Consider the following 52,348-nt stretch of genomic DNA (forward strand, 5'->3'; position numbering starts at 1 on the left):
ATCATTTCGTCCCATCTCAACAATAAATATCTAACCACGATCATTCCCAATAAACCATTTGAAAACTCCTCATTTTGATTTCAAACCAAAACCCAAGATTGTTCAAAATCCATTTCTTTCACAATATGGTTTTCTAAAAACAAATAACTAAGTTAAAACTTATAAGGAAGTGCGGAGAATCCCTACCTCAAGCTTAGAAGTTAGAAAAGAGGAACTCGGAAAAACTCAACGTCAATGAAGCCACAAGCCACTTGGATAAAAAGTAAGCCCTTGAGACGATCTACAATCTATTTCAAAGGACCAAGATGAGAAGGTACCTCTAAGTGAATAGATCTAAAGATCTAGGTAAGAAAAGTTGAGTTTTGAGAGAAGAGAGAGAAGTCATGGTTTAAAAAGAGAAGAGGGAGAGAGAAAGAAAAAGAGAGAGAGGGAGAGAGAGAAGAAAAAAAAAGGAAAAGTGAGTAAGAAAAGTGTGTTTGGGGTCTATTTATAATGGTAAAATAATAGCGCTAAAGTCAAAGGAAAGAATAAGACAAACCCCAAAAGTAGGGCCCAAAACCGAACCAAAAATTTGAAAATCACTCACAAGGGTTGACCCTCGTGACAGTGGTATCAACTCTCAGGAAGAAAAGTTGAGACAGTAATGTTTTGCGGTAGACTAGGATCGACCCTAGGAGACAGTGGTGTCGACCCTATTTTTCAGAATGCAACCCAGAACAAAATAGAAATGGGAGGGTTGACCCTAAGAACCCGAGGTGTCGACCCTATATTTCAGTATGTAACCCAAGACAAAGCAGCGATGGAAGGGTCGACCCCACCAAGACTGGTGTCGACCCTAGATTTTAGTACCTACACCAAGAGCACAGTGGTGTCGACACCACCAAGGTTGGTGTCAACCCCGGAGCAGAGCAAAAACAAGAGAAAAGAAAGCAGTGTTGACACCACCAAGGATGGTGTCGACCCTTAAGTCATAATCCAACAAAAGAAAAGGGAAGGATGACCGCTACGGATATGGTTTCCTAGATTCGAAAGCAATAAATGGGTAGAGTCTAAGCACGAATTGCTATATAATGTCTTAGAATAGTTCGAAGAGACTAATAAGATTAATGATATTGATATGGTAGTGGTAAAACAAGAAAGAAGAAGTTCATCCGCTCCACCTAATCCAAATCATCTAGATTTTAGAAACTTACCAGGCATCAACTGTAAGATGACACTAGAAATTATGAGTATAGAAGAAGAATGAGAAACTACAGTTATTTAAATAGAGGATCATTTGCTAGGGGAGCACCCAATTATGCAAAATTTATCCCTAGAAAGGAAATACTTTTAAGAGAAATACCACTAAAATCAATAAGTAATACATGATATTTATTAGATATTGATTGCACTACAAATACAAGTGAGGTAATAAAACAATGAAGAGAGGTATGCACCATGTATTAAATATCCATAGTAGTAGCTGGAGTGCGCAAAATTTTCTAAATTATATTGAATATAACTTCATGGGTATAGTAACAAGTTGATATGACAACCTGAGAGAAAGTGACCAAAAATAAAAAATAAAAAAATAACAGAAACTACCTCAGAAGGTATGTTAAACCTATTTGCAAAATATATTGAAGATGTGTGATTGATAGTAGTGTAAGAGCATTTACAAGGTTTACTCTCTTTGTTTTCATCAAATTTGAGTAAAAATTTGGATTCAACACTAAAATTTTAATTTTCATCAAATAATCAGTCGACTGGGAAGATGTTTGGGTGGTTATCCAGCTTAATATAAATTTTCTTCAAAATTTCTCCAATCCGATCGTCCATCCAGTTGTCCACCGGTTGACCAGCCGATTATCCATCTGGTCGTCCACCAATGGCCACCTGCAAGATTTGATGAAAGATTAAAACGTTCTCTTGATTTGATGAAAAAAATAAAACTCCATTCATTTGATACCAATTTAGTGAAACGGTTAGAACACCGTTTTCATCAAATTTTCATCAAATTTAAATTTAGATAATTCAGTTTGAGTTATGATGTTCAAATTTAAATATAAATTTAATAAAATTTAAAAAACTTGTGAAATTCATAGTTTTGTTTTGTTGGCTTGAGTCGTTTACTTTGTAAAAAAATTAGTGTATTTTACTCAAAACAAAATTAAATTGATTAGATAATTGTAACATTTTTATGTTATAATGTTTCTGTCTAAAAAATGAAAAAGCATGTTTTTCTAAATAGACCATCTATTTTTTTTAAACAAATACGATAAAATGTAAAAAGTACGTTTATTAGATTGACATAATTTTTTTTTTTTTTATAGATGATATATATGAAAGATCTTACAAAATAAATGATTTTGATCATTGAAACGAATACAACTGTTCAACGCTAAAATTTTAATTTTCATCAAATAATCGGTTGACTGGGAGGATGTCTGGGTGGTCGTCCAACTTAATGTAAATTTTCTTCAAAATTTGTTCAATCCGGTTGTCCACCCTATTGTTTGGCCGGTCATCCATCCGGTTGTCCACCAATGGCCATCTGCAAGATTTGATGAAAGATTAAACGTTTTCTTGATTTGATGAAAAAAGTAAGACTCATTTCATTTAATACCAATTTTGTGAAATGGCTGGATCATCATTTTCACCAAATTTTCATCAAATTTAAATTTGATTAAAGATTTGAGTCTGAGTTAGAGATAGTCCAATGGAAAGCTTTGGCCTTAAATAATTCAGTTTGAATTATTATGTTCAAATTTAAATATAAATTTAAGAAAATTTAAAACACTTGAGAAATTCATAGGTTTGTTTTGTTGATCTAAATCATTTATTTTGTAAAAATTTTAGTTTATTTTACTCAAAAAAAATTTAAATTGATCAGATAATTGTAACATTTTTATTTTATAATGTTTGTGTCAAAAAAATAAAGAAGCATTTTAAAAAAAAAAATAGACCATCTATTTTATTTTATTTTTAAAAAAAACAAATACAATAAAATGTAAAAACTGCATTTATTAGATTGATATAATTTTTTTTATAGGTGATATATATAAAAGACCTTATAAAATAAACAATTTGAATTATTAAAATGAACCCTTTCAAATTCTATGAAGTTTAACTATGAATTTTAAAAAACAATTCCACTACATCCACTAAAATTATGTTCACCTGAACAAAAATGTTTTAGAATTCAAAAATAAGAGTTCTAATGAAACTCTAGAGATAATGGTCTCAACTAGGGCTGTCAATGGATCGGATTTAACCCGAATCCGTTTACAAAAAAATCCGATCCAATAATCCGAATCCGTTTAATCCATTTATTAAACGGATTGAATCTGCAAAAATCTGATCCGACCCGATAACCCGATAATCCGATCCGAGTATTCTCAATTTGAATGAAAAAAAACACAAAATAAAAAAAAAAATCAAATTATATATTATTGTAGCTCAATAAATAAATAAATGGATCGGATCGGATTATCAGATCGAATATTCAAAATCATCGGATTCGGATTCGGATATCTATAATCGGATATAGACTAAACGGATTCGGATCGGATTCGAGTTTGACATAATCGAATCGAATTCAAATTTTGACAGATCCGATCCGAATCCGATCCATTTACAGGCATAGTCTCAACTAATATGATGTTTTAACTTTGTTTATTTATTTATTTATTTTTAATTTTTTATATTGTTAGAAGTGAATTTAGAACTCCACGACTGGAGCTCTCGATCATCACCCCACCTAAAATGCTCGAATGAGGTGGAAAGTCTTACTCTAATACTTGTCCCATTTGCCTAAAAAATATGTGAGTTTCACGCGCTAAGAAAAGAAGAGGTATTGAATCAGATCCAACCCACGCCTCTTTTCTTCTCTCTTTCCCCTCAAACTGTAAACAAAGCTTTCTCTCTCTCTCTCTCTCTCTCTCGACTCTCTTTCCTCTCAAACAGTAAACAACACACTCTCTCTCACTCACTGATGGCTTTCTCTCTCACTAATACCTATCATCGACCACCACCAACTCACTCACACACTCTCTCTCTCTCTCTCTCTCTCTCAACACTAGCAAATACAGCCAAAAAAAATACTAATCCTAAGATTAATTATGCAAATTCTTACATGATCAAAACCACTAGAACTTCAGATTTCTTCATGGGAGTCCAATTAAAAAAGAAAAAGAAAACTCCCCCACAAGTTGTGCAAACCCACAACCACAATGGCGGCCAAGCCAGTCCCGACATCCCATTTGATTTCCCTCCTTTGTCTGGCCTCAAAATCATGAACCTCTCTGTTAGTATATTATTATACTTTGTATATAATATAGCATTGTTATAGCATTAGCTTTCGGCGCCTTTGTTATCATTGTGTTTGTTCCTTTCGGCTAAAGCATTAGCCTTGCCTTTCGGTGCCTCGCGTCTCGCATGGCATGCCCAATATCAGTCTATAAATAGAGAGCTAAGCTCCCTTTGTATAAACACACAACAAATATATATACACATTTATTCATTTGCTCTCTCTCTCTATCAATTTATTTTACATGGTATCAGAGCCTCACATTTAGACAGATTGTTGCATCTCTCGAACTTCTCTGTCTTCTCTATTCAACCACACCAATCTCTTCGTCTCCTCACGACGAATCCATCGCCACCAAAATCATCACCGTCCGACCTTCCACGCGCCTCCACGCGCTTCCAGAAGTTCAGGCCACGCTCACCCTCGTTCTCCGACGCGCTCTACGCGCCTCTGCACTGTCCCGTGCTACTGTGCGCCGCGGCCTTCTCTGCTAACGTGAGCCGCGTGTTTCTGCGTCAGCCGACGTCAGCCCTACTGCTTTCGTGCGCCGCCTGCTGTCCTCTGCTATTGTGCGCCGCGCATCTCTCTGCTAACGTGTTCGTGCGCCGCCTGCTGTCTCCTGCTATTGTGCGCCGCGCACTCTCTGCTAACGTGCGCCGACCGAATTTCTGCTCCTATTTTTTGGTCCAGTCACTCTTTTCCCACTGATTTCGACCTTCTGAATTCACTGGTACCCTCGGATTTTTCAAATTCTACCTCAAAAGTACGCTTTTGCCCTCATGGATCGTCTCGACTCCTCTAACCACCCTATTTCCGTTGTTCTTGACGGGACTAACTATGTCTTATGGGCACAAGCTATGTCTGGGTTTCTCAAAGGAAAGAAACTTTGGCGCATCATCACTGGGGATGTGTGCAAACCCATCCATACAACCACCGAATCCGCTGCCACCACAACCACCGAATCCGCTGCCACCACAGACTCCGCTGCCAAATATATCGATCGTCTGGAGGATTGGGATAGTAAAAACTATCAGATCATTACCTGGTTTCGCAATACCTCTATCACATCTATCAGCCTTCAGTTTGGTCGGTTCCAACTTGACTCTGCTTCCTCTCCCGCCAAGGACATCTGGGATTTTTTACAAGAACGCTATCAGACTACTGGCCTTGCTCACCAATATCAGCTTCTAAGTCACCTTCACCGTATGCGCCAAGAACCAACTCAGACCATTAATGATTTCTTGTCCCAAATGTATTATGTTTGGGATCAACTCGCTCTTTCTGAACCTCCATGGGCTTGTACTAAGGATGCTGCCTTGTTTACCACTTACCGTGACCAACATCGCTTGGTTCAGTTTCTCATGGCTCTTACTTCCCGTTTTGAGCCCGTACGAGCTTCTCTCCTCCATCGCACTCCTTTACCCACTCTTGAGCAAGCAATTTCTGAACTCTTGTCAGAGGAAACTCGGTTTGGTACTCTCCATCCGCACCCTGTGGACTCTGTTCTTGCTACTCCCCAGACTAAGAGTTCTCATTCCCCTCCTTCACCACAGAAGTCAACCTTCTGCAACTACTGTCAAAATCGCAGTCTTCCGTCGACTCATCTTCTGGTTAATTGTCCTGTTCGCCTCTGTCGGTTTTGCAACAAGACTGGTCCTGGTCATCTCCAGCAAGATTGCTTCCGCAATCCCGCCCGTGCTTCTCGCAATGGTCCTTCCCCCGGGCATTTTTCCCGCAGCACCTCCCATGGTCGGTTCCAACGCACTGCTGCTGCTGCCTCAGAGGATGTACCTTCTCCTGTCCCTATAGATCCTTCCACTCCAGTCTTCTCTCACACAGATGTCGAAGCCATGTTTCAACATTTTTTGCAAAAATCTGGTACTCCTTCCTCTCCTGCCTTGTCTGTCACTGCAGGTAACACTTCCTGGTACTTTGACTCCACTTGTTGTAATCACATGACCTTTGACTCTACTATTTTTACTCCTATCTCTGTTACTCCTCATGTTCCTTCTATCCATACTGCTGATGGGTCTCTTCTGTCTGTGAGTCATGTTGGTTCTGTTTCCACCTCTCACTTATCTTTATCTCATGTCTATCTTATGCCTGCTCTCACTTTAAATCTTATCTCCATTAGTCAATTATGTGAGCATGGTCTAACTGTTACCTTTTCTCCTACTGGTTGTTTGGTGCAGGACCCTCGGACGGGGCAAACCCTTGGGATAGGCCGTAAGCATGGACGCCTCTACGAACTTATCCATCTTCATGTTCCGGATTCCTCTCAGATCACAGCTCCTACCACTACTACCACTGCTCCTCGTTTATCTCCTTTTCAGCTTTGGCACTATCGTTTAGGCCATCTTTCTGCTGGTCGTTTAAAAACTTTAATTTCTAGTGGTCAATTAGGTCCTGTCAGTTCTGATACTTTAGATTGTGTGTCCTGTCAACTTGCTAAACAACCTGCTTTGTCGTTTAATAAAAGTGACTCTGTTTCTCTTGCACCATTTGATCTCATCCATTCTGATATTTGGGGACCCTCTCCTACTCCCACTATGGGCGGAGCCCGCTACTTTGTTGTTTTTATTGATGATTTTTCCCGTTTTACATGGTTGTTCCTTATGAAAACTCGCTCTGAGCTCAAACAACTTTATTACAATTTTGCTGCAATGGTTAACACACAATTTTCTAAAACTATTAAGATTTTTCGCTCCGACAATGCCATGGAATATAAAGATTTTGACTTTCTTTCCTTCCTTCAGAGTCATGGTACTCAACCTCATCGTTCCTGTCCCGGTACGTCTCAACAAAATGGCCGTGCTGAACGGAAACATCGGCATCTTCTCGACACTACTCGTGCTCTTCTTCTATCTTCCTCTTGTCCAGAACATTTTTGGGGAGAGGCAGCTCTCACTGCTGCTTACACTATCAATTGTATCCCTACACCTGTCATTCATAATCACACTCCTTATGAGCGACTACACGGCACCCGTCCTCCTTACACCACCCTTCGGGTCTTTGGCTCTGCCTGTTTTGTTCTTCTCCAACCTCATGAACGTACCAAACTTGAACCTCGTTCCCGCCTTTGTTGCTTCTTGGGCTATGGTATTGAACATAAAGGGTATCGTTGTTGGGATCCTCTCTCCCAACGACTTCGTATCTCTCGTCATGTGGTCTTTTGGGAACACAAAATGTTTTCCTCTCTCTCTCTCTTCCGTTTGTCTGTTCCCTCCCCCTCTCTGTTTTTTACTGATCCTTTCACCGATCTATTTTCTGATGATCTTCCTCCTCCCCCCACGCCAACTTCTCTAGAGGTCGCCTTGCCTGCTGGACTGTCCCATGCTCCTGCTCCCTCTGATGGTCCTGCTCTTACTTCCTCGGCCTCCTCCCCTCCTGCTGAGTCTCTTCCACTGGCTCCTCCTCCGTCTGCTCGCCCACGCCGGGTAACACAACCTTCTACTCGTCTTCGTGACTTTATTGTTGGTTCTACTGCTTTTTCTACTTATGAACCGACCTCCTATCGTGAGGCTCGCTCTAATCCTCTTTGGCAGCAAGCTATGACTACTGAATTGCAGGCCTTAGCCAAAACTCATACTTGGGATATTGTTGATCTTCCTCCTGGCAAGTCTGCCATTGGCTGCAAATGGGTATACAAAATCAAGACTTGTTCTGATGGATCTATTGAGCGCTACAAAGCCCGCCTTGTTGCCAAAGGCTTTAACCAAGAATATGGTATTGACTATGAAGAGACCTTTGCTCCTGTTGCTCGTCTCACCTCTGTTCGCAGCTTGATTGCTGTTGCTACCTCCCGCCACTGGGATCTTTATCAAATGGACGTCACCAATGCTTTTCTTAATGGTATTCTTCTTGAGGAAGTCTACATGCAACCTCCCCCTGGGTCTGATTATCCACCTCCTAAAGTCTGCAAACTTCGGCGTGCCTTATACGGTCTCAAACAAGCTCCCCGCACTTGGTTTGCCAAGTTCAGCTCTACTATTCATGACTGTGGCTTCACCTCCAGCTCTTATGATACTGCTCTTTTTATCCGGAAAACAGCTCAAGGGACCACCCTGCTTTTACTTTATGTGGATGACATGATTATCACCGGTGATGATGTTGATGGTATTCTTCGCCTTAAACAGTTTCTTAGCCACCATTTCGAGATGAAAGACCTTGGTCCTCTCAGCTATTTCTTGGGTCTTGAAATCTTCCATGATTCTACGGGTTCTTTTATCTCTCAAGCTAAGTATACCTCTGATCTTCTCACCCGTGCTGGTCTTACGAATTGCAAGACTGCCTCCACTCCTCTCGAGCCTCAGAGTCGTCTTACCCCTCTTGATGGCACTCTTCTCTCTGATGCTACCCTATATCGACAGCTGGTTGGCAGTCTTGTCTATCTCACTGTTACTCGTCCTGATATTGCCTATGCAGTTCATATTGTCAGCCAGTTTATGTCGGCTCCTCGTACCCCTCATTATGCTGCCTTACTTCGTATCCTTCGGTATCTCAAAGGCACCATGTTTCATGGTCTTCATTATTCCGCCCGCTCCTCTCTCCAGCTTCGTGCTTTTTCCGATGCTGATTGGGCTGGAGATCCTACTGACCGCCGGTCTACTACTGGGTTCTGCTTTTTTTTGGGTGATTCTCTTATTTCTTGGCGCAGCAAGAAACAATCTCTTACTGCTCGTTCCAGTACTGAGGCCGAATACCGTGCTCTTGCTGATACTACTCAGGAACTTCTCTGGCTTCGTTGGCTTCTTACTGATCTGGGTGTTCCCTCCTCTGGTGCTACTGACCTTTTTTGTGACAATCACAGTGCTCTTCAAATTGCTCACAATGATGTTTTTCATGATCGCACCAAACATATTGAGATTGATTGTCATTTCATTCGCCAGCATGTTACCTGTGGTACTGTCCATCTTCTCCCTATTGCTTCTGTCGATCAACCCGCTGATATCTTCACTAAAGCTCATCCTCCTGGCCGCTTCACTGATCTTGTTTCCAAACTCAACTTGGTTGATACTTTCCCTCCTTGAGTTTGCGGGGGGATGTTAGTATATTATTATACTTTGTATATAATATAGCATTGTTATAGCATTAGCTTTCGGCGCCTTTGTTATCATTGTGTTTGTTCCTTTCGGCTAAAGCATTAGCCTTGCCTTTCGGTGCCTCGCGTCTCGCATGGCATGCCCAATATCAGTCTATAAATAGAGAGCTAAGCTCCCTTTGTATAAACACACAACAAATATATATACACATTTATTCATTTGCTCTCTCTCTCTATCAATTTATTTTAAACTCTCACTTAACAATTTCAATGACCAAATGGGTGGTTCAGAGATTTGATTTTAACGATCGAAAAACCCAAAATTTCACAAACTCACGTCACAAAATTCACCCAAAAAACACAAACCTATCAAGAAATGAAAAACATCAAGAAACAAAAATTCAGTTAAAAAAAACAAAGCTTTAGTCTTGGCTTTGTCAATTTCATCATCATCAACTATTGTTTTGCCCATGGTTGTGTGTATTGCATATGTACAAGAAAAGAGAGAAGTCTTACATGAAGAACAAATGGTTGATCTCTCTACACCCATTCAATTACTTTTCAAGATAGACAAAATTAGGGTTGGTTAGTTTCGAGATTGAGTCATGATCATCATGGGTTGTAGTTTGTGTGTGTGTGTGTGTGTGTGTGAAAAGATATGGAGTTTGTACCAAAATGGAGGTCTTGTGGGTTTTGACCACTGGAGTTTTAAAGAAAGAGAGTGAAAATGGTGCTTTTAAACCCACTCTTTCCCTACCATTCTTGCTTCTCTCTCTGGCGCGGTGACTTGCGATCTGTAGCAGCGGAAAAGGGGGTTGGACTTGCGGTGGCAAGGTTCATGAAAGGGGGTGGGTAGTTCACGATGGTCGGCAAAGGAGTGGCGGCGAGGGTGTGGAGGTCGGTTCTCCGATCACCCTTTCCTTTTATTTTCTTCATAGATTATTCAGATCAACGAGAGAAGAGAGAGAGACCACCATTTGTTTGAGAGAGAAAGAGAGAGAGAGAGAGAGAGGGGACTGTTGGTGTAAACAAAGAGAGTAAAAGAATAAAGAAAAATGTTATGGAACCAAATAATTTATTAAATTTTTTATCAAATTTTGTATGTGTGTGGATGTTCTTATATGTGTGTGGATCCTATTTATTTTAAGAGTTACATTAGAATTCAAATAATTTATCAAAATTTTTATGAAAAAGAGCATTGAGTTTATTATCAACGATGAATGCCTAGTTTTCTGCTGCATCCATATAATTTTTTCCTTACACATTTCTTCCAATTATGTTTTTGACCGGTAAAAGGTCATAATCATTTTCTTACCGGTAAAAAAAATAAAAAAATAAAAACAAGAGAAAAAATTTGTATAAATAAATCATTTTAATTTCCACACAAAATTTTACGAGCTCTCTTATACAGCCATGTGAGAAAGTCAACAAATTTATGTAAAAATTGGATAATTATATCTTTACTGTAATTCTATTCCTAATTATCATTTTTTTTTCCATGTATAAATTATGAAAAATGCCTCAGACCCTAGTGGGGGTCACTGGGGGTCATGAATGGTGCCTTCTCATTGGTTAAAAAAAAAAATTGTTTTTTTTTTTTTTTTTTTTTGTGATTTGGACGAATGAGGGGCTGCCACCTCACTGGGGGTCGACCCCCAGTGGGGGTCTGTAGCATAACCCATAAATTATTTATGATTTTAAACAACATTCAATTGTTTAAATAAATTTTTTATTCAATGTGATAGTCAAACAAATAATTTTGTTTGGAAGTTAATATTATTTTTAGACAATTGATATCGAAATAATATAAACAATGTATACTACGGTCTCGTTTGGAGATTAAATATTTTAGTCAAAAAATTAAAAAATTACTATAAGTTGTTACATCACGCTCTCTATTTTTCTGTATATTTTTCTATAAAAAAATTATTAAAATAATATATTCTCAAATGAGGCATAAGATAAAGTTGAGTGTGCTAATAGAATTATCTTTTAGGTTAATGCTCATCAAATGTTAGAAAATTTAGAGTTTGTGTTTTTTGTTAAATGACATTTTTGCCCTTACCATGAGGTTTTTTTTTTTTTTTTTTTGCTGATATGTATGTAATGATAGCCACCAATGAATCTGCAAGAAAGGACTTGGACAAGAAAATGCTGATCACAAAAAGAAGTGTTATCTCCAACATCCTTACACACATGGTTGTGAAGAAAAATGGGACAAAGTTTAGAAGCAGTGTAGTAGTATCTCAAAAGAGAGAATTGGGTGAGAAATCAAGGGACAAGCAGGAACCCATTTTTTCATTGAGAGTTTCAAACACAATTCTTGCTCAGTCTGCAATTACAGTGCTTGGATTGGGGTTCATCGATGCCGGGTAATCTCCTAGAAATTAATTTTACTATTTTTTTTTTCTTGTGTGTGTGTGTGTGTGATCTAAATAGGTATAGTAGTGTTTAGACTTAACCAGTATCTACTCTATCTCTCTCTCTCTCTCTCTAACTTGCAAAATTTGCACAATTCAATGTCAAGGTATAGTGGAGACTGGTCAAGGATTGGAGTGATTTCAAAGGAGACTGAAGATTTGTTAAAACTTGTAGCATTTATTGTAGTCCCTTTGTGCCTCTTTCTCATATTTTCTTTCTCTAAGAAACAAGAGGTTTGAAATTTCGAACATAATTGTACCATTTTCTAGGCAACCAACACTTTTGCTTTAAAAAATAAAAAATAAAAAATTTTGTGGTGGTTTATCTTTTCTATTTTTCCTTGTCCTTTCCGTCATCGAGAGCCATGACATGCCCTATAAAAAAAAGGGTAATATTTTTGTTAGTTTGCATCAATATGCAGCCTTTTACCATTAAACAAAAAAAATGCAACTTTTGTTCCATGTCGAAGATACCTTTGCATTGTTTTGTCTCATGCTTTTATTAGCAAAATTGAAGAGTTTTATCAAATAATGTGGAAATAGGAACCAATAATTACAGCTAGGATTATTTACACCCTGACTTCCTACACTATTGAATAATATTATTTTAACCTCTTAAATTATAAAAACGTACAAATAGATCTCTTAAATTATTGTGAAATATCACTTTGTCCTTTAAATTATAAAAGCGTACAAATAGACCTCCTAAACTATTGGCGTCTCTTTCGTTAGGGGTCTAATTTGTATAGTTTTTATAGACTATTGGCGTGTTTCACTCTGACCCCTTTCGTTAGGGGTCCAGTTTGTATGGTTTTTATAGTTTAAGAGATCTATTTGTACGTTTTTATAATTTATGGGACAAAGTGACATTTCACAATAGTTTAGGGGGTCTATTTGTATACTTTCATAATTTAAGAGTCAAAATAATACTTTTTAATAATTTAAAGAGTCTCCATATAAATAACTCTTATAACTGCAGATTATATTAGTGGACAAGTTAAGAGGTATATATTACAATGACAAGTGTAAGTGGGTATTAGTTGGGAAAATTCTATAACACATGTCTTGTATGATTTTTGTAGTTTTTAATTATTATTTATTCTAGTATTAATTATGACTTCACTATGGCTAATTGTAATGTTAATTATAATTTAATTATAATCACTACTTGATTTATTTTAGTTATGCCTGAAGAGGTATTTGATTATGCCTCAATTAGTCTTTGGTTATGACCCTTAGTTATGTTGTGATGTTGGTTATACTGCAACAAATAAGAGTTTTAAAAATCAAATTTTTGTCTCAAAATATAAAAATTTTGTTGCAAAAAAAATTTAGGGACCAATTTGTTTTGTCACGAGAATAGTTGCTAAAATGTTAATTCGAAAAGTTTTAACCAAAAAAAAAAAAAAAAGAACTTTTAGCAATAAAATTTTAAAATTGTCGTTGATAGATGCATTTTTAGGCACAATAATTTGGTCACAAAAAGATTTATTTTTTTAGATAAAATTTTGGTCCAAAAAAGATAATAATTTATCACTAAATGTCCAATTTTGTCTCTAAAAATACAATAATGCTATTTTTGACAAAAGAATATTACATATCTAAAAGATTCTATGCCTAAATTTTTATTTTTAAAACCTTAATTTGTTGTAGTGTTATAACTTATTGTAATTATTATTTTAATTATGAACGAAAAAGTCATGTCATAAGTGATATTTGATCATGATCCATTATATTATTTTTAATTTTGAATATAAAAGTGATTTAATTATAATATTTATGATATAGATAACGTAACTTATATATGATATATACTTCCCAAAAAAAAAATGTATTATAAAGCAACCCAATATTATTATTTTATTTTGACACATCAAATTAATATATTTTTTTTTCTTTCTAAAGTCGAGCATCGACCGGGACTAGAGTCACCAAGTCAAACCTATTAGGCTCCTCATTATTGATCATTTTAATTATGTTGTAATTTCATGTAAAATTTTATAAATATTTCTTTTTTTTTTTTTACTCATTTTGAATGGTATTGACATTAAGCATTACAGCGTAACGATTGTATGTATATTTTGAGACTTGAAATAGAACAATTAAAACAAAAATGTTTAAGATCCTTTTTTTGGGGGGTTCTCTGACCCCCAATAACTATTGAGATTTAAAATGTAACCTAGTGTATGGTTTGAGGACCATCAGTGTAATTAATTATCCTTAAAAACAAAATTACAATATATCCCAAATGAACTCCCGAAGAAGGAGAGAGATACCCCAAATGATTACAACAGTAATATGACCCTCATGTAGGTGGAAAGAATCGAACTCTTAACCTTTTAGTACAGTTTAAGAGCTCTAGCCAATGGATTTCCATTAAATACTAACAGAAAGACAAATGTTGCCAAATTTTAAGGAAGATGGGTAGTTGCGGTACATAAAGCACAACAATCACTGTTGTGTGGCTAATTGGGTTCACTTCGGACCTTGTTTTGATAATCTGAGTCGTTCAATTTTTAGAGTATATTGAGTAGAATATACTTAAAAAAATTTAAATTAGTCGAATATCAGTAGCCATTTCATCTTAGTACATTTGTATTCAGTTTTATACACAAAATCACATTAACCATTCGTTTTTTAAAATACAAATGTAATTAGATGAAAAATTTATTGATATCCGATCAATTTAACTTTTTTTACAGATATATTCTATTTGATATACCTAAAAAAATGAATGATTCAGATTATCGAAATATGACCCATAATGGACCCGATTGACTGCACAACAATAACACTGTGCATAAAGCACAACAATCCCCCCAAATTCAAATTTAAACACCATGGCTAGTTAAATTCTATTTTATTTTCTTTCTGTACGAGAAAGAAATAAACTTTCTCGTATAATCCTGTTGATCAAGTCTGCGCTCCTCCGTACGTCGTCGCTTTATCACCTGAAAACACAAACGTGAGCTAGCCGGCGGGTGTGTGCCGGAAACCTCTCCGATGCCTAAGTCAGTAAGCTTGACAAATAGACAAAAGCTCCGTGTATTCAGAAAGTAAAGTTGTGTGTTACCTCTCTAAAGGTGATGTTTGTGAGCTTTTATAGGTTTTGTGTGGCACAATCCTAGTAGGACTTCTACTCCTCCATGCAGAGTCCTCCTAGGATTCATACTCCTGAAAGATAATGTTTATCCTTCAACACCCCCCTTACTGCTTAAACCAAGTGAGATGGTTTTTACCATGGCCGAACTCCAACATGACCGAAGTAATCATGGCTATGCTGAGCCGTAGAGTAGGCCGAACTATCCTTAGTTCGGTTCTCCTTTTTATTACACCTTATCTCGGTTCTCTCATGTACAAACCATGGTATGTTTAGACCGAGCTACCGAGTAGCAAGGTTCTGACCATTCTAACCACAATATGCCATGGCCGGGCTAACTCTGAGACCGGCCTAACTCCAAGTCGCCTCCGGACCGGAGTAATATTACATTTCTCTCGGACCGGAGTAATTTTGTACCTCTCTTGGGCCGGAGTAACTTTACGGCCTTTTTACTCAGCCCTTCGTATTGTGGGCCATAATGACCATCTCCCAGCTCGGCCCAATTTTCACAAAAATTACCCTCTCAATTGCCCCTTAATTCCATCTGCGCAGCATGATAGGGATTACCTATCTATCAGCCGAGCTGAAGTTTTTAAGCCTTTCCAGCCGAGCTAAAAAACCCTTTAGCCTTTCCAGCCGAGCTAAAACTCTTAAGCATTCCAGCCGAGCTAATTTCACACCGGGCTCTGCTTGTCCGGTCAAAACGTCTCTTCAATCACAGCGACTGTAACGCTTCCCATTCTAATGGCACGTGGCATGCTCTGATTAACTGAGGACGGCTGTCGTGCCGTCTTTGTACTTCGTGTTTTTTGAACAGTCCCGCCCAAATTTTGGGCTTTCTAACAAAAGCAAACCCTAAGGCAAAAATCTCTCCATTTCTACTATTCATCCTTTTCCTTTCCTTCTGAGTTCTTCACTATTCTTCGTCTTCTGAAAGAGTTCGTGATTTGCTGCCTTTTGCTTCCATCTTCAGTCATTGCTTCTTCATCTGGTTAGTATTGTACATCTTACTTTGTTTTCGTATTTTGCTTTCTATGTTTTGTTTTCTATGTTTTGTTTTCTATGTTTTGCAAAACACATTTTTCCATTTTGCTTTGCTCTGTACTTTTATGGAAAAAACTTAACAATAGAACACACGAGTATATGATATATCCTGTAGAAAACTGGTTTTTGATCCAAAATCATGATGCAACCGAACTAGGATACTGTTCAAGCTAGGTAAAAGTCTAGTCAGCTTACAACCGGACTAACACTTCATGTTCACACCAGTAGCTTTGAATAAGTCAAACCACTTCTTGATAAACCTTAGCCGAGGTAACCAATTGAACTAAGTTTGCACTTAGCATACTAAGATACCTGAACTCCAACCAATCTAGGCCTTTGGGGCTAAACCAGCTTTCTTAATTTTTTAGATGGAACTCAGAAAGCTGCCCCTAGACGATCAACCGGTCAAACAGAACCATTTCCACAACCGAGATATCTAGACGCTTGCCAAGCCCGAACAAATAAAAGCCCTGCTCAAACCGAGCTACCAATCACCTTGCAGAAACCGAGATAGAACCTGTAGCATCCACATAGCCGAAGTAGGCCTCCTATTTTTTACTTTTATTTTGTAGCACAGTCCAATGATCTGTGCTTAACCCCTTTGTTTTCTACTGTGCAGACTTAGGTTGCCCAGGCACTCCTCTGCGCGCTCAACCGTGCTACTGAGCACAATTTTTGGACCGAACTAATTTATTCATAAATTATACAATAAATGAGGAAGTATAGGTTTCTAGTAGAGACGCCAGGTGGTCTAACCGAATTCCGAAGGGATTATGGCATTCCTGACGATGTACACCTTATCTTGGCAGAAAAAGATGTCATACCCTGGGGGAATGAAGGCTTTGTCCCCTTCACCCTCTTGTCCATAATTGAAACCGGACTACGATTTCCAGTCCAACCCTTGATTTGTGAGTTTCTTAGGCAAACCAGACTATACCCAACCCAACTATCCACCAATTCATACCATATAATAATGGGAATAGCCGAACTAAACCGCCAAGCCGGTCTCAACCTCGGTCTGGCCAAAATCTTTCACCAATATTCCATTGGTTCGAAGGAAGACGGCTGGGTGTACTACCTTAGAATACGCCGCCGTTGTGAGAAAATAATAAAAAACACACCAGATAAAGACTTGAATGACGGACGATTTTTTCTGGGTGTCTGGGAACTTTGAGGATCACCAAGCCCAGATTCCTGGCCGAAGCATCAATTGGAAAAAAGGAGAACCCGGTATATTTACTTCGGTTTTCTTGCTTGCTTTACTAGATTTCGGTTTTTCAATCTTTCAGCCGAACTAATAGTTGTCTTCTTTCGCAGATTCTGCCCACCTCCATTCTCTATATAGCTATCCAAATCTAGCAACCTTGCGCGCCGCACTACGGTATCCAGAACGTAGTTGGGCCAAGCTGCTAAAGTTCGAGCCGACCTATAGATACAGCGGCCGTCGAAAAGCGAAAGTGACCGACTTTCTGTTAAAGGAGGCCCCAGAACCGGACCCAACCTTGCCAGAAATCAGACTAATCCCACTGACCACTGAGGAAGAAATGGCCAAGAGAAACAGAGTCAGGGCCCTCTGTAACAAGCCCGCGGGGGACCTCGCTACAGCTCGGACTCGACTTTGTAGTCACGGTTCTAAGTCTGAACCAAAGAGTCCAAATCCGGCAAATCGTTTTTGAGAAAACAGATTTTTTGAAAGAAGTGCCAAACATGGACTGCTTTGCCAGATACAGAGTCGCCACCTAAATATTTTATTTTGGGAAATTTAGGAAACCCTGACTCGGTGCCAAAAGGCCACGTGTCCGTCATCACCAAAGTTGCCTCGGCTCGGGAACTTGGGTACGATTGGGGAAGGTCACTTCGTGAGCACCCCCGCTCGCCCGATCAAAGATCGGCCTCTACTAACCATGATATCTATTTTTGAAAACATTGTGTGTTCTTATTCCGGTTATTAGTCTAGGTTACTATGTGATGCTCACAGCATACAAATATAGACCGGATCGCCTAAATTGGAACAAAACATTTCATGCTTGTTTGTTTTTTGAAAATGGTTTGCTACCCGCAGGTAGGCTTGAAACATTTGATGATTTATTCCAATTTAAGTAACTCAACCTTCACCCACAGGCATTCAGACAGATATATCAGATAAACACATAGCCTCATGGTAAGCATGCTATCATGGCATTCACTCACACGCATGCAAGGATGCTAAAGCATAAAACTTACTGGGTACTCCAAGCCAAAATAGAAACTTATTAGAAATCATGCATGATCCTAATTATACAGAAATGCCTAATGCAACACATGCAAGATGCAACCATAGCAGGCTCGGCTATTCTAAAATGGTATATGAAATGCTACAACTATCATTTATTCAATTTTGAATTGAAAATACAATGCAGTTAGTATGATGCGCCGAGCCCGGTGCGTGCAATACAGATGAATGATGCAAACATGCTGTCATACTGTATGCTAATTGAAATATGCCCTAATCTAACCATCATAAGCAGGTAAATAAAAGGGAGAAAGACGTGGGGTTGGAAGACATACATCACACTCACCCACACTTATTACAGTTATGCCCTCATTCGGAGGGTCCGAATAAATATACAGTCTAAATATTACAGTCCCGAATAAAAGAATATTACAGATTTCTAATTAATTAATGAATTAACTAAGAAAACAAATAAAACTGGCGTGCAGGCCAGGGACTGTCTTGCTTCTGATGGACGATGCATGTCCGGGTTGTCTTGCGCGGAAATCCACCGGAATGCCCCAATTAGCCTCTGTTTACACCTGTTCTTGAAATGCGTACTGAGCCCAGAAAAATGGCTGATTCTTCGTTTTGCTGCAACAGAGAGCAGGAAAGGGGCATAGCAATGTATCTGCACAGATATATGCATGTCTCGATCCTCGTGCCACCAATCACGCATACCGAGGCATGATGGCCGAGGAGTCGAAATGCACAACTCAATATAGGATGAATGCACATGAAACTACAGCTAAAACCTAACTCCATCATGGGTAATCCGGAGTGTCGGTGACTGGGGAATTGAGACACATTCCGTCACTCGGAGTACGAAATGTACCTCGTTTCCCGTGCCCGGGCTAACTCCTATTCCGGACATGATGCAATATGCATGATATGCATGAAATGCAACTAATATACAATCCTAACATACACAATGCTACGGAATGACATGCTTCGAAATGCGTGCACACGGGCACGCGAACCGAGAAAATGACGGAATACTGAAAATGAGGTGCCTCGAAATGCGTGCACACAGGCACGCAAACCGAGGCGATGACAGATACAATAAAAATGAGGTGCCTCAAAATACGTGCACACGGGCACGCAAACCGAGGCGATGACAGATACAATGAAAATGAGATACCTCGAAATACGTGCACACGGGCACGCAAACCGAGGCGATGACAGATACAATGAAAATGAGATGCCTCGAAATACGTGCACACGGGCACGCAAACCGAGGCGATGCTAAAATGACATGGCAAGATGGCAAAAATGATATGCAAGCATGCTAATGAAATTTCAGCAACAACATATGGGGAAAACAGTCCCGAAATGAAGCGAAACGACATGAAATGCAAGAAAATGTCCCGAAATGCAACATTAGGCACCCGAAATGGCCTATAGCCATGCTAAACATGCACAACATGGACATGCAATGCAAAGACAGAAGCTAGACAGCCCCAAAATAAGCACTTTTCCAGTTATAAACATGGCCAAACAGCAAATATAGGTATGGAAAAAATAGCATACAAGAATAGGGGCCAAGGTAGGAGTAATGAAGCAAGTGGTATAAGCTAAACCCAAACTGAAAAATTTCCTTCTACAACACTGAATATGGACCAAAAATATGAACATTTACAGTATATGGCAGCCTCAAAATCAGTATACAAATGTGCTAAACATATGATGCAAAATAAGGCTCAAAAGGTGCTAAAACATGAAGTATATAAAATAATCACCAAACAGGAAAAATATGTGAATGAAACATGAAGTATAGGCCAAAACAAGGCCACTTTCAGTTCGGACCAAGGTCCAAAAACAGAAGCCAAGAGGGCTATCAACTTATGCAAAAATGGGGCCAAATAAGGGATTGAACTACAAGTGACACATGGAGACACCAAACAATGTTGAGCCCTTCTCCAATGTTGAAGAGGGGCTCAAAATAAGTCCTATATCAGTTTACAATATGCTCGAAAATAAATTTCTCATGGGTCAAAAATAGCATGCAAAACTATGACATACAAGATGGTCAATGAAGCAAGTGTATTATGGAGTGCTCAAACAGGGTTGAGCCCTTAATGAGAAGTGAAGGTGAGCTCAAAATATGGCCCTTTTCAGTTAGGGCCGAAGCTTGAAACCAAAAAGAAATGAGGCTTAGAAATAGATCAAGGAAAAGGGTCAAAAGGGTAAAAGTGTAACTTACCCTTGAAGATTCGAGATTTTGTTGCTTCTTGGGTTGATTTGCAGCTTCTTTAGCCTTCAAGAATCCTCCCTTGCTGCTGGAAATGAGATGGTGGTGGTAGAGCTTGGTGGTGTAGAAGGAATGAAGGTTAAGAAGTTAGGGTTTTTTGGAGAATTGAGAAGGATGACAATGGAGTTTAGGGTTTGTGCTTGGAGAGGAATTTTTCTAACCCTCAAGAAGAAGACCCTCAGCTGGTTATATGGTCAAGAAAGGGGTGTAAAAGGGGGGTGAATTGGAGAGCATAACTCTCTCCCAAAATATCCCCCGGATACAGAAAATATCTGGGGGATATTGCCCCACAGCTGGAAAGGGTACAGTGAGGAGAATACGGCCGGCCTCATACTTTTACAGGAGGTGGCCGGCCGGCCACACCCCCTAGCCGGCCGGCTAGGGGTCAAAAGGGTCAAGGAGCTTTTCTGGCCGGCCAGATATTGGGGAGGTAGCCCTATGTGTGTACAACACAACCATGTAATTGAGATTCCAAGAAAGTGGGCCCAAGAGGTTCAACAATGGCTCGGAAAGAGGGGGTCAAAAGGGTCAAGTTGACTTACTGGCCGGCCATGAACTTTTAGGGGCCTCCCAGATGTGTAGATCACAGATATGTGGTTGAAAGTTCGAGAAAAAAGGTCCAAGGGGTTCAACATTGGCCTGGAAGAAAGGGGTCAAAAGGGTCAGGTGACCTTAATGGCCGGCCACCAACTTTTATGGGCCTCCCAGATGTGTAGATCACAGATATGTGGTTGAAAGTTGGCAACACTAGCTCTAAGGTATTCAACATTAGCCCGAAAGTTGGAAAAACGGGCGCCGGGAGGCTCCGGAGGAGAGATAACTGGTTGCTGCAACAATTGCTGGCCTCCCGCCCTTCAGTGACCTCCCTCGGGATAAAACAGAGGTACCTGCCAAAAATGAACGAAAACCGTTGCAAAACGAACGTTCCGGGGCCAAAACACGCAGTTCGGGGTCCCGAAAATGGGCTGTTAAGCACCGAAAATGGTATTCGACCTCGAAGTGGGTTTCTCAGCCCCCAGTGTCCCTCAAAAGGGATGAAATAAGATGTATGCCAAAAATCAGAGCAATAGGAGATGGTTAAGCGGTCCCGAACCGAGGCGCACGGCCAACGGTTCCGAAAACCGGGAACCGGACTCCGAAATGGGAAAAATGGCCTACGGCCACCAAATGTAGCCTACGGACATTGAGAGATGGTCTACGGGACCTCTCCCTCCCCTCAGGAAAAGAAACAGAGAAAACCGAGTCTGGTTCGCAAACCGAGACAAGGCACAGAAAAGGGTTCGGAAGTCCGGAGGCAGGGCTTACGGCCGCGACTCTGAAACTTCTGAACGAGCACATTATGCAACATCACCAAGCGCTCAATCGGTGACGTCTGAGTCTTAAGGTCGGTCAAAAATGGGGTGTCTACACCCTCTTGACCGAGACCAACAGACCCAAAGTACCGCCACCAAGCCAAACGATTGAGACCGTGGTAGCCCTTCCATCCCAGCAGCCATCCTCATCTCGGGCGAATAAGCGTGCCCGGACTAGCCAAACCGAGCAACGACTTGTTGACGAGGACGAGACCATTCTTCCGCCCAGCCCTCAACCAAGCCCTCAACCGGAGTATTCTGACCGAGCTGACTCCTCCAAATGGGCTCCAAGTCTTACCTTTCAAAATCGAGATATTCAGGAAACTGACTCGGTTGTTGCTGAGAAGGATCACTTGATGGCTTTCAATCTAGCCAAGAGTGTTTGCCTTCCAAAAGACATGGAGCACCACAACAAACAACTAAACACTGAGCTGAAGGCCATCCGGCCGTCAACAAAATCAATGATCCTGGTAAGTGGCTCTCCCTTTTCTTTGTCTAACTTTTCTCAACTGTCAGTCCGGCTAAAGAGAGTGACTACTCTTTTGCAGGCCATTCAGAAGAACACATTGCACATAAGAAAGTGCTGGAGCTCCGCAGGACTGCCAGGCAGGCCATGGCAGATGCCGAGGCAAAGACAATCGAGCTTGAGCAAGCTAAGAAGCAGATAGCTGAGCTACAGTCCGAGAACGGTCGCTTGACCGAACTTGTTAGCTCGGCTGAAGCCGAAAAACAAAAAATTGCAGCAATGGTGAAAGACAAATACTTGCGCGAGTTGGTCAAACTTGAAGGCAAAAAAGACGCCGAAATAGCCGATTTGAAGAAGAAGGTCGGTGATGCCAACGCCAAAGGTTTCAAAGAGGCGGAGAGCCTCTACATTCCACAGTGTGAGGGGGAGAAGGACTTATTCTTTAAGTGTGACTGGAGGAGTGCTGTGGAACAGCTCGGCTGTGGGCCCGAAACCGAGGTCTACAATGCTCCGCAGTACTTTATTCCGGCCTCACTTGCGGAATATGCTGCTTCTGTCCAAGAACAATTTTTGCAGGATTTAGATGATGAAGATGAAGAAAACGAACAAACTGTTACTCCGGTAGTCAACGAGCATCAATCAGCTCGGTTGGAGGCAACGGTTGAAGACCTGACTGTTGAGCCATCGACTAATGTCGTTCTGCCAGTTTCTACTGAGATTGATCTTCCATCTGCAACCGGTGTTCAAGTTGATATTGATGCCGACCTTAAAGACCTTTTCACTTGATTCTGTACTTTTCTTTTCTTTGTTACTTTTTGCTCTTATAACCGGGCTATGGCCCCCCCTTTGTAATTGCTTTTTGATGAATGAAAAATTCCTTTTTGTTTTGAACTCTTATTTCGATTTATCTGTATGTTTGTACTTGCAATGACTTTTCCATGCTCTTTTTACTTCAAACTGTTATCTCGGTTTAATTTCCTGTTTGAGCTTGCTTTCTAATAGTATTGTGGCCGAGACACTTTAATCTGGTCTCAACTGTGTAGTCTGACTGAGCATTCCAGCCAACCACTCTTTAGCCGATGTATTTATTTCGGCTAAAAAGTACTAAGAGTTTGGTTTAATCCAGCCAACCACTCTTCAGCTTTACCCTTACTTCGGCTGAAGAGTAACAAGAGTTGGTTTAATCCAGCCAACCACTCTTTCTTTGGCTGAAAAGTAACAAGAGTTGGTTTAATCCAGCCAACCAATCTTCAGCCATACCCTTACTTCGGCAAAAGGGTAACAAGAGTTGGTTTAATCCAGCTAACCATTTTTCAGCCATACCCTTACTTCGGCTGAAGAATAATAAGAGTTGGTTTAATCCAGCCAACCACTCTTTCTTTGGCTGAAGAGTAATAAGAGTTGGTTTAATCCAGCCAACCAATCTTCAGCCATACCCTTACTTCGGCTAAAGGGTAACAAGAGTTGGTTTAATCCAGCCAACCACTTTTCAGCCATACCCTTACTTCGGCTGAAGGGTAACAAGAGTTGGTTTAATCCAGTCAACCACTCTTCAGCTATACCCTTACTTTGGCTGAAAAGTAACAAGAGTTGGTTTAATCCAGCCAACCTCTAAGTTAGTTTTTCCAGCCAACTTAGAATAAAGTGTTTGGTTATTCCGACCAAACGTCTTGCAGCCTGGATCCTTATCCTGGGCTTAGGAGGGGTGTTGGTTTGATCCAGCCAACGTCTAAGTTAGTTTTTCCAGCCAACTTAGAATAGAATGTTTGGTTATTCCGACCAAACGTCCTGTAGCCTGGATCCTTATCATGGGCTTAGGAGGGGTGTTGGTTTAATCCAGCCAACCTCTAAGTTAGTTTTTCCAGCCAACTTAGAATAAAGTGTTTGGTTATTCCGACCAAACGTCCTGCAACCTAGATCCTTATCCTGGGCTTAGGAGGTGTGTTGGTTTTTCCAGCCAACCTATAGATTGGTTTTTCCAGTCAACCTAAAGTAAAATGTTTGCAATGTTCCTATCTTCTCTAAAACTGATAAAAAATAACTATGCTGAAAAGAATCAACTTGTTTTATTGAGGAAGGAAAAAATTACACATGTTTGAAAGAGGAAAGCTAAAAATAAAATAACTTGAGATTGACAGTGTTCCATGGCCTACGGATTGTTTTGTCGTCCTTGTCTTCTAGGTGGTATGCCCCTTTGCCTGCTAACCCAACCACTTTGTAAGGACCTTCCCAATTTGGCCCTAACTTGCCATCTCCTGGTATCAAGGTGTTTCCCATCACTTTTCGCAGTACCCAATCTCCGATCTTGAATTGTCTTTGATGCACCGTTTTGTTGTATTTTCTGGATAACTCTTGTTGATATGACGCAATGTGAACTAGTGCTTTTTCTCTTCTTTCTTCGGCGAGGTCGAGCTCCAATGTTATGGCCTCTCCATTCAAGTCGGGATCAAAATTTTCGCTTCGAATTGTGGGGAGGCCAACTTCCAGTGGGATTACTGCTTCCATACCGTAGGCTAAGGAGAATGGTGTTTCTCTTGTTGACCGCCGAGGTGTGGTGCGGTAAGCCCATAAAACATGAGGAAGCTCTTCTGCCCATTTGCCTTTGGCTTTCTCCAACCTTTTCTTCAACCCATCCAAGACTACCTTGTTTGAAGCTTCTGCCTGTCCATTTGCTTGGGGGTATGCCGGTGTAGAATTATAGAACTCTATCTTGTACTCTTCACAAAAGCCTCTGAAGATTCTGCCGTCGAACTGAGTGCCATTGTCTGAGATTAGGGCTTTTGGTATGCCAAACCGAGTGATGATGTTTTGCCAGACGAACTTCTTCACATCTTTTTCCTTGATTGATGCCAATGCTTCTGTTTCCACCCACTTTGTGAAGTAGTCTGTTGCTGCGAGAAAGAACTTCCTGTTGCCGGGTGCTGTTGGAAGTGGTCCTACTATGTCCAAGCCCCACATTGCAAAAGGCCATGGGCTAGTTAATGGTAGGAGTTCTCTAGCTGGTTGATGTATTTGGTGTGCGAATTTTTGGCATTTCTCGCACTTCTTCACATATTTCTCTGAGTCTGCCTGCATGTATGGCCACCAGTATCCCTGTGAAATGGCCCTGTAAGCTAGCGATCTTCCTCCTTGATGGCTTCCGCACATCCTTTCATGTATCTCGTACAAGAATGCTTCCACTTTGCTGGGGTGGACACACTTTAGATAGGGTCCTGAGAACGACTTTTTGTATAATGCCAGAGATGGGGAAATCCAAAATCGCTGTGACTTTGCTCTAATTTTGTTGGCTTCTTTCTTTTCTTCTGGTAGGATGCCATCTTTCAAGAATAGTATGATGGGATCCATCCATGAGGGGCCTAGATTGGTGCAACATACTTTTTCTGCTTCGGGGTCTTCGATGCTTGGTCTTGGTAAGTAGTCGATGAGTAACGGATAAGGGATAGATGTATCTGCCATTGAGGCAAAGCCAGCTAGTTCGTCCGCTCTACTGTTTTCCTCCCTGCCGATTTGTTCTATCCTTACTACTTCGAATTTCTTGATCTCTGTTCTGACCAATCCTTGGTACTTGGCCATCCTATCATCCTTTGCTTCATAGTCGCCAGAAATTTGGTTTACCACTAACTGTGAGTCGCTGTAGACCATTAATTCGGTGGCCTTCATGTAGTATGCTGATTTGAGTCCTGCTAGGAGTGCTTCATATTCCGCTTCGTTGTTTGATGCTGGGAAGCCAAGATTGATTGCTTGTTCTATAACCAGGCCGTCTGGTGAGATGAGGACTATGCCAAGTCCTGCACCATGCCGGTTGGATGCTCCATCCACAAAGAGCTTCCACATCTCATCAACGAACAACTTCCAGCAAGTAGAGGGGTCGGATGATGTCATGGGGTCAAGAATGTTGCTGGTGTTTTCTTCAAGGTCCATGCTTGCTGTCTGCCCCTCGCTATCTGATTGAACCAAGTCTTTATTTGTTGGTGAGTCTTGGTTTGGTGTAGCTTGGTTTGCTTCTTCCTTACTGTCTTTAGCCTGGTCTGCCTTGGAATCTGACTGTGTACCTTCTGCTAGGGGTGGCGCTATTCCGGCGCCAACTTCCATCCCTAGTTCGGTTATGTCAGTTAGGTCGACTGGGCATATATGATGACTTCCAGGAGTAAACTCTACGACAAAGTCTGCCAAAGATTGGGCTTTTACTGCGGTTCTGGGTTGGAACTTGATGTCGAATTGTCCCAACTCTACTGCCCACTTCAAAATTCGCCCAGAAAAGTTTGCCCTCTCAAACAAAGCTTTTAGTGGGAAAACTGTGAGGACGACTATGGTGTGGGCGTGAAAGTAGTGTGCCAATTTCCTGGAGGCCATCATCAAAGCTAATGCCAGTTTTTCCAGTGGCAAATACCTTGTTTCGGCTCCCAGCAATGTCTTGCTGACATAATAGATGAGCAGATGTTGAATTCCTTCCGCACGGACCAATACTGCACTAATTGCGTGCTGGGAGACTGCTAGGTACAGGAAGAGTTCTTCTCCTGGTATTAGGGTGACCAACAATGGTGGAGAGGACACGTATTCTTTCAAGCTTTCCAGAGCTTGGTCGCATTCTTCGTCCCGTTCGAACTTGGCTTTTAAAGCTTGAAAGAATGGTTGTAGTCTGTCTGACGATCGGCTTATGAACCGATTAAGCACGGCTGCTATGCCGGTGAGATGCTGCACTTCTTTTATTGAGTTTGGTCTCTCCAAATCCTGAATTGCTTTGATCTGGGAGGGGTCCGCTTCTATACCGCAGTTGGTCACAAGGAAGCCCAGGAATTTGCCTGATCCTACTCCGAGTGCACACTTAGATGCATTGAGGCGCAACTTGTGCTTCTTCAGGATTTCAAACATCTTTCCTAGGTCCTTGAGATGGTCATTCTCATCCTTGCTTTTGACCACCATGTCGTCGATGTAAGCCTCCATCGTTTTTCCTAACAATGGTTCAAACATCTTAGTGACCATTCGTTGGAATGTTGCCCCTGCGTTCTTCAGGCCAAAGGGCATGACCTTGTAACAGTATAGTCCTCTTGGAGTTGTAAATGATGTGACCTCCTGGTCTGGTTCATGCATCGCGATTTGGTGGTAGCCTCTGTATGCATCCAGAAAGCTAAGTCGATTGTGCCCCGCCGTTAGGTCTACTAGTTGATCTATCCGTGGTAGAGGAAAGCTGTCTTTTGGACACGCCTTGTTGACTGTTTTATAGTCGGCGCAGACACGCCATCTGCCATTCTTTTTTGGCACTACGAATGTGTTGGAGATCCATCTTGGGTAATGCACTTCTCTAATTGCTCCTGCCTCCAGCAGGTTACCGACTTCTTCCGCCACTATCTCGGCGTGGTGGAGTACTGATCTGCGTGTGCGTTGGATGATTGGTCTGGCAGATGGGTGGACATTGAGTTGGTGGCAGATGAACTTTGGATCAATGCCTGGCATGTCGTAGGGTGTCCAGGTGAACACTTCGATGTTAGAGGTTAAGAATTCCAAGACCTCTAATCTCTCAGTGCTGGACAACGACGAACCGAGCAAAAAGAACTTATCCGGGTTCTTTTCATCTATTTTTACCTCTACCAAGTCCTCCACTGCTTTCTGATCCGCTGCTTTGCCGACATCTGCGTATAGCTCATTACTCTCAGGTTCTTCCACCGAATGTACATATCCTTTGGCAGCGCGGCTGCCATTCACCGTGACGAAGCATTGCTTCGACATGATCTAATCTCCATAGACTTCTTCAATTACCCCGGTATCGTTGGGGAACCGCATTACTTGGTGGTAGGATGACGTCACCGATCGCATGGCATGCAGCCATGTTCTGCCCAAGATGATGTTGTAAGTGGAGGGGACCTTCAATACCCAAAACTCCACTTGTTTCGTCACGCTTCCTGCTCTGACTGGAAGAATTATTTTGCCGACGAGCCATTTTGGCATGGAGTTGAATCCAATTAGGGGAGATACGGCAGGCGCCAAGTCTCTGTCTTGCAACTTCAATTGTTTAAATGTTTCGTAGTACATGATTTCACATGAACTACCCTGGTCAATCAGAATCCGCTTGACGTCAAAATCCTTGACTCGGAGAGTGACGACCAGGGCATCATTGTGAGGGCAATATATCCGTTCCAAGTCTTTATCCGAAAAAGACATGACGTTTGTTGCCTCTGTCTTCCCCTTCTTGATGGCAGGTTGGGCACTTAGCACCTCTCTAAAGTGCTCAGCCTTTTTGATTGATCCCCTGAGCTCGCATACACGCTCAGGTTCAAAGACTCCATGTATCACATTGATAATGCATTGAGGTGGGGTGTCGACTGGCATCCCGTTGGGGTTATTATGGTCCTAGGGGGCTGGTTGCGTTCCTCCTTCAATGTATTTATCCAGGTGGCCGGCTGCCACCAACTCCTCCAAATGCTGTTTTAATGGCGTGCAATTCTCAGTGCGGTGCCCCTTTTCTTTGTGGAAGGTGCATCGCGATCTTTCGTCATAGTCTTTTTGTGCTTCTCCTAGCTTAGCTGGCCACTTGACGAAAGGCTCATCGCGTATTTCGCTCAGAATCCGATAGATCGGTTTCTTGAATACTGTGGTTATGGCCGTGCGGACCCTCAGCCATCTTTTATCCTGGTCCTCTCCGTTTTCTCGCCTGCCACGTCCGTTTCTGTTAGGTCGATCTACCGTGTTGACCTTTGCTGAGGTCTTCTTTTCTGGTACTGTGGTCGCGCCAGATTTTGCGTTGGCACCTGCGCCATCCTCTTCCACCCTGATGTGCTGATGCACTCTTTCCATCAAGGCTTCCATGGTAAGGGGTGGCGTCATGGTGATCGAGTCCCTTAGTCTGTTCCCGACTGGAAGGCCTCTTTTATACTGTGCAATGGCGAGATTGGTGGGGCAATCCCCAATCTGGTTGAATGTCTCCCAGTAGCGACTATTGTAGGATCTTAGGGTCTCTTTGTTGCCCATGTCGATGGAGAGTAACTGGTCAATCTCCACCGGGGTTTTAGTGTTTGTTCTGAACCTTGTGACGAATGCCTCTGCCAATTGCGCCTAGGAGGCTATGCTGCCTTCTGGAAGTTTCTCGAACCAAGTCAAGCCTAGGTCACCAAGGTTAGATGGGAAGAGTATGCACATTAAGGTCTCGTTTCGCCTGTATACAGCCATGACCTGGCGAAAGTGGCTCAAGTGTGAGTAGGGGTCCATCTTCCCTTCATATGTAGTGAATTTGGGCTGAAGGAAGGCTGATGGTAGGGGCGCGTTTTCAATCGCCGGAACAAACGGCGAAGTCTGCAGTCTTGCTAATGCTTTGTCCGTTGGTTCGTAGGCAGGGCGCGGTATTGGCATTCCAACCTCGACGCTTCCATGCGTCCGAGGAGCCAACCGCTGTAAGGCAGAAACTCTGTGTGGATCCCGTGCCCTGGCATCCTCCTTGCATCGTGCTTTTTCTTCGAGCACGGTTCGTAAGTCGGATGATCTGGGTAACTCCGTCTGTCTAGATCTGGTTTGGTGCGTATGTGAGGGCCAATACGTGCTTCCTTCAGTGTATGATCTTTCAGATCTCGTCCTCTCAGACCTGGAGTGACGAGTTCTGGAAGACCTGGATTGAGTATCGCCTGTCCTGAGGCTTCTACTCTCTCCTTGCGAGGGTGTGGTATTCCTACTACGATTTTCTGAGTGGCGAGGGGGCGTCTTATTTTTGCGCCCCTCTCCTGTCGTCACTTCTTTGTTCTTTATCTGGCGCTTCAAGGCCTCCATGTCCGCCGCCATCCTCCTTATCAATTCGTCTTGCTCCTTCACGCGGTCCTCCAGAACTTGAGGATCAATCCTCCGCCTTTGCCTGCCAGGACTTTGTGAACGAGAGTGACGGGGGCTGTGAGTCCGTCTTCCCCTAGTATCTCTCCTGGGGTTATGTCGTTGGGACTCCAAGTCCGCCATGGGAGGGATAGAAGGTAATCCTTCACGCCTGGCCCCTCCATCTGGTGTTTGCCCGTCGATGGCGAACTGTGGTAATTCTTCATTGTGCGCCATTGTTCCTCAAGAGGCAAAGCTTGATCAAGAGGTTTTGTCCTATCTATTTTTTCCACAGACGGCGCCAATTGTACGGGAAAGAAATAAACTTTCTCGTATAATCCTGTTGATCAAGTCTGCGCTCCTCCGTACGTCGTCGCTTTATCACCTGAAAACACAAACGTGAGCTAGCCGGCGGGTGTGTGCCGGAAACCTCTCCGATGCCTAAGTCAATAAGCTTGACAAATAGACAAATGCTCCATGTATTCAGAAAGCAAAGTTGTGTGTTACCTCTCTAAAGGTGATGTTTGTGAGCTTTTATAGGTTTTGTGTGGCACAATCCTAATAGGACTTCTACTCCTCCATGCAGAGTCTTCCTAGGATTCATACTCCTGAAAGATAATACTTATCCTTCAACACCCCCCTCACTGCTTAAACCCAGTGAGATGGTTTTTATCATGGCCGAACTCCAACATGACCGAAGTAATCATGGCTATGCTGAGCCGTAGAGTAGGCCGAACTATCCTTAGTTCGGTTCTCCTTTTTGTTACACCTTATCTCGGTTCTCTCATGTACAAACCATGGTATGTTTAGACCGAGCTACCGAGTAGCAAGGTTCTGATCGTTCTAACCACAATACGCCATGGCCGGGCTAACTCTGAGACCGGCCTAACTCCAAGTCGCCTCCGGACCGGAGTAATATTACATTTCTCTCGGACCGGAGTAATTTTGTACCTCTCTTGGACCGGAGTAACTTTACGGCCTTTTTACTCAGCCCTTCGTATTGTGGGCCATAATGACCATCTCCCAACTCGGCCCAATTTTCACAAAAAATTACTCTCTCACTTTCCAATCTAGTAAATTGTATACTTTTATTTTTTTAATTTTTTTTTTATGCACTTTGTTTCTATATATAAATTTAATGAGCTAGCAAATAATTTGTTCTCCCTTTCTCTAAATCAGACTGCAAGCAAGTAGTTTGTTCTATCCTTGTTTTTATAAACCAAATTGTAAGCAAGTATTTTATTCTCTTCTTTTTGGTCCTTTGATATTGATATACTTTGGTTTTACATATAGAAATTGATTGGCCTACAACTGGTTAGTCCAGTCATGACAGTCAAACACTCGGCCTCCTCATGTCGTAGGCCATTCAAACGATGGCTTTAGTCCCCATATTGGATGCATCTTCAAAATATTTTTCCTCCAAAAGCTTAATAATTGGAAAAATAAAAAAATGTCATTTTTAAAAGATCCAACAAAAAAATACTTTCCTTACCGAAAAGACTAAAAGGATCTGTTTCGTTTGGTTTTAAAATCAATTTTAAAAGATATGTTTTTTAAAAGAATTTTTGAAATTTAAAAATTCATTTAGTTGTATATTTTAAAAACTAACGGGTGGCACACGAAATGCGTGTGCAATTCAAATAAGTAAAAATAAAATAAAATAATAATGAAATTAATGTTATAATATGTACTTAGCTTAAGTGGTATAAGTTCTCCTACCTCGATCATGGGTTTAAGTCCTACCAACCTCTTTGTGTAATTTTTTTTAAAATAAAAAATACTACCACGTGACATAAGGAGAGTAAGGTTTCACTAAACCAATTGAGAACTCTAACTTAATAATAGTATAGATATATAGTTTTGTAGTTGGAGTTTTGTAATTTGAGATGATATGTAATTTTTTTTTTTTTTTTTTTTTTGTAGGTGTGAGAGAAAAAAATGATTGATTGATATGTATAATGTGAGAAAATAAGAGAGGAGAGAGAGAGAGAGAAAATAATTAATTTATGTGTAGGATGTGAGGGAATGAGGAGATAGAAAAATTTATTAAAAATAATTTTGAATAAATTATAAAACCAAACAATTTTTAATTTTGAGCGCTCAAAAATTGATTTGAACGTGAAACAAGCCCTATGAAATTCATTTTTTATCAAGTCCCAGTCAAATAATCTCTGTCCAAAATTCTTCAATTGTAAAAATTGAAAAATATTCTTTATCAAGAGGCCCAGGAAAGAATTTATTCTTTGAGTAAAATACATAATCACACAAAAAAAAAAAAAATCCTTTTCTGAAGGATCAATAAATAAACACTTCATATTCAAAGCTCAGCTAAAAAAATCATTATCCAAAACTTCTCCCAATATTAACGCTTAGAATTTTAATTACAAGATGGGCAAATTGCGATAGTAATTCATGTATTTTGGTTCTTATGTCATTTTTGTTATTATAATTTCAACTGACACAATTTTGATTCTAAATTTATGATTTTGTTTCAATTTAGTCTAATTGATTGCAACTCTTAATATTTTTTTATGAAAAATATGCATATAAGTGGTATGTGTCATTTTTTTGGAGTAAAATTATAATTTTACTGACCTCAATGAGTAATCTCAACCAATTTAGTACTTATTTTCAGTCAAAAATACTAACGACATTATCAATTAGATCAAATTGACACAAAATTTAAAATTAAGGATCAAAATTGTGTCAACTGAAAGTATATGGATCAAAATGACACAAGAGACAAAATGTAGGGACTACCAGTATATTTGTCCTTACAAGAATTAAACATATAATTTCCATAAAAAATTTCATAATATAAAAATTAATAAATTTTAAAAAACCTAATTTTCCTTAACCTCATGAAAGGTTGGGCACATCAAAACAACATCCCCCAAGCTTATCAAAAAAAAATGGCACGCAACCATTTGAGTTTGGTAGGAAAATATTTTATGAAAAATATATATATAATATTTTGATATTTGAAACAATAAAAAATAAAAGTTAACGGAAAATATTTTTTATAATCAACATAAAACAATTTTATATGGACAAAAAATATTTTTCACTTTAAAAGGTAGAAAACGTTTTTCGGATTAAAATCTTACCAATGCCTCCACACTACCACTGTCATCTCGCCTCCACCACCACACCACCATCACCACGGCTACGACCACTGCCACCATCACTACTTTCGACGCCCCACCACCATGCCACCACCTCCACCTTTGTTTAACCACCACCACTGAATATAGAAAAATATTTTCTCTAGAAAATATTTTTTGAATTTTTTTTTTTTGTAAAATATAATTTTCATTTAAAAATATTTTTCGCTCAAACAAACAGAACATAAGATTACAACGTAGTCAGTTTCATTTCCCCTTAATTTTTAAAATTTAATCCATATTATTCCATTAATGCATCTTAACAAAAATACTAACCGGAAAAAATTAGAACTTGATGCATAAGCCCTCACACGTAAAGTAGTCACTACAAAAAATTAAGGTTTTAGAGACTAAAATTTAGGAATAAAATTATTTTTTAGGAACCAAATATTTTTGTTGCGAAAAGTATCGTTACTATATTTTTAGCAACGAAAATTAGACATTAGTGATGAATTATTATCTTTTTGGGGCCAAATTTTTTATTTCAAAAAATAAACCATTTTGAGACCGGATTATTTTGTTCCTAAAAGTATATTTATTAGTGACATTTTCAAAATTTTGTCGCTAAAAGTCTTATTTTTGACTTTTCGAGACAACTTTTTAGCATTTATCTTCATGATGATAGAAATTAGTCTCTAAATGTCTTTTGTAACAAAATTTTCACTTTTAAAGACCAAAACATTTGATATCTAAAACTCTTATATGTTGTAGTGAGTTCTTGTTTTGATTAATTCCACCAATTCCTTCTTATTTGTTATTTTGACTTTGTTGAGTTTGATGAAATTTTTTAAAAATACTTATTTTGTGTTATTGATTTTGAATAGTATTAACGTTAGGAATTAAAGTGTAACAAATCACATAATTTAAGGGAAAAAATGGAACAATTAAAAATTGGGACAAAAATAGAGTATAATGTATCCTTTGAAGATCATTAGCGTGGGTAACCCATTTTTAATTACATTTTTTCTCAAAACATTGAAGTAGTTTGAATTAACAATTAATAACATAGAGAACTACAAATAAACTCCCAAAGAAAGAGATACCCAAAACGATTGCAAGGTGAATAGGACCCTCATGCAGGTAGGAGGTATCAAACTCTTGACCTCTTAGTATGGTGCAAGAATTCTGGTCAATGGGCTAAATTCTGTTAAATGTCAAGTGCAGGACAATTGTTGCCAAATTTTAAACACCATGTGGCTGGTTAAATTTGCTTTGATTTCTAAACACTATGTGGCTGGTTAAATTCGCTTTGTTTTCTAAACTAAATTCCAAGCTAGTAGATTGTTTTATTTTTATTTTTCTTCTTTGTCCTTTGATACACTTTTTGTATATATAAATGCAAGGAACAAGTAAGTAATTTGTTCTCCCTTTTCTCTAAATCAGATTGCAAGCAAGTAATTTGTTCTCTCCTCATTTTTTTCCTACACCAAAATGCAAGCAAGTAATTTATTATCTTCTTTTGTCATTTGACATACTTTGTTTCTATATAAATATAAGGATTGGGAGGTAATATGGAGTACCATATCATCATTGATCTTCTTGCTTTCAAAGTCATCACAGGCTACAAAATAGAGGTACGAAAGAGTGGTTTTCTTTTCTTCTTTTTAAGAATGTATATATTTTTTCTTTTTAATTAGTTGGCATTTTCTAACTTCTATTTTTTAGTTTACATGTTAGCCACAATAAGAATTTAATATCATTGCAGGAGTCACCAAGTGAGATTCTAACTTCTATAAAGTTAATCTTGATTTGTCCTACATTATTGTTTATGAGAAACAACGTTGTTTATGAGAAATGTTTTTCGAGGTTCAAATATTTTGCAAAATAATGTAGAAACAATTATATGGTAGCTTCAAATGAAATTTCTTACTTGAGGGGGTTACTTGCAGATCTCTTGTTGTGGTTCCCTACATTGCTAAGCCCGTTTAAGACCTTGTATTTGATTTTTCAATAGGTACATACGCATATAATTAATGTTGAGAGAGGGTTGTGTCGTTCTAGTTGGGCCCACTTATCAATTTTACTGATTGAATAATCTATCGATTTATACTACATATGGTCCTATTTGGTGTAGCTGTTAAAACAGATTATAGATTATGACTTTAATCAGAAGCTATTAATTTGTTTGGTATAGTTGTTGGATTATAGATTTAAGTTACTGTGTAGTGTTTGTTAAATAAGCTGTGAAGTAGCTTTTTCAATTAACTTTTATTTTTTATTATTCACTATTTGTCTACATTTCTCATAAAAAATAATAATAATATTTTATAGTCCATTTGGGTCTTTTTCTATTTAAAACAAAAAATAAAAAAAAAATCTAAGAGTATAACCGTGAATTAAGATGTCCACAGCAGAAGCTGATAATCAGAAGTAAGGGGTGAGCAGCTTCTCAGAATCAACTTTTTTGACTTAAAATAAGTTGTTAGAATCAGAAACTGTTTGAAATAAGTTTAACCAAACAGTCCAAAATAACTTTTTGAAAGCCAGAAGCCATAAGTTGGCTCAAAAAAGCCCCACCAAATAAAATAAACTTTTCATCTGAAAATATTTTATGAGCTCCAAAGTATTAATCTAAATTTATTAAGTTTTTAAATTTTAAGAAATGCACATGACATAGAAATATTGGCCATCAACCATATCTATAATTTTGGAATTCAAAAATATAAATATAGAAAGTCAAAAAAGAAATTTAGGGTATTGGTTAGGACTTTGTGATGATTTATTATGGTTGTTATTTATTTATTTATTTATTATCTATGAAAGTCAGTAGTTATTGTGGTTTTTTATTTTTATTCTTTATGTTATGGTTGTTATTTGGTTATGACTAAAAACGTCTTTGGTTATGACACAAGTGGCGTTTAATTATGACTTATTTTGATGTTGACTATGATTTATTGTGGTGTTAATTATTACTCATTAGGGTATTAGTTATGACCAATTTTGATTTCTTTAGTATTGACTGAAAATGGTTTGGTTAAGACACTTTGTACTATTGACACCATAAATTATTATAACTTGCATATGGTGCACAATAAGAAGAAAAAAAATAAAAAATGAGTTAGTGTTGTAGAAATTTTTGAATATTCATTCTCTATTATAATGTGTTACCACGATAGATATATATATATATAATTTATATGAAAAATGATATACAAGTCCACTTTTTATAATGTATAAGTGAGATAATTGGTTGATGATTAGAAAAAATATAAGAAAAAATGTTATATTAGATATTCTAATTGAGTGCCACATCTAATTTTTTAAGTTGAATAGCAATGTTCAGTTCATATTTACCCATCTATGTTTACTTATAATAACTTAATTTTCTTTGCATGTGGATAAAGAAGAGAATGGTGTGATGAATCTGATTCCGGTATCGTGGAAGATACTATGGGATGTGTGGAAAGTTCAGATGCTGGTTCTACTTAGTTTCACTTTACAAATCATTCTTTTCGTCTTTGGCAAACGCAGAAAGAATATATTGTCACAATGGATTAATGTGATTGTCTGGTTGGCCTACACAATGGCCGATTGGGTGGCAACTGTCGCCCTCGGCAAGCTCTCTCATACCCTAAATAATATTCCTAATCCCAATAATACATTACAGGCATTATGGGCACCCTTTCTTTTATTGCATCTTGGTGGCCCAGATACCATAACTGCTTGTTCTTTGAATGATAATCAATTGTGGATAAGGCATTTTTTGGGCATGAGTGTTCAAGTTACTGTGGCAGTTTATGTCATTGTTATGTCTTGGAGGCATTTCTGGTTTTCATTTATGTTAATCCCGGCATTCGTGGCTAGAATTATTAAGTACGGGGAGAGGACATGGGCTCTTAAGTTAGCATGCCATGATGAATCAAAAAACATTGTACCCTTTTATGATCTAAGAGGCCCACATGGTCTAGCTCGCTTCATCGGAAAAAGGACATGTGAAAATGATTTAATAATGGCCCACAATCTAGTGATGGAATTTAAAGATTATAGAGAGAATTATGACATTCGTTGATCTAGTTTCAAACTACGGTATGGACTGTTCATCTGCCTAGCTCTTTTGTTACTCTTCTCTATTCAGATGTAACCCAGTTTGGTGATTAATATACTCCCCTTTTCTGATCCAAAAAAAAAAAAACTACGGTATGCAAAACTAAATCCAGATGCAATAAATCTGGATGATTATATAGAATGTGAGAATGTATTGGAGGTTGAAATGGGGCTCATGTACGATTTGTTATACACAAAAGCACCCATAACATTTACCAAGAGAGGGTGCATTTTTCGCTCTATCAACTTCATGTGTACAGTGTCTGTGTTGGTAGGACTCTTCCGGCTTATCGCCAAGTGGCACAAGCAGCACTACTCCATGGTTGATATTGTCATCACAGGGGCACTATTGGTCGGAGCTCTAGCTTTGGAGATTTATGCAGTCATTTTGTTATTATTCTCTGATCGGGCAATGCTTTGGCTAATTAAGCGCGGCAAAGGCAAATGGGAAAATCAATTGTGGCAAAAATTTCCTTGGTTTTTTGGAAAGAATAAGTGGTCTAAAAAGATAGGGCAAATTGATCTATTGAAAAAGGAAAACAATCATAAAAAATGGAATGGAATAATTGGGAGGTTGGGGATTCAAGACAAGTTCTATAGGTACATGCATACGACTAGTGTGTGTATCCCTCCGAAGCTATGTCCCATGATTGTTCAATTTATTTATAGAGCCACAGCTACAGACAACCTTATTGACTTTGGGTGGCTTAAGGGGTTTATTGGCTCTACACCTTTTCATGAGCTAATTTTTTTTATGCACATCATAACAGATATATGTTGCCATTATGATGATGCATACACTTCCTATTAGGTTAAATGTGACCACATCATAATATGGTGTGCCTCTCCATACTTGATCATTTCCAATTGGCTAGTGTATTCCTTCCCGCAAGGAAATGGAACAATCTGGTAAGTTAAGAATTTGAATTTGAACACAATGGGCACATTGTTTCATGACAATTGTGGTTGTAAGTTTGTGTACCCAAAGGTTGTGACCTTTGGCATGGTTGCCATTGTGTTTATAAAAGCAATGGCAGGATGTGTTTTTCATATACAAGTTTTAGAACCATTGAATAACCTTTGCTTCCGGATTATTGATTCCATCTTGCATGATAAATACCCTCACGGGAATTCCGATCATTTAGCCATTGTAAAGTATATCTTTTAGTGGTATCAAAGCCTGTTTACACATTATCGCAGATGTCGAAATATAGTCTAGAAGAACAAAAATTTTCCAAACTCTTTTTACCAAAAATTCAGAAAATCATTGATTGTCAATCTTCGGCATTGGTTATTTCGGTTTGTTTATATAATCATCATCAACGTATTGTATTTCCAAACAACTATCCGAAGAAAATAACTGTTGGTGGTGCTATTGTTTCAAACCTTGCCGAAAGTGAGTCCGAATTACACCGTTGGAAACAATTTTACAAAATATTTTTCGCTTCAAATTGCATCTCCAAATTGGCACCATCTTGTTCTTCTCAAAATTTTGATCATGAAAAACGGAGAAAATTTGATCCAGAAGATCCAACTTACAGTGTTTGGTCTCATACCCCCACCGAAGAAGACGATCGGAAAATTCAGTGCCAAGAAGAAGACTTTGTTTTGCAAACTAAAAGGCTTGGGCTGAATTCAAAATTAAAAAGAGGGCCCAAAATAAAGTTTACTGCAAGGAAATCAATTCCTTTGGACCTAAAAATTAAGAAGACATTTTTTGGGCCAATTCAGAAATCGGCCCAAGTCTGCCAGGCGGAGCCCAGCAACCCAAAGCCTCAAGGACCACCCAGCCCAGCGACTCAGCCCAGCAGCCCAAAGCCGCAGCCCAGCGTCTCGCGCCCAGATCCGCGCGTCAACCAAGCGCCCAGCACACCGCGCCCAGACTTGCGTCCGTCTGCTCCGCACGACCCGCGTACTAACCCGCGCATTGATCCGCACGTTGACCCGTGCGTTGACCAGCGGTTCAAGACGGTTCAAGCCGGTTCAGCCAAAACATTGAACTGACAGATTGGTTCAAGGGGTTTTTCAGCTCGTTCTCGTTTATTTCAAGGCCGTTTTTAGTCATTCAAAAGCCAAAATTTCCAGAATTTTTCTAAGAATTTTTCTATGGGTACTTGTTCTACATTTTCAAAAGAAAAATTCAAGAAGAAGGCTATCCAAGGGTGTTACCAAGGAAAACATCCACAGAAACATTGTTTCAAAGGCACCATTGTGTTCCTTGGGCTCGTAACTATTATTACGATACTCATAAGCAAAGTGTTGGGTTTAAAAGGCCATTGGGTTTTCATCATTCTTCTTACCCAAGGCAACAGAACCGTTCTGTTCCTTCACATTATTTTCATCACAAGGGCCGATTCAACAACTACAAGGCTTATCCTTATTAAGACCTGTTGTTGTCTTTAATTTTGCTTATTTTTATTTTTAGTTTAGTATTGTAATATTCACATTTGAATTTTCATAGTAACACATTTTGTTTTTAATATGGCTATTAAAAATACAATGGATTCTTCGAGAACCGAGATGCTTAATGGAAATAATTTCCGAACATGGAAACGCCACATTTCTTATCTTCTTACACATGAGAAAACATTGTATACTTTATCCACTTCTAAACCAGATGATGATTCTAATTGGTTCCAAAATAAATGGATAGAAGATGATGTAATGGCAAAGGCAACTATGTTACATAATATGAAAGATAACATTATTCCGCTCTTTGAAGAACATGAAACTGCAAGACAACTAATGGAAGCACTAGAAAGTAAGTATGGAGTTCGATCGGATACTCAAATTCAATCGCTCTTGAACAAATATAATAACACTCGTATGAGTGATAATGATAGTGTTGGTGATCATGTTAATCAAATGGAATTAATTGCTAAAGAATTATCCAACGCTGGTCACTCTTTGTCGGACAAGATGCAAGTAACTACCATGCTTAATAGTCTTCTATTGTCTTGGGATCATGTTATCACATCTCTAACTCATAGCGGACGAGAGATTTCAATGGTAACATTGCCTATACTCTTAGTTTTGGAAGAAGAACGGATGAAGCATAGGCGTAAAGAAGGATTGTCTTCTAACTTGTTGATGGCACAATCTTCACCACAACCACAGAATAATACCCACACACCATTCAACAAGAAAAAGACGACTTCTTTCAAGAGAAAATGGAAGAAGGGATTTCAGAAAGGATGGAAGAAACCGCAAGAATGGCAAAACAACAACATCACAAGCATCAGATAGGTCCATGTTACAAGTGCGGTCAAAAAGGTCATATCAAAGCCAATTGTTCTCAGAATAAGCAGAAAAAAGATCATAACCTTGTTGCCATGACAATTTCTAAAGTAATGGTGCTTAAACCTTCATCAAATTCATGGTGGATTAATTCTGCTGCAACTAGGCATAGTGTGCAAAATAAAGACATGTTCATGGAGTTTACTGAAAAGAAGGTTGATGAACACAGAATCTACATGGGCAACAACTCCTATAGTGATGTTTTGGGTATCGGCAACTGTCAATTCTCTATTAATGGAACTTCTATTGTGCTTCATGATGTGCTTTATGTACCCAACATTTGGCGAAATTTAATTTCAGTTCCGATGTTAACTCAAAAAAGTTTTGAGATTAGTTTTAGGTTTAGCACAGTATTGATTAAGAAATGAAGTGTATTAGTGAAATGTGTAAGAGTGAATGACATGTACTCTCTTCCTATTGATAATAAAGTATGTATTTCTGATTATTTGCATGTTTCTACTAATAATAGTTCTTATTTGTGGCATTTAAGGTTAGGTCACATTAATGAAAATAAAATGTCTCAAATGTTTAATAGTGGCTTATTGCCTAAAGTATGTTTCGATGATTTTGATATATGTGAACCATGTATCAAAGGCAAAATGACTAGCAAGCCATTTTTCAAACATTGGAAATCGTCAGAATTACTCGAAATAATTCGTTCGGACATTTATGGCCCTTTAAGAACTAAAACTCATCGAGACATGGAATATTTTATTACTTTTACTGATGATTATTCAAGATATGGACATATCTACCTTCTTAAACACAAATCAGAAGCAATTGACAAGTTTAAGGAATATAAATTAGAAGTAGAAAAGCACCTTGGTCAGTTCATTAAACACTTGAATAATGATAGAGGTGGCGAATATGAAGCTATGGATTCTTTCTGCAAGGACAATGTGGCATAAAACATTTGTTTACAATGCCATACACACCACAACAAAATGGGGTCGCAGAAAGATGAAATCGTACTCTCATGGAAATGACAAGGTCTATGATGGCTCATGCTAATCTTCCTATTCATTTTTTGGGAAAAGCCCTGTCCATCGCTGCGTACATATTAAATAAAGTTGAAACAAAAACCAAACCTCTAACTCCTTACGAATACTGGCATGGAACTAAACCTAATGTTCAAAATCTCAAAGTTTGGGGATGGAAGGCACATGTGCTTATTCCCAAACCTTTAAGGGATAAATTGGGAAGCAAAACTTAGGAATGCAAGTTTATTGGTTATGTCGAAAATGGGAGTGGTTATCGTTTTTTCCATCCGAACGTGGATTAATAGAAAGTAGAGATGCTATTTTTCTTGAATTCACTGATCTTGTTACTCCTATTGAACAAATTGAATTGCTCTCTAAAGTATCTCAGGATTCTTCTCTTCCTTCTTTGTCACACAGTCAACATATTCTTCCCGAACCATCTAATAGTGGGAGCAAACGCAAATTACATGACGTTACTTTACCTGCTTCGAATCCTGAGATAAGTGGGAGTAAAAGAGCAAGACATCCATCTACGTTTTTTAAAGATCATTATGTTTTTCAAGTTGAAGAAATTAATAACTTAGTGGATGATCCTACTACTTATAATGAAGCAATGAGTAGCAGTGATGCTACTCAATGGTTTGAGGCAATGAATGAAGAACTTGACTCGATCAAGAAAAATGATGTTTGGGAATTAACCGATCTCCCGAATGGAAGAAAAGCCATTGGTTGCAAATGGGTTCTTAGAAAGAAATTCAAAGTAGATGGAAGTTTGGAGAAATACAAGGCCAGGTTAGTAGCCAAAGGATTCACTCAACAACCTGGAATAGACTTCGTAGATACATATTCTCCTGTTGCAAAATTTGCCTCTATAAGGATTCTAATAGCGGTAGTAGCCAGGATGGATTTGGAATTGCATCAATTAGATGTTAAAACTGCTTTTCTCAATGGAGAATTAAAAGAGGAAATTTATATGATTCAACCTGATGGTTTCTAGAACCAAGGCAACGAGGATAAAGTCTACAAGTTGAAGAAATCTCTATATGGACTTAAACAATCTTCAAGACAATGGTACTTGAAATTCCACCAAGCCATTTTAGAAATGGGCTATGTTGTGAGTCCATTAGATCACTGTGTTTATATCTGAAAAAATGATGTCAAGTTAGCAATATTATCTTTATACGTGGATGACATATTGTTAGCAGGAAATTGTCCAGATATGATTATAAAAACCAAAACTTTCTTAGCATCTAGATTTGAAATGAAAGACATGGGTCTTGCAACCTATGTTCTAGGAATTAGAATTTCAAGAGATAGAAATTCAAAATTATTATATCTAGATCAAGAGAAATATCTAGACAAGGTACTCAAAAGACTTAATATGAATAACTGTAATTCTTTAAGTACGCATGTTTGCAAGGGACAAAGTCTTAGTAAAAGTATGAGTCCTCAAACTAAGTCTGACATTGAGGAAATGAGAAATGTCCCGTATGCTTACGCAGTAGGCAGCCTACTGTATGCTATGACAAGCACTAGACCTGACATCTGTCATGCAGTCGGATTGGTAAGTCGATTTCAACCCAATCCAGGTAAGGAACATTGGCAAGCAGTCAAAAGAATATTCAGATATTTAAAAGGTACTAAAAATTTGAAGTTATGTTTTGGTTTATGTGATCTAGACATAAAAGGATACACTGACGCGGATTTTACAGGAAGTGTAGATGATAGAAGATCTACTAGTGGTCATGTGTTCTTGTTTGGTAGAACAGCAGTTTCTTGGTTAAGTAAGAAACAGAGTTGTGTTGCAAAGTATACTATGGAAGCTGAATACATAGCTTACAGCACAGCCGTTAGTAATGCGGTCTGGATAAAACGATTTGTTGACAGTTTACAATTAGGTATACCTGTCAGACCGGTCAATATGTTTTGTGACAATCAGTCTACCATCTCATTAATTAAAAGTGGAGCAAATAGCTCTAAAGGAAAACATATTTATGTAAGTTACCACTATATTCAGGACATAGTGGAGAGAGGTGAAATTAAAGTCAACTATCTACCCTTAGAAGAGATGGTGGTTGACCCTATGACCAAAGGGTTGTCTCTGGAAAAATTTAGAGAACATATAGCTGATATGGGATTAAAAAATACCTAGCTAAGTGGTTTAGCTACTTATATAAGAGCATAATCGGATGACTCTGGGGACGCCTGGATAACCGATGTTTTGCGACTCTATCTTGCATGGAAACATGTGGTTGGTCAGGTAACAAGATAGAGGAACTAACAAGGTACGGATATCATAGTTAGCATGAGATGTAAAGTCCATAATATGCAACGTGCTAACTAGATGATATTGTCTGCTTGATCAGCAAAAAGCCATTGATAAGGTGTGTTAAGGAAAACCTTCAGGAATGGGTCTTAAAGGAAGTACTTAACAATAATTTCAGTGCAGGTCGACACATGAAAAATGTGTACGACTGAAGTTGTCAATGGTGATTGGGAATGGACTATGAACCCATCACTGAAAATTGATGTCGTTCACTTGTTATATAGTGAATTGAAGTCATCTGGAATATGTTGTCAGTGGGAGAACACATTCGTACGGGTGCGGTCAGATTGGTGACAAAAACGTGCGCACGTATGGCCAAGTCACAATCAGACGTCGATCTATGAGATAATTTCATAGATAAAAGTTGGCATGTGGCAAAATTTTGGTACCAAGGTAAACATGATCAACTTTGGATTTTTCACCTCATTATAATGTGATCAAGTGGGAGATGTTAGATTAAATGTGACCACATCATAATATGGTGTGCCTCTTCATACTTGATCATTTCCAATTGGCTGGTGTATTCCTTCCCGCAAGGAAATGGAACAATATCGAAAGTTAAAAATTTGAATTTGAACACAATGGACACATTGTTTCATGACAATTGTGGTTGTAAGTTTGTGTACCCAAAGGTTGTGACCTTTGGCATGGTTGCCATTGTGTTTATAAAAGCAACGGCAGGATGTGTTCTTCATATACAAGTTTTAGAACCATTGAATGACCTTTGCTTTTGGATTATTGATTCCATCTTGCGTGATAAATACCCTCACGGGAATTCTGATCATTTAGCCATTGTAAAGTATATCTTTCACTTTCCAACTCATGGCCAAGTCAAAGTCAGATTTAGAGTCGGTTACATGCATTTTCGAAAATACTGCTCACTTATCTGGACATGATGATGACAAGGAAACATGCAAAACTCTATCACATTACATGATGTATCTACTCCTCACCTTCCGTTCATTGTTGCCTGTTGTTGTATCGGATAGTCAGTTGATACTTGTCATGGACAATGTCAAATTGTTTTCCAGGTATACAGGAGGACGCATGTCTCCCACGGAAAATCGAGTAGGATGCAAAATGGAAAAAATTAAAAAGACGTATTTATTACCTTCGGATATATTTTCTGACCTCATCGATGAAGGTAATAAGGAGGTGAAATGGGAAAAATTGAAAAATGTGTGGTTGGCCATGTTATGCTACGCTGCAATTAGCTGTCCAAAAAATTACCATCTTCAACAGCTTAGAGAATGAGGCGAGCTCCTCAATTTGGTTTGGTTCCTTATACCGCAGTCTTGTGCATTTTATGGCGTCAACACCTTCGCTCTTTCTTCAATAAGTACTTTCAATCAATGCCGCAAGTCTGAAGGGCGAGGCCAGGTGTTTTAGGAAGATAGTTAAAAGCTTCAAAATGGATTAAAAGCTAGCTTTTGACTTTTAACCTATGTTCCCAAAAAGTTTATTTATATTGGTAATATTTTATTTTGTCTATTTTGGTTGTTTTAAAAAATTAAAGATCCCATTAAATAAAATGGAGATTTATTAGAAAATCCATTTTCAAGTGTTTGTATCTCAATTAATCCATAACATATTCTTATATTCCAATAAGTCCTATTATTTGAATATTTGAACTACCAAATCCCAATTTTCATATTTAAATTATTTTATAGACATTTGTACCCTTGCAAATAGTTTTTGAACGGTTAGCAATTTTGTGATGCGAACATTCATATTTTACAATGTGAATATTTACATTGACGTGTGAATGTTCACATTAATAGTGTGAACATTCACATTGATGATGTGAACATTCACATTGACAGTGTGAACATTCATATCACGAAACATTCACACTGTAAATGTAAATATTATTAGGGGTATTTTGGTAACTATGTCACTCATAAGACTTATTGGAATATAAGAAAATAATGTGGACTAAATGAAACATAAGTAGGTGAAAAGGGATTTATGAAAAAATGCCCCTAAATAATAATAAAAAAATGTTCAATACAATATTATTATATTATTGGTATCATCATCCAATAATATCTTGTCATTTATCTTTTCATGTATATATCGCAATATAGTTATATTTTGAGTAAGTTCACCCCATACATGTAAGTTTGTTAGTAGATAATATCACGTGTCAATGGTAAAACGATATCATCATTATACTAAATTTTTACTCTAAGTAAACAATTTTCAAAAATAATTTTTGAGTTTTTTGTTTTTTATGTTACTCATCTTTGGCGAATTTTTTAAACATTTTAAGCAGATTTTTTTTTTTCCTTTTTAGATTCACTTAATTTAGATATACTTAAAAGTAAAAATATTTGTGATTTTTTTTTATATAAAAAAAATAGACTAAATATTAAAAAAAATTCAATACATTTTTCACAAAAAAATTTATTTTTAGGTGCATATAATTGACTAAGAACAACAAAATACAAAAAAAAAAAAAAACAAAAAAAAAAAACTCAAAAACCACTTTTAAAACTTTAGAACCAAACGCAATAAATGTAATTTAGTTTAAAAGTTGTTTTTTGTTTCTAAATTTATAACACTTAAATTTGAAAAATGATTTGCACCCCCAATTTTGAAGACCCCCAGTGACCCCCAGCTGATGTGGCAGCACGTGATTGGTTGAATTTTTTTTTTTTTTTTTTTTTTTTGATTTTTACTTGGTCCACAGCCTCCCACGTGGAGTGGGGGTGCTGGGGGTCACCCCCAACTGGGGGTCCCCAGCACGGCTGCTTAAATTTATAAAGTGATTTCATTCATCGAAATTGCTGAAGTTGGAACTCTTATCTAATCCCTTGCATCAGTAATTTGTAGTGGTGGCAAATGGGCAGGTTAAAGCAGGTTCGGTAATAAAATAATTCAAATCAATCATGTTTTCTTTAATGAACTTATTTTTTAATAGATTCAAATTTTAAAAATAATAAAAAATGGTGTCAAACAAAAAATGTCATAAATAATTTTTAGAAAATTACATACATATGTATATATCCTGTATTAAAAAACACAAAAAAATAAAAAAGTTTGAATCTAAACACACACGCGCGCGCACACGCGCACATATATATATATATATTTTGTGTCTAAGCCTTCTCCTCATTCACGTGGCATTTTTTTCGTATCCTAAAAACAAGAATTACATGCAGTGCTAAAAAATGTTTGAACCCAAAATCTTTTGTTTCAATAAGAAACCTCTCACCACTTGGGCAATATACATATTATAATATTAATTTCTTTATTATTGGTTTTTATTTTTATTTATTTAAATTATACATGCAATACGTGTGCCAACCGCTAGCACTACAAGAATTTACACATTTTGCGACCACTTTTACCGACTAAAAAAATTTTGGTCGCAAAAAAATGACATTTGGCGACCAAATATTAATTAGTCGCGAATAATCATTAATTTTGGCGACCAAATTTTATTGGTCGCAGAAGGTTATATTTTGGCGACCAAAAAATATGCTGGTTGCAGAAAGTGGTATACTTTTGCCGACCAACTACAAATTTGGTAGCGGAATGTCACATATTTTTTGGCGACCAAAAATTTGGTCGTGAAAAACTTATTTTCAGCAACTAAAAAAAATTAGTCGCCAAATTAGTACTTTTAGCGACTAATATTTTAGTCGCCGTTGATTGAGATTTGGCGACTAAAAAAATTTGTCGGCGAAAGAACTTATTTTTGCGACTAATTTGAGAGTTTGGCCGCCAAAAGTTTGGGGGGAAATTTGAAACGTGGGGCGGGAATTGAATTTCAGAAAAAAAAAATTAAGATTGGGGTAATTTTCTCTTCACACACTGTTAATGCATCAATCGAACCCAGATTGGGGTAATTTGGTTTGACTCGTCTCCTCCCATTCCCTCTGTCTCTCTCTCCTTCTCTGTTCTTCTTTCCGCTGGCCTCGATTTCTGCCTCTCCCCCATTCTCTCTCAGTGTCTTCAAGTCGCAATCCTCCCACTCGCAAGGTAGGGTTTTCGATTGTGAATCGCGACACGGTGCTTCGATTGGGTCACCAAAGGCTAGGGTTTCCACCACCACAGCCACCGTCATCATCATCAGCTTCCTCAAATTCTACATTGACGCCACTGTCTTCTCTTTCTCTCTCTGCTTCGAACCCCCATGGGAGCTCTCCGGTACCTCTCTCCCTCTCTCTCTTTCTCTCTATGCTTCTCTAAGCTTCAAGTAAATCGATATTTTTTGGTGGAATTGAGGTAATGGTAAAGACTGATTATTGTCAATAATCAGTCAAGTAAATCGATTACAGAGTGGAATTGAGGTAATGCTTTTCTATGCATTTGAATTCAAAAACATGTATTTGTTGTTAGAAAAGTTGTGTAATTACATATCCTCTGGGATTTTGACTTGGTTAAGGAACTCATTATCTTTCCTTGGACTTGGGATCTCATACTGCTTTTTTTAGAATTTCAATTAATTTCACTGATTTAGGTTGTGTGATAATTTCAATGTTTACATTGCATTTTCTTTAATTCAATCTGAATTTCAGGGTACTGCATCAGTTTCTGAAAATCAGGATGCGACTTCGCTGTTCTAAGGTAATCTTTTTAAAAACCAATATCTACTCATTAATGAATGAACAAAAATGAAAAGAAAAAATCATCTTGAACAACAAAGACCTGGTAGTTCTTCATCTTTATATGTGTATGTGTGTATCTACTCATCTTTATGTGTGTATGTGTGTATGTTTCTTTATATTTGTTGGTGGAATTGAGGTAATGCTTCTCTATGCATTTGAATTCAAAAACATATATTTGTTGTCAAAAAAGTTGTGTAATGACATATCCCCTGGGATTTTGACTTAGTCAAGGAACTTATTATCTTTCCTTGGACTTGGGATCTCATACTGCTTTTTTTAGAATTTCAATTAATGTCACTGATTTAGGTTGTGTGATATAGTTACTTCTAATTTTCTCCCTTTGATTATCATGTGACACATCTAGTTTGATCTGTCTCATTATCAAATGAGTCCCCAGGACCCCATGCCTCATTGTATGACTGCTGCAATATCTGCTTATTAGCTCTGCCAAGTTTTTGGTGCCATTGATACCTGGCGAAGCTACAGTATAGTACCCATAGTATGCTGAATTTTTTTAAAGGTCTCTTTTTTGGTGGAAGAAAATCTTTTCGAGGTTTTGCAACATAGTATAACAAATTTCCCCCCTCTATGTTGCTTCGCACTACAAAAATTCTCCAAATGATCTACAATTAATGGCGGATGCTCCAGCGCATCACTTATTTGTGTTACTTGGTATATTACTTGTTATGTTTGCTATCCATTAATGCTTGTCTATCTCCCTCCCTTAATGCCTGATGTATTTATTGAACTCTATGCAGGTCCTGTTGATGAGTCCAAAAATCACCTCCCTGATATTCTCTGTGTTATCCAGGAAAGAACTTATTTTATGTGACACACACACCAGTATTTACACACCAGTATTTAAGGATTGGTAATCTTTTTTAGAAATTGAATGACTTTGGTCTTATTATACATTCGTGAGGAAGGTAATCAAAAAAGAAAGAAGACGAGTTCTTTGTTTTATCACTTAGGAGCAGTGTGAGATGAAAGTCTCATGCATGGTTTTGAATGAGAGAAACAAGTGAGGAGATGTCTGCAACTCTTTTCTGTTATTGCAAACATTATTCTATTGTGACTTCTTTGACATGACATGAATATCCATTTCGCCCCTTTTATACATCCTTTTGGTGCAATGTTTTCTCCTCTTTAACCAGACTTCCATATCAATCAAATACTATTGTTGCTAGAGTTTTGTCCTCTTCATAATAAACTATAACGTGGAACATTTGCTAAGCATAATAGTTTGGAAAAATAAGTATGTTCTTGAAGGAAATAGGCTGTAACATATTAACATAATTAATAGGACGATTTTTTATGTGAAACCAAGCTTGGGGCTAAGCATTAATAAAAGCCATCTGACAAACTACGTGCCACACATTGGCTGGTCCAAGAATATATTTAGCATGAGTTTTAGAAAAAATTGTTTATATGAGATTTGGTTTCAACAATTTGATTATTATGATTTGATTGAGGGATCTTTATGCTTTTGTGGAGATCTATGACAACATCATCTGTAGCCTCATTTCTTGTGTAGCTTGTAGTTTCTCATCTAGCTTATGGCTCATATACCTCTACATCTTTGGGACGCAAGCTGTATGATGTCTGAGATTTGACTGCTTGCAAATATATTTATTGTCCTTGAGGATTGATGTCATTTTGGAGGCCACATGGCTCTGGGCACTGCCAATTAACTGGAAAATTTCTCTAAAATATTACAAGCTGATGTAATAATCTGCTTGAGAGAATAATTTTTGAAATCATCTAGAAAAACTTTTTTGATTTTTCCAACTAAATGCCTGTCCACAAAACTACATTAAGGCAACATGGAAAATGTCACTTCATTGACTGATGTGGACCATGATAACAAGAAAAGACTGGAGAATACTTCAGACCTTGTCTAGTCAAAATTTTAGGTTGAATGTTTATTATGTATTTTTCCATTTAGTATGTCGCTGGTACAGTTTGATTTGGTTTTATGAGTAATGATATTTTGGTGATCTCAAGATTTGCTAAGTACAAATGTACATGGGTCTTATAATGTTAGGTAAAACCCAGCTTATATAGAAATCTTTGTAGTTTTTTAATTCAGTGGATTGAGCTTTAGAAACTTCAGGCTATGTTTGCCTGAGTTTTAGAAATTCAAGACTCTCCTAGCAATAATGCCACAATGACCACATTTGTGTACCTTAAAGTGTTTACCATCTCATGTGTCATTGTTGCGTTGGTATCAGACATGACTGGTGCGGCCCTTTAAACCAACACAATGATACCATATAAGATGGTTAAAAATGTGGTCGTTATAACAATATTGCTATGTCAGATCACCAATTTTTCCAAAAGCTTAAGATGTTAGGAAATTGGCCCAACAATGTATGTCAAACTTTCCACACCTTCCTTCATGTGCAACCCGTCTTGCGTGTGGAGATGCAAACATCCATACATTGAGAGAAGTAGAATGCAAACAGGGAACAAATTAGTCATTTGTTGGTTTTATAGGCTCAGATTTGGACAATTGTGATCCATACTAGGTATTTTTGTGAACACATGCTTCTGTTTGAAATGCATGTGCTTTATTATGCTCTTTGATTTTTATTTTTTCGTTGCTAAGGGTTGCTGGCAAGATTATTAATGTATGAAATGATGTGTTGGGGACTTTCCATAAATGTGTCCATTGTTTAGACACATGAAATACATTGTTAGTTTGAAAAAAATAACTTGGTATCTAATGATAAGATAAAAGCAATGGATTTATAGCTATTATTTTCTTAACCTTTAGACTTTTTAATTTTAGGTGTTCTATTTCAATTTGTGTTTTAATAGAGTTTTCTAAAATATATACTACTTTTTGTTCATTACTTCTTTTCCATATGTAGAATGTGAAAAATGATTTCTTATTAATTTGGTATAATAAAGAATATACTTACTTCCAACGTAAAAGATGATGAAATTATTTTATTTTCATGTGTTTATATATATATATATATATATTAATAGCTGATTTTTTTTTGGGTATGATTTTTGAGAGATTTTATATTAGCACACTTATTGTTCTTTATTCACCTGTTCATTCTTTATCTTTAATTATCTGTTGATGTTGATCTATCTTTGCTTACTGTGCATCAGTCATTGGTTCATTGCTTATTGTTGAATTGCAAGACGAACTATAGTTCTATTCTGTGCATGATGGTGTGAAAAATTGTATCCAAAAGTTTGGGGGGAAATTTGAAACGTGGGGCGGGAATTTGAAATTCGCCATTGCCCTCTGTCTTTCTCTCACACAGATCCTCAGACCACACTCGACCTACGACCACATTGATCTCTCGTTGATCCTCATATCCTCAGACCACACTCGCCATAAGGAGACTCTGAAATGTGGCCGTATACGCAAAGTAAGATCGTTTTACAGCTGATCCAATAACCATCCATATAAAATATCTCCCGCTCTTACTCTCTCTCTGTCTGAAATTTTTTTGAGTGCAACAATCCATCTCTTCAACAGTCAACTTTATTGAATGAAATTTTCATCGGAATAATTTAATAATTTTATTTCTATATTATAATTTGCTCATTTAAATATGCTCTTAATGTATCAAATATGAGTCGCGCTCAAATTACTTGTTGTGTCCAACTCATTTGTGATGTCTCCGAGATAGTAGATTAAAACATGGGTGTGTCCAACTCATTTGTGATGTCTCCGAGATAGCAGATTAAAACATGGGTGTTGAAAGGTAGAGGATTCTGAAGATGAAGACAAAAATATACTACACTTTTTGACTAGTGTGGACCCCAAAATGCACCTGATTTTCCCTTTTTCACCATCAGATGCTGATATCTACAAAGGAATTAAGCTTTTTAGCAGTCTGCACCTTGTAAACTCAGTAATATTTGTACCTTAGAGGTCATAACTGTTTGACATG

At 38.3% G+C, this 52,348-nt stretch overlaps 2 protein-coding genes and 2 long non-coding RNA genes across 4 annotated transcripts; 3 read left to right on the forward strand and 1 right to left on the reverse strand.

Annotated features, from left to right (window-relative positions):
• Nucleotides 1–2,285: 2,285 nt before the first annotated feature.
• On the reverse strand, nt 2,286–10,376 carry LOC114300244 (uncharacterized). Its single transcript, XR_003642608.2, has 2 exons — nt 10,087–10,376; nt 2,286–2,533 (listed from the first exon to the last, which is right to left on the reverse strand). It is a non-coding gene; the product is annotated as an uncharacterized LOC114300244 (long non-coding RNA).
• Nucleotides 10,377–11,560: 1,184 nt separating this feature from the next.
• LOC114300248 (uncharacterized) lies at nt 11,561–12,083 on the forward strand. The gene is made up of 2 exons (XR_003642611.2): nt 11,561–11,701; nt 11,863–12,083. It is a non-coding gene; the product is annotated as an uncharacterized LOC114300248 (long non-coding RNA).
• A 9,727-nt stretch (nt 12,084–21,810) lies between these two features.
• LOC145804729 (uncharacterized) lies at nt 21,811–32,284 on the forward strand. The gene is made up of 2 exons (XM_082899645.1): nt 21,811–22,217; nt 22,296–32,284. Exon 2 carries the CDS (start codon nt 22,361–22,363, stop codon nt 22,997–22,999), a length of 639 nt encoding a protein of 212 aa, XP_082755771.1. The 5' UTR covers nt 21,811–22,217; nt 22,296–22,360; the 3' UTR covers nt 23,000–32,284.
• A 10,646-nt stretch (nt 32,285–42,930) lies between these two features.
• Nucleotides 42,931–43,641, forward strand: LOC145803824 (secreted RxLR effector protein 161-like). Its single transcript, XM_082897188.1, has 3 exons — nt 42,931–43,078; nt 43,169–43,395; nt 43,507–43,641. The coding sequence occupies exons 1-3, from the start codon at nt 42,931–42,933 to the stop codon at nt 43,639–43,641; spliced, it is 510 nt and encodes a 169-aa protein (XP_082753314.1).
• The last annotated feature ends 8,707 nt before the right edge of the window (nt 43,642–52,348 follow it).

This window comes from Camellia sinensis, chromosome 12, assembly GCF_055761805.1.
Source record: "Camellia sinensis isolate YWXY chromosome 12, ASM5576180v1, whole genome shotgun sequence".
Taxonomy (NCBI): Eukaryota; Viridiplantae; Streptophyta; class Magnoliopsida; order Ericales; family Theaceae; genus Camellia; species Camellia sinensis.

Excerpts from the sequence above, each read along its gene's own strand:
- LOC145803824 (XM_082897188.1), top strand. The coding sequence starts at position 42,931 with ATGAGTCCTCAAACTAAGTCTGACATTGAGGAAATGAGAAATGTCCCG. Across the intron at positions 43,079-43,168 it reads TCGATTTCAACCCAATCCAG|ACATAAAAGGATACACTGAC; the intron begins GTAAGGAACATT and ends TATGTGATCTAG. Across the intron at positions 43,396-43,506 it reads GTTTACAATTAGGTATACCT|GACATAGTGGAGAGAGGTGA; the intron begins GTCAGACCGGTC and ends CACTATATTCAG.
- LOC145804729 (XM_082899645.1), top strand. The coding sequence starts at position 22,361 with ATGGCAGATGCCGAGGCAAAGACAATCGAGCTTGAGCAAGCTAAGAAG.